At 38.3% G+C, this 63075-nt stretch overlaps 3 protein-coding genes and 1 long non-coding RNA gene across 12 annotated transcripts; 2 read left to right on the top strand and 2 right to left on the bottom strand.

The window, feature by feature from the left end:
• Positions 1-2504: 2504 nt before the first annotated feature.
• Positions 2505-12898, top strand: Pdk1 (Phosphoinositide-dependent kinase 1). The gene is made up of 11 exons (XM_086985893.1): positions 2505-2541; positions 2798-2971; positions 3281-3588; positions 4036-4162; positions 4453-4570; positions 4827-4944; positions 5243-5329; positions 6850-7011; positions 7437-7621; positions 7992-8127; positions 8261-12898. The coding sequence occupies exons 1-11, from the start codon at positions 2505-2507 to the stop codon at positions 8426-8428; spliced, it is 1620 nt and encodes a 539-aa protein (XP_086842019.1). The 3' UTR covers positions 8429-12898.
• A 1301-nt stretch (positions 12899-14199) lies between these two features.
• Positions 14200-24327, bottom strand: LOC111247991 (putative glutamate receptor). Of its 3 annotated transcripts, none has more exons than XM_086981861.1 (11): positions 24135-24327; positions 23354-23688; positions 23091-23181; positions 22385-22543; positions 21874-22000; positions 20714-20940; positions 18176-18268; positions 17379-17542; positions 16283-16342; positions 15243-15366; positions 14200-14622 (listed from the first exon to the last, which is right to left on the bottom strand). In XM_086981861.1, the coding sequence occupies exons 2-11, from the start codon at positions 23569-23571 to the stop codon at positions 14536-14538; spliced, it is 1350 nt and encodes a 449-aa protein (XP_086837987.1). In that variant the 5' UTR covers positions 23572-23688; positions 24135-24327; the 3' UTR covers positions 14200-14535. The 3 variants fall into 3 exon arrangements, with proteins under 3 accessions (XP_086837987.1, XP_022655389.1, XP_086837995.1); XM_022799654.2 differs by having other exon boundaries at positions 23354-23685; XM_086981869.1 differs by lacking the exon at positions 22385-22543 and having other exon boundaries at positions 24135-24322.
• Positions 24328-36337: 12010 nt separating this feature from the next.
• Positions 36338-53407, top strand: LOC111255511 (sodium-coupled monocarboxylate transporter 1-like). Of its 6 annotated transcripts, none has more exons than XM_022817552.2 (14): positions 36339-36659; positions 37064-37420; positions 39968-40169; positions 40345-40410; positions 42434-42553; positions 43406-43560; positions 46814-46977; positions 47210-47348; positions 47821-47993; positions 48361-48515; positions 50055-50197; positions 50721-50862; positions 52241-52342; positions 52462-53407. In XM_022817552.2, exons 2-14 carry the CDS (start codon positions 37188-37190, stop codon positions 52657-52659), a joined length of 1992 nt encoding a protein of 663 aa, XP_022673287.1. In that variant the 5' UTR covers positions 36339-36659; positions 37064-37187; the 3' UTR covers positions 52660-53407. The 6 variants fall into 6 exon arrangements, 5 of the variants coding, with proteins under 5 accessions (XP_022673287.1, XP_022673286.1, XP_086837962.1 ...); XM_022817551.2 differs by having other exon boundaries at positions 36890-37420; XM_086981836.1 differs by adding an exon at positions 38779-38941 and having other exon boundaries at positions 36339-37420.
• A 1388-nt stretch (positions 53408-54795) lies between these two features.
• LOC111255513 (uncharacterized) lies at positions 54796-56908 on the bottom strand. 2 transcript variants are annotated; one of them, XR_002675526.2, is made up of 4 exons: positions 56694-56908; positions 56224-56360; positions 55725-55790; positions 54796-55510 (listed from the first exon to the last, which is right to left on the bottom strand). It is a non-coding gene; the product is annotated as an uncharacterized LOC111255513 (long non-coding RNA). The 2 variants fall into 2 exon arrangements; XR_015316802.1 differs by having other exon boundaries at positions 56224-56908.
• Positions 56909-63075: the final 6167 nt, after the last annotated feature.

Raw genomic sequence — 63075 nt, 5'->3', positions numbered from 1 at the left:
ACGTGTCTGTGTATATATATGTGTACGTGTCTGTGTATATACATGTGTACGTGTCTGTGTATATACATGTGTACGTGTCTGTGTATATACATGTGTACGTGTCTGTGTATATACATGTGTACGTGTCTGTGTATATACATGTGTACGTGTCTGTGTATATACATGTGTACGTGTCTGTGTATATACATGTGTACGTGTCTGTGTATATATCTGTATGCTTGTCTGTATATCTATTATCTGCGTGCATGCCTGTGTATCTATTATCTGCGTGCATGCCTGTTTTTCTGTTATCTGTATGTGCGTGCATGTGCGTGCGTGTGTGTGTGTGCGTGCGTGTGTGTGTGTGTGCGTGTGTGTGTGCGGCGTGTATGTGTGCGTGCGTGGCACATATATATATATATATATATACACAGCACCCACACAGCACACCACACATGCGCGCGCACACATCCACAGATACACACATATACACAGATACACAAACACTCTCAGATACACACCCTGACACATACAACAGAGACACACCCACACTCACAGATGCTCACACCCTCATAGACACTCACAAACGCACACCCACAGACAACTAGACACAAACACCTACTCGAAGATAAGCACACTCATAAACTCAGTTAGGCACAAACGGAAACAGAAAAACTCAGGGACACATGCACTCAGGCACAAACTCGAATATATACATGCAGACTTGGGTACACACAGGGGCACACACTCGGACATATACACACACATTGGGGCACACATACACACTCACACCTAAAGAATCGGGCCCATACACACTCAGGCACACACACACACACACACATGTACATAAACAAACAGTTCTTTAAATTGATACACACCTGCTCACTTGGTAAAGGCTGTCCATCATACATCCATCAAACTGCCCCGCCTTCTCGGTTTCTTTCTTTCCTTTGTGGCTGACTGACAGCTATGCTCCGTTCCTACTGACGTCACCATCTCTCTGACGCGCATAAACGGATTCGACGTAGGTGATGGCAGCCACCGCAACGACGGGTTGGATGTCGTCGGGGTGACATCACCGTCACCATTATCACGAACCGTCGTGCGTTTGATTACGCCGCCTTTAGAGGTCTGTTCTTCTATACGGATGACAAACAGTAGACTTCCCGGCTGTATTTGGCAATTCTGTAGCGTCTCGCTGCTAACAAAATAAATTGATCAAAGAGCTATCTGAATGTACGTATGGCTTTCGCTATTGTTGGTAACGTATTTTGCTCATAGAAACGTACTCTATGCCAGTGCGATATAACTGCATTTGGCTGTTTGGCTTTTCATCGACGTGATGATAATCTGACGCGGTCGTCCACCGAGAAGTTCTGGAGCGTTTGTCGTCTCCGCCTCTTTCCTATCATGTTCTAGCGGTATTCCTTAGAACATCTATATCGTCTCTTAGGGACTCTAAGCATTATGTAGCACTATAGAGAGAGATCGAGTGTGAATCTTAAGAAGCATCATACTCTCGATTAATGTGCGACAAGTATTATGTTCTTCACTCATTGACTACGTCGACTTGCGCCGAATTGAACAGAGAAACTGGCCATTAGCATTTTATAATTGACTTAATCTCGGTTACGTACATTTTTCTTTGCTGTTGGCTTCCAGGGTTCATAGTTCGTGTATTGTCAATGTAACATCTGAATATATATATATATATATATATATATATATAATGTACATATCTATATATTTTACTTGAAAGTTAAGAGACCAGTTTCATGTTAAATTCCTAGAGAAAGAGCCCCCTTTGTTTCTATGTTATTGTGTATTTAAAAACGTTACGACGGTCCAAAGATTCTGCGGTTCACTTGTTTAATAGACGACCTATTTAATTTTCGGAGCACAGATCCCAGTGCGCGCACAGCAAATGTCGTGATTAAAAAAAATCAACACGGCACGACATGCAACAGAACGGATCGCCTTGCATAAAACTATATTTATTATTGGTAAAATATGGCCCAACACTCATTTTTTACAAGAATTGTTTCGCTCAGGTTCAGCTTGAAAATTTAACTTCACACTCAGTTGCAGGAGATTTAAACAGTCGTACAGGGTAGCCTATACTATCGTCATTTAAATGTCATTTAAATTGACAACAGTAAACTTATAATTAACAATAATAACAGCGTTAGTAACACTAACATTAAATCATCAGGCTCAATTAAAATCGCCTGTTCTGGCTTTCGAACATATGTCCTGAACAGTAGTCTGATTACTAAAATGAAAAACAGTTAAAAAAACTCAAATAAACGATATATTATACACTTAATGCTTATTATACATTTAAGATATACTATGTATGAGGCATCGTGGATCATATCTTACTTTTAACAACCATAGAAAAGCGTATTACCGTGAGCGTTCCAAGAGGAACAACAAAGGAGTTTATAGCCTATAAAATGTATTTCTATATTAGATTATATTAAGCGAAATGTATGTGCGTTATGTTTATAGGAGCTCATCTTGGAATGACTAACTTGCTAAAATCGGATGAACTCAAGCGGAGTTAGGTGCCAATTCTCCCCAATGAAACACTTTTTATAGCTCACGAACTCTGCCTATTTTGTCGCTTTTATTTGAACTTACGTAAGACACAGGATGGGAACATATATTTATATCAATAAAATATTGAATTTGTTGTATACAGCTATCTATTATATAAGCACGTGTACCTGACGAATTTTCTTTTTCTATTTTGTCGTATTTCCTCTGTTATATGCGCTACCTAATCACTATAAATATGTCAACGCTGCTTATGCAGTTAAGGTGTGCGACAAAGCGCATATACTCAAAGAGAAAAAGCAAAATGCAGCCCACCGGGAAAAACATATACTTTCAGAACTATGTCGCAGACCTCATCCGCTCGTCATCGGACTTCACTGCACTTTTCACGATGAAGCCCGGCTCTACTTCGTTGTTACATACGCCAAAAATGGTTCGTGCTATCCAGTGTGTTCATTCCATATCATGTGGCCACTCAACTGTTTTGATCGATCAAATGATAAAAATAATAGTAGTCAACCTGGGGCCTCTAACTTTAGCCAGGGAAGTGCAAATCATTATCACAGCCTTCATTTTCTCAAATCAGTTTCATAGAGTCTGAAGTAGTAGACTGTCGTGATAGATGTTTTTATCGTCAAGTATAGATTATCCACCCGCCGAAGTTATAAAGGTGTTTATGATAGATAGGTAGGGCTTCAACAGTCATTGTTAACGTGGAAAGAATGGATCCGCTAATTTTCAGGCGATTTGCTCAAACACATCCATAAGGTCGGTAACTTCAACGCTGAGTGCACTCGCTTCTACTCGGGTGAGCTCATGGCAGCTTTACGGTATTTGCACCGTGCTGGCGTAGTGCATCGCGACATAAAACCTGAAAATGTGCTTATGTCTGAACGAATGCACGTTCTGGTAGCAGATTTTGGCAGTGCACAGATCCTTCCATTGGACACCCCGGCCGAAAATGATCAACCTTCTCATGAAGGTTCGGTTCCCACTACAGATACGGATGCAGAAACATCAACAGCCGCAGCAAGTTCCCCAACGAAAAAGGTGAACAAAAAAATAGAAACAGGAATTGCTGCAATCAGGCGTTTTCTGTTATCTTTACCGAGTATCCTTATAAAACTGTCCCGGATGAAGAAAACTTTCAGATTAGACTGCCACAACCTAAAGCTTTAGAGGTAGACGGAACAATGGGAAACTTGCTGCCGAGTTTAAGAAGAGCTGTCTTATATTACCAATGTATCGACAACGAGTCTACTAGTTTCTCCGTGAAGAGCACGAATATTATAGCGCATGCCTCACTTTGTCAGCCTTTTTCAGCAGAGATAGTTTACTAAGCCGGATTATGTCCACATTGTTGATAGCTCTGAAGATCGATTTTAACAAAAGCAAAAAAAACTAGGTTTTTTGCACTATATAATATGAGACTTGAAGCGCAAATGGCCAAATATCCAGTAGCAAATACTCATAAAATATATTATCTTGCGCTTTCAGACGACCAGTGGTCCCGAGGCCGTTGGTGCGGATAAGGTTTCCAGATTCCGGGTGCGCCCACGACCAGAGGGACCAAATGGCGGTGAAACACCTCAACGAAGCTCTGTTCGAAGAACTTCATTTGTTGGTACGTCCGGAAAACTGATTGCTTTCTAAAAAACGTCCAATCAAAGTTTGCTACCAAGTTTCCGTCAAATATGACGAAGTGCAGTATGTTACGTCGGCTAGCAATAACAGAAAATCTACAACAGAAATGATGTTTATTGTGTACAGCTAGAAAGATTAGCTGCTCTATGCAAGAAGCTATTCAGTTACAGCGAAACAAGTCTTTGGCTCATATAATGTACGTAACTTAGGTAAACTTAAGTTGTTCGAAAATCTAATTTTGCTGTCTTTTCTTTAACGACGTTATCATAGGGACGGCGCAGTACATAAGCCCAGAAGTATTGGTGTCTGGACCCGTATCGCCAGCAATGGACATGTGGGCCCTTGGGTGTGTCATATATCAGATGGTGTCAGGCTTACCCCCTTTCAGGTAATTAGCAACATACTACCACCGAGCCTTAAGTATTTACAATGAAGCATAGTAAGTCTGTGCCGGCGACGTATAGACCTAGAGAAAAACAACGAAGTGCTTATAGTCATTTATGTCTTGGCCCAGCGTATTGTGCTGTGTGTACGTTGATCGTAACGTATATTTTATTCTAGTTTAGAACGATTTTTTGGTAGTTTGACCTATTCGTCATTAAACTACTATCTTTCATGATCGTTTGTCATGTGTGCGTTTGCAGAGGATTGGCTGCTTATCACATATTTCAACGCATTATCAACCTTGATTACAGTTATCCAGAGGACTTTGATGAAGATGCACGTAGGGTTGTCGAGTCCTTATTGAAAATTATCCCGAAGGTATGAAACGGGATCTGCCAGCGATGGCAGATTTGCTGGTGTAAAAAAAATATTAGCTCCCTTTTTATGCTGCAAAAATCAAAGTGTAAAAGATTAAAACACTCATTAATATATCCTGATAGCAATATTTCTAATTAGAAGATATGATTCAAGAATCCATACTGTGACCTACGATAAACAACAAAGACATAAAGTACTTTAAATCGGTGTAATGTGTAATTTATAGAAAATGAGACAAGATACGAATGTATCAGAAATACTTAACTAAGCAATCATCTTCCTTCTATCTGTTCCATAGGAACGTGCCACAATTAAGGACCTGGAACGTGATTCTTACTACGCGGGCATGGATATTGACAAGCTGCATTTACAGGCACCTCCAGAGGTATGGTTAGCTCTGTAAGCCACGGTAGTAGCTTATTTGCGTAATATGACATTTTTTCGTTGCAGTGAAGAGGGATATGAAACAGCTAGTCGATTTCAAAATTTTTCTTGTTTAAACTCATGTCCGTTTATATATAAAGCTTGCTACAGATTCTTTAACATTTTTTGGTAAATCGGTTTTACCTGTGCTTCTTGATCTCGACAAAGTGGAGAAAATCGAACTAAGATCACCTATCTATATCTTCATTTATTATATTTAAAAATTTTCTACCTTTTTTTACTTTGTAGACGCCAATTTTTCATATTAGGCGATAAATCTTGACGACCTGATTGAAAATGCAATAAATAACTAAAATAGATATTGCTGAAAGAAAATTGCGAAAACTCTGTTGGTTCGCCTATGCAACAATAAAATAGAAATACATTTTGAATGGTTTTTTAGTAAATCTCTAATAAATGTCAATTGAAAAGTTAAAGCAACTAGAGTTGATTTTCGTGAAAATATTTCCTTAAATCATGATTCATGATAAATTGAGAAAAATGCCAAAACGTCAAATGAATATTAGTAGTTTTTTTTTTTTTATTAACAAAAAATATGTGTGCATTGGCTGCGAACAGGGTGAATACATCAACCGAAACATAAGGTCATAATGAAACGTATATTGTATCTTCACTTAGTTTAACATGTGCAACTTTTTTATGTGAATAAGCAAGGTAAAAAACCTTCATGTTTCAAAAAGTTAAAAAATCAAGAAGAGACCAAACGAAACATCATTCGAATTAGAATATGTCCATATTATGTACTCATTTAGAAGGGAAAGATAGAAAATATGGAGCCTTGGTGATGTATGAGGAACATAGTTGATCTTAATTTGATGTAATGTGTAATTACTCCCCATAAACGAAAACTAAAAAAATTCATCAAGCCATGGTGACGTCCCAAGAACAGAATGACATCTACTGAAGTCGCCCAAAGGACTGAATTCGCTCTGAAGGACGTACATGAATAGTACGTCCTTCAGAGGTCAGCCGGCCTTATTCAAGTGCGTTTCGAAAATAAAGTTAACTACATAACAGACTTCGTAATCACACTGAATAAATGTATCAAAAGACAACATGTCACGGCAGAAACAAATTTGGCATTATAAGCTTATATTTGTTAGTTTATCTATATATATATGAACAAATTATAATTTATTATACTGGTTGTGTAGAACAATGTTTCTGCAGTCAGTATTGTAATATCTCTATTGTATTCGAAAGAATAACTTGTCTAAAAAAGAATATGAAGGCTCAACCAGCATAGACAAGTACCATCATGAGTGACAAAAACGTTACAAATTTTTGTCTGATTGTGAAAAGTACTTTTATTGAACGATGATAGGCCTGGAATTGCTGTAGATAAGTTCGAAAATAAAACTTGTATGTGATGCGTGGTAACAAATATTTTTAAAATATATCAATATGAACTAACCGTCGTTCTTGTGTTGGATTTTCTGCCTGGTTCGTTTGTCGTATTAGATTGTACCGTTCCTAGCAGGCACCTCAGAGGAAATAGATTGGGGTAAAGTAGATGCCCCAGGTCTCGATGAAAATCAAATGAGTCGTTTATGGGGATTGCACCTCGGGGATGGTGCGCACGAGACCGAGCAAAAAGATAACCCTTCCGCGTCTTCAGACCAGGTTAGCTGACATTTCAACATTAACATAACCATGCTGCCAAATTTCGTTGTGCGTAAGCCTAGTAAATTGCTGTTTAACGTCTCATACTGCCGTTAAACCTCGCCTCAGACATTCTTTTAACGGTACTTTACACTGGAATCTAAACCCTGGTTTATTCCGTATATGATTTATGCCGCGTAACGTTAAACTATAAGACGATGAATTATAGAACAATGTGCAAATTATTAGTTGGCAAACTTGCTGTCGCATTGTGGAAGGTCTGGATGTTTTTTTACGCGTTATGTAACTCGAGTGCTCAGTCCGGTTGTCGTGAAGACTGCGAGGCCGATTCGAATAACTGATCTTAGTTTCGGAAGTTTGTTTGAAGCTCAATTACTGTAATACTGTCGAAACGATAACCTCCTTTTCATTCTTTACAATTTCAGCCTTCAAAGCCGCCGGCAAATGTTATTCGGCCGGCTCCTAAAAGCATCATGGATTTCACACAAGAAGAACGCGAACAGCGTCTAGCGGATCAGCGATGTCGGAGCAAGTGGCATAAATTCGTTGAAGGAAATTTGATTCTCAAGGAGGGATTTGTGGATAAACGTAAAGGACTTTTTCCAAGAAGGTTCGTTAATTTCATTTGATTAGTGTGCCATATTACCCCACACATTTTTGTGGAGTCGTTTGCATCAGCTATGTTCTGCAGCTATCCATATGGGTAAAATGGATTATATACATTTTAATTTTTTCTTTAACAGCTAGTCAAAAATATTCTTCTCTCGGTGGCATCAAAAAACACACATTTTCGAATTGACCTTTCCTGTGTGTGGCTACTATTACTAAAGTCAGTTCTACCATGCAGTCGAATTTCGTCAAAAACAATAGAAAATTTCGAGGAATACCCAATGGCCATTTTGAGTTTTGTTCTGTTTGCTGTTATCAGAATGTGTCTGAACTAAACATCGTAAACGAATATACATTTTTGTTTTGCTTAGACGCATGCTACTTCTGACAACGGGCCCGCACCTCTACTATGTTGACCCTGAAAAGATGGTCCTTAAAGGCCAGATCCCGTGGTCTTCAACACTTACTCCAGAGCCGAAAAACTTCAAGACCTTTTTTGTCCACACTGTAAGTAGTTATTGAATAGCGATACATTATTATATGTTTTCAACTGCAACGTTTGGCTTTGTTTGATTGCATGGTATCTGTTACGTCTAATTTCAAGTACTAATTTCAACGTCCGAATCCTTTAATTACACAGCCAAATCGGACCTACAATCTAGAGGATCCTGAAGGGTATGCATTGCGTTGGTGCAAGGCGATCAATGAGGTGTATGAAGCTACCTATGGGCCACGTCCCGTGAATCACCAACAGCATCGAAATCCCACCCCAAACGTGACGGGAAACCGAGGACAGCGGTCGTTTTAACACGTCTAGTGAAAATTAGCAAGCTTGTACCCGGACATGTACCCGGAGATGCCTAAACTGTTTCGGAAAGGAGTACAACGCGTTTCACATTAGTCATCAACAAAGAGCTAGTTAAATTATGATGCTATGCTGAGACTGCCACTGAACTTCCAGTTAGTTTGGAATAGATATCCGGTCAACACATTAACTTGTGACTTAGGAAGTTATCCGTAATAATAATAAACACATTGAAGATATGCAAATTTGGCCTACCACAAAGTTTGCCAACTAAAGACTAGCGCTTAGAGATAAAAAAAAAAAAATAGCGACGTGAAGCATGTGATTAGGGGCAGATACTTGCGCTGATCACTCGAATAATAGCAATGGAAAAATACCTACATACTTCGAATGCCACTTCACAACTACCGGAACGTTAATAATTCCTCTACTACGAGCATATATGATTCATTCGTTGGGCTGGTTAAGTGCAAACTGGGGCAGGATTTACCGGATCGCACTCACGAGAAGCGTTACCCTAAATCTGGTAGATTAGATTCGATGGCAATAATTGGTTTGAGCATGGTGCTCTCTGACTCGGATGCTTTATGGGGAAAAAAAAGAAAAAGTGGCAATGCTCAGTGGGCTTTGTGGGTGGCAAACATAAAAAAATGGAGATCGCACTGCATCCTATCAAAGCTACCTATGCAAAAGTAGGCGCGCTTCGTACCGCATTAACGCGTCTGAAACCGCCTTTCTTGTGGCATGGATGCAGGTCCCCTGAATATATTTGCAGGCCGTTTCAAATTCTTGAGGTTTATTATCTACAGTCATATAGAGAGCTCGAAGCACCAACTAGCAGCATCACGATGCTTCCAGCATTGCATCCAACACAAGGTGTGCGTCATATTTGTTGGAACATTTGCAGACCATGCCATTAAATGACACGTCTCTACTTAGTTATCCTCTCAGTCCTAGAGTACGATGCAGCGGATAAAATTGGCGCGCACTTGTGCTTATGATAACTATTTGTTGATTGTACTTTTGTTTGCGAAATACTGATCTCTTTAGTACTATTTAGTTTACTTTTCAATTGTTTGAGTTCAGTGTATGAGAAAAATGACGGATATTTGGTACGCTGTTATTCTGCTGTAGCAGAAATTTTATACCCACAAAATACCGAATATAAACGTAGCCATATTGGAACAGTGTTTGGGCAACAATTAAAAAAAATTGAATATCAACTGGTAGACTACCAAATAGCAGAAATGAGCTATGTGAATCAGTAGCTTTGATTACTTGATATAGAGATTACAAAAAAAATCCATCGAATTAGGGAGGAGGATCCGCTCCATGGGAAAATTTCTTGGCACCTCTTAGCATTGTATCAGTGAGCGTTTCAGTGCAGCTTTGCTAGCAACTCCAGCAAAAAAAAGCATAATACTCAAAAATGCTACTCCAGGTCGAGGAAATGATTCTACAATTATCTGACGGCGAAAGTACATTCAATTGCCTCGTATCTAAGCCAGAAAGGGTTATAGATCAGTGGTAAAACAACTATTGACAGGATCTCATCATATGAGCTACCGTAAATCTATAGTCTGAAAAGCTAACGCTGTGCATGCAGTGTGCATAATGTGTATGCAATGCACACTGATTTGTCAGTAAAAACAGCAGTGACCTTAATCACAGCGACCAGCAGCGCAATAAGTAAATGTGTATGTTGACAAATGGATATTGCCCAAACGGCGGACCCAGCGGTCAGTGTCAGCACCAATGGTAAAGGCCAGACTACCTGCACTCATGCTATAATTGAAACCGATAAATGTGTGATAGATGAATATAGGGTTGCGATATGGAGTCGTAATGGTAGTAGTAGTAGTGGTAGTAGTAGTGGTAGCAATGAATTGAGCAAAATAGTTGCATGAAGCTGAAAATGGAGTGGGAAGCAAAAAGAAGTGCGGAAAGTTCAACATGCACATAGGGAGTCATCAAGCGCGAAATGTAAATAGAATGTACACATTGTAATGGAACCCAGAAAAAAAACCAAGTGAAAATACAATCAGAAACTGCCTTGAGACCCGCCGAAAAAAAAAACAGCCAGGTCCCGAGATAATTGACTCACTGTTGCTACTCAGAGTACAGCTTAGATATTGGATAAGCAGGCTTACATTAGCTAATAATAAGACTACTTAATTTTGCATACTGGGGAGGGTAAGACGTGGGAGCAGAAGTAAGCGAACTGAATAACCATAAACAAGAATTATCGAAACAGGAAAAAAAAAATGAAATTTTCGTTTTCATCAGACTTTTTTTTATCCACATACAATGGGCTCCACGCTACGATTTAGGAAGACATAAGCCTGCGCACATTTGAGCATGACTTCGATAGGCAAAGGCTAAGGTCCACGCATAAAGGCTGAAGTGAGCAGGACATTTGAATGACAGATTACACCGAACTACTGTCGGTTCCATGCTGATCAAGCATTCCCTATGCACTAAGGTTTCTTTTGCTGAACAGCTGGCGAGGATTTTTTCGCTTGAAGACCAAACATAAAAAAAATCACTAAAAATACGAACGCGCAGTGCGGGGTCTGATTCGTGTGTAACTCGTAATGGTGTAATTCTTCATTAATATTTCATAAAGCCACGATTGAACATCTTCTTCGAATCAGGGCATGGGCAATTGCTTTTGTAGCACAAAGAGCTCGATCGGAGTCGGCTAGAGAGTATCGATTTCAATAACCTATAAAAAGACTAAATAGCACAGTTCCTGCAAAATTAGTGAAAAATTAATAAATATTTGCGAAGGATACAGATGGATGAAACGAGTATAAAACCCATAGTAAGAAGCACGGTATGTGAAGTCATTGTGTGATTTTCAGTAAGGACAACTGAAGTATCGGAGTAAGACTAAAGAAAAGGATGGTAAGCTATAAATAACTAAATACATGACGATCATCGTGAACAATTGATTACGGCAAATGTTTGGCACATTTAGGTTGGTACCTACCCCAAAAAATGGCATGTGTGAAAGGGGAAGCGTGAGAGCGATGAGTGACTTAGGCATAAGCGGATAAAGTGTGCATGTTCTGAAATAGAGACATTTATAGTTTTGTGCTAGCTATCCGAACTCATTCGATGCGCACGCCTATGTCGACTTGATTGGATGGTATCCATGGAAGACAGTCACAAGAAGTAAGCAAAAGCTTGCATTTAATCATTAGTAGAAATGGATTCTTTCGGACCTATCGTCTAGTACGGGTGTTTTTTCGTTGATCGCTTCAGTCGTATCGTGTTCCAAGGCGCAAGCAAACATTTGCCCGTTACAACTTACCTCATACGGTTTGTGTTGCAGTGCTTCAGTAGTAGAACTCTCAAAATGAGGCTAATTATTAAAAGAGTGAGCTGGTTATGCGGAAAAATATTGATTTTTCTGCGTCGTATGCATACAGGGCCCCTGAACTACAACAGGTATTCACAAGGTAGAGTTACTGGAGGCAAATGCTCAAAAAACATTGAGATGAAACTAAAATTGACTATAATGAACGTTAAATAGCCTATAAAAAATAGAATAATAGAAGTTACATATAGAACATTTACGAAATAAATATTAAAAATGCAAACTTGCCCCGGATCGGTTTCGTGGAGCAAACTTCGACCTTCCGACAAAAGGATCGCGGAAAAGAATAATAATAGTAATCCGTAAAACGCTAACTGCGAATATTTCCAGCCTGATCCGAACAGGAGTTTTGTTAGAACGTATTTTAGAAACCAAGTATTATTGCCAACCGCAGTTTCATAACTCCATATTATTACCTATATTATAATGACTTAAGGTCTCGCAGGAGCGAGAGAGTGGAACACTAGTCAGGGTGACACTGATCACACTCAGCAGAAGTTCATGAGAAAGTAACTGCATTCGTTATCCGTATATCGCGGCTGCGTACGAACCATTTTCATGTCTAGTCATTGCACGAACAGGCCCTCGGTCCGTTTTCACTATGGTACTTCATTATCAATAGGTCATGGCATCGGTTGTGTCAGTATATTTACGAAGTCCGAAATTCATTCTCCTCCGTACATACAAGCCCATAATCAGTGGTTTCGAGTAGTGAACATTTTTATACCTTTTTCTTTTCCGTAAGAAAGGGAAGGATATTGCTAGCTCCGAATAGGGGTCTTGGGAAATCTTTTGGGTACGAAGGGTTCGAAACTGCGGACTACGTGTGTGAACAAACAGACCGCTTTCTAACATCGAGTAAACGCTAAATTTGCAAGTGGTTTAAACGGGACCTACAGATAGGCTACAATAAGGAGATTAATTATATTGAAAGTATGCAACACAATATCGTTTGCATCTTCCTGACCGATGTATAATGGTCTCATTGGATCAGGAGGTACAATAGACCATACAGAAGATATAATAGCATAGCAATGATACGTTGAATAAATCAAATCATTCAATGACGACATCGTACATTTACTGCAAAACATTTTTTTTTCTTTGTACGTAGGAGAGCACTGTTTCAATAACTGTTCCTGAACACCTCAAAGCATCTGTCTGTACGGCATTAGGCGAAATACATATAGCGAAATACATCATTTGATATACGACACACGTTATCTAATAGGAAAAATGCATTCCTATATGACTGTATCAAAAAGGTATCGACTATGGACCCATAGCTAAGTTTGTAGTACACGCTTACTTGTCTGTTTGCTATTCATGGACAAAATTTCAAAGCACTTAAATGTGAGCTTTGTCTGTTGCAAGCGCTTTAACATGAGCAACTTTAAGAAGCGATACAAAAGACATTTTTACTTACAAAGATACTTCTTTAAGTGTAAATTACGTCATTCGAAAAATTCGATCAGCGGTACAAATACTGCTGAAGGCTTTTCGGAGTTTAGTGTCTGAGCGGACCAACAAACGACAGAGCCTAAATACGACCTTGGTTCAGGGCGATCTGGCGCAGCGAACGAAAACCTAGGAAAAATAGTAGCTTGTATTCGAAGGTAGCTTCAAGGCAAAAGGAGCTCTCAACTGAGAATATGCCGACGAGGCCGAGTTTCAAGCAAGTACAATCTCGTTAATAATATTTTAGAAAAACTTTAACGCATTTAAAACGAAGCTGGACCTACAACACATCATTGCAGGTCACCAAACGTGAGTGTCTAGTAGAAAAGTAGCTGTGAGTTCTTCGCCACAATCACGCATCAGCTTACGGCGTTGCTTACGTTTTTTGCGCAAAACTCAAAACCGTGTATGTGTGTTTGTATTTAAGACAAGAAAAATGGTGGGATACACCCATGAAATCTGAGAGGGATTGCCTCAAGGTGCCAATAATCCTGACATGTGTTAAAAATTGGACATCGTACTGCTTCTTTAGTATAGGGGACAGAAAACATAGAATACTATAAAAAGTAGGTTTACTAATTCCTTTCACTTGCAAGCCCATTGTTTCCGAGTCTGCGTTTGACCTATTCCCTCACTTTTTTTTTTCTGAAAATGAAGCAAAATTTGTGTGGTCCATTGAAGATTTTCGCTCTACCCGTGCAGTGAGGCTACGATATCATCTACATGTTCAACGAGATTTAACAATAGAAATTTTTAAACACATTTCTCTTAATCTTGCAGTTTGGTGGTAGCCGGCCATTGTTCTAAAAAATAAATTTCTAAGTGGTCTTTCGCTTGTGCCTCCCTCTTGGCCTTCAGATTTGAAATATGATTTTCTAATATCAGGATTGTTTCATTTGAAATGCCCATTTTATTTTTCAAAACTCCAAATTCATCTATTTTAAAAATGATTTTATTTTTCCTTTTTTGGCTTTATTTAGCCAGGCGGATAAAGCGAGGGGAGAACTGTTGATTTGTATGTAACACTTAGACAAATGTCAGATAATCATCGAGTGGCTTTCACTGTTTGTTAATCCCATTATTTTAACAATTTTTCATTATGACGAGAACTGATATGAGGTAAAAGCGTCCTTTTAATTAACCAGTTCTATTAGTTGTAGGTGAATACAGTAGGTCCTATTCTGGCTCGAATTCTAAGGTAGGCACACGTGCTCTACTTGCCAGCATGATTTCATATGCACTTATTATACGCATATTGCGTCCACGTTTATCAATAGGTGTCGTGACGACCAGTTCCGTGATGCATAAAAGCCCGGAATTTTTTGTCCTGTTTCACCGTACGGTAGTATACAACGATCTGTAGAGAATAGCATAAAAGAATGAATAAATCACAAATCAGACTACATAGATATAATACTTTGATTTGTGTGCACTCCGAAGGATGATTTATATAGTATTGATTAGTAGAAGTTCTCAAAACCGTCGGAAGTTCAAGCCGTCAAAACATAGGCCTCATACCTGTGTGAATTTTAGTAATAACGCACGAACAGCAACATACGCCTTTCGACCTTGTTAACATGTAAATATGATCTATGAATGTACATATCTGTACTACAACGTATGATTGAAGAAGACTTATGTTTGCCTTAACATAGATGATATCCATCTGTATCTACAAATCTGAAGACACGTGACGCAACGAATTGCTTTCAATAAAAATGAATTCCGCCTTTATCTGCGTACTAAAAACCTTTCATCTTTGAGTTAATTTGCCTCTACAACAGGTGGTAGAGATATAAATTATCGACATTTAATAATTTATACATTTATCGATAATTTATCATTGTGTGTGTAACAGTACGGAGCTGAAAATAATTGACGTCAGGTTGCAGGAAACTGTGTCCTCCGGATAGGGGTCCGCTGATCGCGCATTGCGATACAGTTGTATCCTAAGCAAGGAGAACAAAAATTACAAACCTCTAAAATGATTGCGATCAACGAAGCAGATACACCTGCAGACATAATGTGCACTGCCCCTATCACCTGACTATAGGTCAAGGGATCTGGCGTTTGTACGGCTGCCCACTCATTATCACTAAACCTAAAAAGCAAAACATTATATACATCTTTATTGGCATATTATCTATTGCCTATGTACTACTTGAAACAAGCGACTTCCCAATAAGAATAGGTTTTTCATTAGACCAGCAAACGGCTGAACGAATTATTACGTAGGCATAGCTGGTTATGAACGCCGTTAACCATTTCAAATTTCTCTTCAGAGTCGTTTAAATCCGACAGATTTGTGTACTGATGTGCCGCCAAAATGGACCAAAAAACTGCAGGACAAAACCGCCTACTGGGAAAGACACCAACTTCGACTTCAATTAAAACTATTTATTAATTATTTGTTGATAGAAACAAATGAATAACAGTCATTTAGGTATGTTTTTAGGCAAAGGTCGACCAGTTGGCCGAAATTACAATATAATAGATCAATTTCGTTATGGAAATCATGACAAAAGGACTAATTTGTGTTCCCGTGAGTCATTCATGAGGGTATATTAAGATTAAGGAGATCTTTGAAGCCTGTCGATCATCGAAGATCAAACTAGGCCGTGTAACTCCAGCAAGAATCGATACCAGTTAAAATCATTACATGATATACATTGTGCACCAGCTCACTTGCGCCATATATCCGTAGTATTTAGAAGGTCTTACAATTGATAACGAGGACACTATAAATATTTTTAAAGGAACTTGTTGTATTTGATCTACAGACATTAGTCGCATTACAATTTTATATGGTTTTGTACGGCTTGGAAATATACATAGTAGTAGATTTTCACGCTACTACGTTTATTACGCGGATATTAAGTATTCACAAGTTAGCGGAGCGCTTTTTTTTTTCTCTTTTCTTTTTACCAATTCGTACACGCATGCCAATAGAGCTATCTATCAATAAGCAATTAGAATTACTGCAATCATATAGTAAATCGTCGTTGTTAGATTAATACCAGTTGGTTGAGTTTTTTAACCAAACTCCCACGAGTCCAGCCTCCCAAAGGTGCATTACTCTGAAATGCCAAATGATTTCGTTAGCCATGTAGGGAACGTCCCCATCTCAAATCTATTTGTAACGCCTGACACGGTTCTGGGTATGTTAAAAGTAATAGCATATGCATAACTTATTTCTACCTCCATTCGACTGTGCATATAAATTTTCAGTGTGTAAAAAATTCATTTACGCAAAAATTGCGAGGAAATTCGTTTGCCGCACGGCCAACTAAAAATACTTAAATATGAAAATGTACCGTCGAGATTTTTAACTTGCGCAATTTTTTGGATTTTTGAGATCGCCCGTAGACAAGGTTCGCTAGCTATTTTTCTTCTATAGAATTTCAGTGCCAAAGTATGGTATACAACGCATATATTTGAAAGCTTGAAAACCAAGTTGTCATCGGTCCCATATATTTGGTTTAATGCCTTGGGCTAGTAGCCTGAGGGCTGGCAATTTAGACACCATGTAATTTAATTAGAAATCCTTATCACGATCTAATGTTCTGTTTTTTTTTTAACTTTAACTGCAGACATAAACGGACTTTCTTTCACCTTTTGTATTTAAAAAAAAACAGTATAAGGCAATTATATGTAATATCAATAGTAATATATTTATCGGAAAGATTTGAGATTTATCGCTAAAAAAAAGAACGAAACGGTTTTTCGTTTAACGTACAATCCAGATATATTTTGTACTATCATAGTATGTATAACTGGCGTATCCGATAGTTAGTGAGTTTGATTCAAGTTTCAGGACCCATTGATTTTCGCAAATAAATTATGCCCGAAAAGACAAGAACGGTTCAGCAAAATGAAATGGGTTAAGATGGAAAACAAAAAACTTCGATAAAGAGGCACGCATATATAGGCTTTGTCAGACAGGTAAAATGAGAAAAGCCTTCGTGGATAAACTAGGGAAACCCTCCATTCATTTTCAACAGTATACGAAATAACTAATATATCTAAATAGAACTAAATATCTAAATTGTGTTTTACGCACGCTTCTCTTTACATTCTTTCCTCTTAAAAATACACAGGACAGATAATACTCACAGAAGGTTGACAGGCTTTGTGATTCCGAGACCTTTGCGCATGGCAATACCATATGCACCCATCTGGAAGGAGTCTGGCGCAAAATACACGGAATCGAATCTCGAAAGATCCGCGAGAACACCAATGTATTCACCAATATAGGCATACCTTTCACGTTGCACACGCTGTCAACGAGCCATATTAAAACACGTCACACTGTAGAAACTGCGTAAATCTTTATGGCAGATTATCACAATAATATCATTGTTCGGAATACAATAACATGGCGACAGGTGACTGGTAACATTGTTGCTTATCCGTTTGAAAATTTCAGTTCGAATACGTGGGTAGCTAAAAAAAAAATCATTGATACTAAACCACTCGTAATCGAGGTACTTAGGTTACTAGCCTAGATAATTAGCTGTTGATGGGCGTCAGAGAAATGATTGCTTGTACATATATATATATATATATATATATATATATATGGCGGCGTATCGTAAATTTAAACGGGTGGCTTCCGCGGTCATTCCAGGCCTTGGGAACTCTGTGTATAGTGGCCAAAAGTTAACTAAACTTTTTCCATTATTTCGATTGAATTGAAACGGTTTCATACATGCTCAAGCTGGCCTTTTGTATGTGATTAAAATGATGATTATTATTATCGTATACTGTGGTATGTTATACAGTTCAGGTTTTTTAACTCTTATGTCGGCAGTTGGGTATCTCCAGTGTATGGATCTGACCAACTTGTTTTTAGAAAAAAAAAAAACAGAACTTTATTACAGAACGTCAAGTCCTTATCAAGGTTTTAGCACCTGTAATCCTTCAGCATCATTACCCACGGCGTTATCATCCGATATAAGCGAATGTAAAATCAATTGATTCACAGGCGACAGCGGATGTTCTTGCTGAAATGAAAAACGATCCAAAATTAGCATAGCAAGTAGAATACTTAAAACTTCTGTTTTAGTTTCTCAATAAATAATGTAAGTTTTTTAAGGCTGCTAAAAAGGTACATGTGCATTGATGTAATAAAATGGCCTAGTTAAGGTACATCTATTACAAGATGTATCATCTCTCACTTTGCGTAGTGTTTCTTATAATCAATTTTTACGCTTAGATGGATCCATGGGCAACGGATGCTTTTTTTCATTAATCCATCACAGACCATGTGAGATTGTTGTAAGAACTATACCTGTACAAATCACCTGATAGCTAGGCACGTATACAATCGGTTAATAATCTGTCATTCTACATCATTCACCCATTTTATCTATTCGTCTTTCGAAATATACGTGCTCTCCATGATTATGCGCTAATACCGTCTCGCATACGTATTGATTTTACGCTTCCTATGGATTGTAACATCAGTTGCTGGTAAATTTTGGCCTGCTAGTGAGATTCATTTGCCTACAGTCGGTCCCGGACTATATCTTCATTACTATTACTTTATGGATGCATGAGGTCTAGAGTGTTGCAAATAATCATAACTCGTTAAGAGAACAATGGTTTCAAATAAATGTATACAGGGTTTCTTTGCGGTCCACATTCTTCAGTCAGTGTGAGACTAAAACTATTCGACCCGAGATAAATAACCCACCTATATATCCGTTAGATTTTCCACGTCATGAAACTGCGTTTTTCAAAGACAATAGTACCTAGTCAATACAGTCCTAGGAAGGCAAAAAGGGCGATCAGAAGTCAAACACATATTGGCCACAGCACAAATTTACCCGACAAATTTGTGTCTGACATTTCGGTATCCTAGACATGCGCCACCGTTTTTTTTTTCTCTAAAATATCTACTACTACTACTACTACTACTACTACTACTACTACTACTAGTACTACTACTACTACTACTACTAGTACTACTACTACTACTACTACTACTACTTACTACTACTACTACTACTACTACTACTACTACTACTACTACTACTTACTACTACTACTACTACTACTTACTACTACTACTACTACTTACTACTATTACTACTACTACTACTACTACTACTACTACTACTACTACTAGTCTTTATACCATGGTCACCCGCTCCCATTTTTCTATATCGCTTCCCGTTAGCCCTATACCGAAGTACAATATGTGCTCAATGAACAGCGCATACGTCTATTGACTGATTTCTTCACGTTAGAGAATTCGATGCTGGCATAACCCATATGTTTCGAGTTCTATGTCCGACGTCGTCGTCCGGAGTCGAACCTAGCCCACAACGCGTCGTTAAAATTAGAAGGCAAACACGTTACTCACTCAGTTTACCATAACCCATATCTATCTAACTGTAAATTGTCTTATAACATCTCTAGGTCTAATGCTAAGTTCGATAACCATAAAGCTGCCCTTTCTGGATGTGACTCTCGTTTTCGTTTGTTCTGTCATACTTTCATTTATTACAATTGTGTGCCATACTTTTGTATATTGCAAGGTAAACGCATTTCCTAATTAACTAGCATCCCACGTCAGCGTCGTCAGGAGGAGTGATTCGATGTTACGCCCCCAATTAGCATAGCCTGTTTTTGTTCAACGGGTTTTGCTGTTATATTTTCCAGAAACAAAAACACAGGCAGCAATACCCAAACATATATGGATATATGAATAGTGGTGTTATATATATATATATGTACATGTTAACAATTTTGCACTATCTGTTACATCATTGTTTCGTCCGTATCGGAAAGGGACTGGCACATCGATCTTCAGTGGAATACTACGATGTAGCATGGTATGAGTTGAAACATACAGCCATACAATTTACTCCTTCCTATTGCGCACAGTAAGCTACAGGACATTGACCCCTCGATACGGCACTGAGTGTGACGATGGTCCTGATCCTAATATCAGGTACAGAGTTTTCTCTGAAATCGAACGGACGTTTGAAGGAACAGATAGTAGTAATAAAACCGCACTTCGTCTGTGAACTACAGACGATGATTCACCGATGCTTTTTTGATCACTGAGATACTGTAGTTCTCATTTGCAAAACTTACCAGCACATGACAAAGGGCAACGTCAATCCTTTTTTTTTTGCTGTGAACATCACTTAAATCATGCATTGCCACGTGGCTGTAAGATCTTTTGAATGGCGCATCTAGCCAGTAAATAAATAAACTTATTCACAAAATCGTTTCACGTATTAAAGGAGCGCTGCCAGATGTGTATTTGCTATATATTATGGTAACTTGCAATTTACAATTGGCTTCACATTCTAAATAAGCTAACTTAAATAATAGCAGAATGGAGATTGGTGAAGAATATTTATTTGCTATTAAAGAATAAGTTCTAAAAAATTAGCTTGTAGCTAAAACCGAGTCATGGATGCTGGACAACAAACCTGAAGAGCTTTTTCGAAGTCAGTCCCACGTATCGTCCCACACACGATAGTTCCTTTCTTTAATGCATTTGCTAATTCGTCTATTGTGTCAATGATGTTTTCTAATCCTGGATGCGTCATTGAAGAGAATAGTTTACCCGAGTAGCTTGCCGACAGAACTAACGACAACATCAGCCACAGGCAAAAAAGAAGACGCTGCGAGACCAAACTTGGAACCCACCTACAACCTGTGAGAAGTAACAATGGATTACCGAACTCGTACTAAAGATAGAGACTGGTTCTGTCTATTCATAAAATTAATATCTAATGAGCGTTTTGATTATTTGGTAGGACTTTCCGAGAGATGCATGATGACTCGAGGCTATTTTGAGGTTGAAGGTTATGATAGTTAAGCGAATAGTATAAACTTGTAGTAATTCAAAGAGCTGTTCGGATACTGATGTAAACAATTCTAACATGAAAGATGGGCTTAAATCATACCGAAGAAACGATAAGTCTAAAACAAGAGAGTGATCAAGAAAGCGCTGCGCAATTTACCGAGACACTACTTCAGGTCACAATCTGAAGTGTAGTATCTCGGTATATATTGCAGTAGCATTCGTATCATAACCCGATCTTGATAACAAATGGACGATGAATGATCCAGCAATCTCCAAAAAAAGTAAGTAGCTCTAGAAAATATAGCAGACGTCTGTCTGTCAAGGAAGTGATAAATCTAAAATCGAAACGTGTGAACAATGAGTCCAACGTAACTACCTTAGAAGCGTCTAATTTTTTCTTTATTTTCAAAGCTCTAACTGCCCTGTTCTTTGACCCAGAAAAACGCTTCATAAGCGATGCCGTTTCGTGGCCGAATCCCATTGTCCAAGACCGTTTTCGTTCCGAAGCAGTAGGGGCAGCGAATGGCACTCACTCACTCACTCACACGATACGCACACGACCCATCATACACAACCGGCGGGAGTCGTCATACTCAGGTTAAAGGAATCAATTAGAATTAGAAAAGAGATAGAAACAGAAAAAAAAACAATTAGAAAGTAAAAACATAAATCACTATCGCATTATAGCGTTGTTTATAGTTATGATTCTGTATGAACTGTACCAGATTCCTGGACTCATTGACTTTCGCGATAAATGTGAAAGCGTTGATAGCTAGCTACCTTTACCAAGAAGGAGGCCGTGGATTTCCAGCAGTGAGACGAAGCCGTGGAACTTTTCAGGAAGACGTAACGATGCACAGCGGACTATAAGGGACACCCCGATTGTTGCCGCCAAATATAACCAAACCTGTAATAAGGTGAATGGCTGTAAACATTTAGGTAGCATGCGTGACTCTTATCAATTGATTATATTAAGCTCCACATTCAGGACTGAACAGGTAAACATCACGTTACTCAAACGATAAGGTTCGTGACGTTTCTTATCGCTATTGCGTGCAAGACATTTTCTTAACGTATGTTTGTGCTAGGTTCGGACTTGAAAACGATCCAGGAGACACGAGGGAACTCTGTCCTCCACTTTGGAGAATAACTTCCCTGGTGTCACGCCTGACTAGCGCTCTAATTGCAAGCTCAGAAACTTTACAAATAAGGAATCAGAAACTATTAGATCTCCAATGGTGCGCATCGAACAAGCGTGTTTAATGTGATTATAAGCGTTGACAAGCCTGACCTCAGGTGAAAATGGCCGTATGATGGCATCTGCAGGATCGAGAAGTTGCGGTGGTCGAACAGCAAATGTAATTCTGTCCACTAAGTACGGAAAGCTGAAATCTATAACCCGGTATCGCTCGTATGATAATGACATCCCTGATAAAGCGATATCGAATTCCTGATCATACCAATACCGTAGATCAGCATCATACGCACATAAAGGAATTATTAGTATTTTCCTAAAAGCGATTTCTCGAAAGAAAACTACCATGTTTATTTGGGTCTAAGTATACACTCGCACATGCTGCTACGCCTCTAGTAGCATCTATTAATTTTCTGTATTGAAAACATATTCGTATATGTTCTAGAGCTAACTAGAAGCTATCCGTTTCTGCAAAAATGTGTTTTTGGTAGCACCTTATGGTCTCGTTCAAAGCGTCACTATGAAAACCTTGTAGGGTTTCTCTTAGAGAATTACGAGGCCGGCAGGTCACCATCTGAACAGCTCTCGTAGCTAATGACCTATTTTTAATGTACTTTTACTTTTTCATAAGTCCGACGTAAAATAAAACCGCTCGCGCGTGATAGAAGCGCGTATGAGTCATCCTAGCCACGTTCTCTCACTGTGTACTGATTGTCGGTGACGATCAGCCATGACGCGCTTAGCGAACGAAACTGTCTGTTGTAGGTTTTTCAGATTCAACTTCGGAAAAGAAAGAACTTACGTTTCTTTGTAGCATACCGAGCATGCCTGAGCAGTTGCCGCGTGATCCACAAGAACCCCAGCTGCGCACTGGAGACATCGATATAGTAAAACTGAAGCGAAGAATCGAGCAGACCGCAGATATAATCCTTTAATGGAATTAATCACTACTTGACCGGACTATGCGAGGTGTGCATAAAGGATTTCCGTCACTAGCCGTTTCCAGTAATAAAAAAAGCAAATTGTTCATCGAGTAAGTAATACGTCAGTCGGCTTACAACTCACTTGGCTTGAAGGCTCTGGGACAGAGCCTGTACGAGCGCTGTGTCCACGCCGCCGTACGATTCTTTGGATGTACTTAGCGGGAAATAAAATGGATTGTTACGCGCCATCACTACCGAATACGATTGGTAGAAGGTTCTCATTTGCAGGCTTATGTCGTGACTGTGACGTTGATCAATCCATGCGACATTTACTGGAACTACTGTTATTTCAGAGCTCATTGTCGGCCGGTTCGATTGCCGAACAGCGACTGTTCAGTGATAATTTCTCATCAATCTTCATCTCGATGGAACTGTATATTAGTAAAGAGAAGAAATCGCTGAAGACTGTATAGTCTTCTTCAAAAATCGACAATTCGAAAAATCGTTTAGATACGATGAGAAAACAGTTAAACACGCAAATATTGATGATTATAGTTAACATCGTTCTTTGCGACGCCTATACATGTATGTAGTGCCTAACAGCTGAATATCTACTTGGTCTATTTAAAATTATATATATTATAATAATAATAATAATAATAAGAAAAATTAGTTTGGATATTACTGTTATGAGAATTCGCCGTATAACAACTAAGCAACTGTATTATTGAAAATAGCAATGTTATGCTCTGAATAAGTGTTATTTTTGAAATTTTTCCTGCACTATTCAGAGACTCTGTTCTGTTCCATAGTCTGAACAAGGATCTCACATGCCACTATACTGTTTAGTGATGCTTTTGCTGGTTCCTCCAAATATCCAAATTGCAGAAATGAAGTGTGAGCAAGTCTCTTTTTTTACACACCCTCTGAAGTCGAATAATCCGTAGTAACTTGAGCTCAATGATGTCGCAAACCAATTAGCTAATCACTGAGTACGGTGCTAAAGCCAGACTGAACTTTTGATCCGAGTATAGAACTGTTAGAGAAAATATGTCCGCGGCGGAAAACAGTTCAAAGCGCCACCTGTTTGCGCTCCAACGTTCGTACGCCTTGTGATTCACTCATTCTGATAAGGCTCGGGAATGGTACGACAAATTCAGCCGGTCCTTTCCTGCCGCTCAAATGCCCTTACGTGCTAATAAGAGTAACAGGGGAATTCTAGTTAAAATCATAGCCTGTGCTTAGGGCACAACGTGCATGCACGGACGCTTCGAGATGCATAAACGCTCGAGAGTGACCTACATATATAGACGATCTTTACTGACACATATTACGCACATATACGTTTTAGCTGAGTCGAACCAGAGTGAGTTCCCTGGACCTTAGGGTTTCGAGTTTTACGTCCCTTTTCACTGCCATTAAGGCTAACCCAAAGCACAGCACGAAACGCGTCTTCTTCCGTCTAACTTCGACCAGCTGGACTTTCTAGAATGAGTTCCGGGTAGTTTCCTTTTAAACCGGCCCAAGCTTCTGCGTAGCACGTAATTCTTTGTTGAAAAATAAGTGAGTCGCTTGTTCCAGATAGGTGACTATTTATTTATTCATCCCAATTCAACATGTCAACAGATCTTTCTTCAGCCCTCAGAATTTTTCTAATTAAAATTCATGATATGAATTCATGGCCGGGACCACTTTCCGCTGAGTCCACAATTATTTTTCCGTTTTTTTACCGAATCAAAACGCTTCGCCTTCTAATTTCTTTTTAGTTTTAGGAATAAAAAAAACGCGGCAGGCGCTGAATCCGGTAGAAACAAGGGCTGGGGCGCGAATTTCTTGCAGAACTGCTGTACAGGTAGTGAAATCTAAGCCGGTGCATTGAGTCGTGATGAAGAGCCTAGGAGTTGTTCGGCTATGATTTTAGTTTCTTGCGTCCCACACATGTTCTTAAAGCTTTTCGATTCTACTTCTTAATGACGGTGTGAAGAACATTATTATTTTGGTTCTGGTCCGCGAGGGTTATCACACACGTTCCAGAACGAAAACCGTAACACAAGACTTAATGCACGGTCGCTGCTTCATCTAAGACAAATTGTAGAACGCTCAATATATAGACTTATTTAATTTCATCGGAAAAGTCGAAATTTCGTTAGATTGTTATGAAATTATCACCGTGTGCAACAGAAGCCGTGCCCTTTTTTGAAACTCAAATGCGACCACAAGCGATTATTCATTTATTTTTGCAAAAGTCTTTATACATATACCTTTTCGGGGCTTTTGGTTTATTGTGAGCCCAAATTTTAATTCTGTTCGAATTTTTTTCAATGTGGCATATATAAGTTACATTTTAACGCGTTGACGCCTACCAATATTCATTGATGGACGGTTACTATTAGAAAGTGACCTCTAGATCGAAAGATGTATCTTTTGAAAATGGATAATTAGTGGCTTAGGTGCCGAATTGAAGGCACTTCTATTAGATGCAAACAATTTCCTTGAAATAGCTATGCCGTTTGGATACAGTCTTCGAAAAAGAGCTCTTAACCGTTCTGTATATACATGTGTATGTAAGCAGGGTGGCGTGCGTGGACGTTTCGCAAACTAACCAAAAAGAAAATGTGTGCAAGTTTAACACCGACTCATGCGTCAGATAGTAGTCCATACAACAAACGCTTAGTCGAGAACTAGGTGCACTCTGAGCATCGCAGCTAGATATCAATTGGTAGTTTAATAGTAACGATAATAATATGGGTGCGTAAAAAATTGACCACGGCCATTGGTTTTCCATCATCTTATAAGCACGACAGCGGGGCCAGCCCAATGAGTATCCTCCATATTAATATTCAAGTGACTTATCTATTCATTGATTTCACTGAGTTGGGTCGTAAGCTATTCCTAAACTGCGAGCCGTAATTGTGGTCCGCATACGTATTCACCATCATCTGGGCATCAGACCGTTCATTACGGATTGCCCATCGACTTACACCCCGCTACGCGCTACAGTCCTATGTTACAAACTTAAACTAAATGCACGTTTCGAGTTTGTTGTGTCACGATTTTTCCGAGTTGCGTGACTCGCGCCATTGAACTTGGCCATTCAGTTGATCGTAATCCGACTAGGTAGTGACGTCTCTTCATCTTGACGTCGAGTAGGAAACCAACATTAAACACGACGGCGGAGCAGTCGCATTGCATTTGTCTATTTGGCGTTACGATCAGATCAGTTTCTGAGCATAAGACAGGAGCAGACAGAGGCAAGTGGAAAAGCAACTTGTTTGAGATAAACTTAACTACCAGTTCTTGGTGCTATACCATTTCTGCAAGGCCTTCCAGAGCATATTGTGTGTATTCGCGATGCTTCACAAGAGAGCTAAATACCGCTTCTCGTATAGTCGAGACGTCCTGCTCCACTTTTGCATATGGTACTATAATATCTCAGCCGGCTATGCATAATAATATAGCTATTAGGTAAATTGAACACTTCGATATATTCATTAATTTTTTTTTACGATTGATGTTTCTAGTTTATCCGCGATCAGGAAAAATCACACATGGAATAGTAATACAGAAACAGCTGGCTATAAAAAAAGGAATAGAACGTCGTTAAACCCATCATCGTCCCGTCACGGAACACATTTAGAAATACGACATCTTTCACGAATACGTCACAGTCTTTGTTAGGGCGCAAATTTCCTTTTGAGCCACGTTGCACTAACAGGAAATTCGTTATTTATATTTGTATACGGTAGAAAGAATTACGGTTAGTTACGAGCGCTCTTAATCGCTTGGCAAAAAAACTCAAAGAAAATCTGTAATAGCTTTGGTGCTACCTAAGCTGAATGGCGCAGGAATTGAGAAAAAAAAAAAACGGATACGTGAAAATATGTATAACTATGGCGGGTGTTATACTCTCGTGACAGTCATAATTCCGTTCAGACATATAGTCTAATATTGATATATATGCGCACGGTTTTTCGTTGCATCGATTGATACAAATAGAGATGTAAGCGTAAGTGAAACTCGTGTCCTCGATCTGATCCCATAGAAACGAGCGCCACAAAGTAGATGTGGTTTTACTAGTTCCGCTCTATATTCATGGATCAAGTCGACGTATGAGCATATACGCGCTTGCACATATAGGCTGGACTTAGTCCACAAAAGCCATGTTCATTTTTCTGGAAAAGGCACCCTAAACAGCAACGATTGATGACCCATTACAAATCCGATAGTGAATTATGTAGTAACAACCAATTTTGTTATTGTCATCCGCGTTATCAATACTACTATGATTATCTTCAAAGTGCATTTGCGTAACCATATTTACATCCAGTCCGCTTCGTTGTTAGGCTGCGAACCGTTACCAAGTTATCACGGCGTACCGAAAACGTACGCAAAAACAGGGCTAACTTGAGCAAGACTAGCGATATGCATATTTGTAGTGACGCGGCAATATCAATGGCACAAAGACAATTCATCTTCGTGCCACGCTTGTTAAACAGATGCACAACATACAGCGCAAATTGGCCGTCACTTAGAAATCATACAAAGGTTTATCTAGTACAGAGGTTCGCGGACGGCACTCTCGGCTTACGGCTGATGGACCTAGGCGATGCAAATTACCAACAGAAATTATGACGATGAAGCTCTGTTGTTGTTCATATGTGTAACTTGTCTTGTTTCTAATAGCAGATGGTCTGGCCGGGACCTTCTGGTCGAAAGAGCATAGGAAGCTCCGTTAACGTTGATTCGGGTTTGAAACCCACAAAATGGCATCGTAACCATGTGCCATCATGACCCGTATCATATTTGAATTGATGAACGCTACAGTTACTTACATTCATTAGTTTAACTCCACTTAAACCACCCGTTCTGTCGTAGACCTAGCTTGAACTGCATATCTTGAAAAAACTGGAATTTCGTACGAACATGACAAAGGCGACAAAAAATTATCAGATAATAGAATTCCCGCCGAAGTTGTTGAATCTAGCGGTCGAGTATCGGCGACAGTGGCCGGATATTGCATTTCTAAAGCCTAGAAAATCACCCAGCCGCATTATGACTGCACCCTGTATTCAGACAGATACGCAAGCGAGATAATCAATATTGGAGGGAGCAGAAGAACACTACTGCCATAGAAAACGTTCTGCTTGAAGAGAAAGCATATAATTGATAATATTACCGAGCGTGTCATGTTTTTTAGTTGTTTAACAATACAAAGAAGTGTTCACAATATTTTTGTTTATGCTGAAAAAACAGTCGTCCATTAGTTTTATCACTTATTATATATCGGTAGATACCTCACGGCTTCCGAGCTGAATCTTATTTTAGCCAAGTTAAAATGTAGCTCGTCAGTATTATATGAGAGAAGATAGAAAGATATCCTAGCTTCGACATATGCAACAGCAATTGTAACAGTTGGGAAAAATTCAAGAATACGTTCTCCTCTATGTTTTGTCAATTTTTCTTTATGGTAGTTATCACACTCTGTGCTGTGGGTTAGTCTTACTTATACTGTTTATGCGGAACGTTACGCAATACCATAGAAGATTAACCAGAGTTTACAATCTAATTTGTTAATAATCTTTGTTGTGTTTATGCAATTGAGAAAAAAAGTAATAAAAAAAAAAAAAACAATCTAGAAAAATCTATTTCCCCATCGTCACGGTGAGGCTAAAAATGGCGCCGGCCATTCGAAGTGATTAAGAAGCTACCGTCAGGTTAATTCGCTAGACCTTTTTAGACAAATTGTGTCAACATGTATTGAATACATCGTTTAGTCGCTAGTCTGATTACGGTTTCGATATGTACGTCATTAGAAAAGACAGGCACTTCATCTTTATTTTGTCCTCACAGCAGAGAGTGTTAGAGTATACACCTAAAACATATTGACGAAGTCAGGTCAACAACATATGGTGTACGATACATTTCTGGGTTAACTGAGGAGCTAGCGAATCGGCGAGCAAAGGATAACATATTTCTGTGTTGCTATGGTAACGCTGTCAACCATGAATAAAGGCTAACAAAGTAGAATTGGTCAGAGCAGTGTTTAATTGAGAGTATAGACACAAGGCCACTAATGAGGTGATTGACGAACATACAATTTAACACACTTCTTGTTATTGTCGAGGTGTTGACGTTGTTTGCTCGCCTTTGCTTTTATCCGCTTGAACACAGAATATGCTTTTATGCAATAGTAAATTTAGTTGCAGCACGCATAAGGGCAATTTGCCCACATTGGGAGGAATAGTTAGCGACAGAAATTAGGGACAAACATAGGCTTTTGTAATTGTGTAATATGAAAACAGGCTAAACGTGTGTACGCTCAGGTCAACCCAACATAACAGAGATGTCACAACGAGTTATTTCTAGATTCAAGTATTACACATATGTTATTCAAATATGATATGTTGAGAGACTGATGCGTACCATAAAGTATGTTTTGCGTAAATCGCGTATTTGAATCTCGACAAGTTTGTATAATGGATTTTTATAAAAATATTTTTCAGGCAAGAAAATTTTTTTGCGCAAAGAGTGCATGGCGTGAAGTTGTAAGACACACTTGTAGGATGCACGGCTCTAAGGTTATACGTGCTTACACTTCAGGGCATCCGTAGAAATGCTTAAACTGAATCACAAAGCCAGATGTTATTAGAAACTTCGATTAACTGAGGAATTTCGAACTAGGGGCCGACCAAAAAAAATAAGGTGCTCTCTGTGTACCATGGTGCCATTGTCAACTATTAATAAAAAGCGGGTTAATTTGTAACGGTTATTGGATTGTTTAATAACTTTAAACCATTCCTTTCTTTTGATCGTTCCTTAGTAGCAAAAATACTTTAAAAATAAATACTTCACCAACCTGAATTAGAAAAAGACACATCTGGCTGTGTTAATGAATCTGCTAATTTCACCGATGTCAACTTACAGCATTGCTGAAGTATAGAAATCTATAAATATACGACGGGTGTTGAAGACTTCTCTTTTGATCGAATTTTCATCTTCAAGTTCAAATCTGAATAAGCCATTCATCGGCTTACTTGTTTTTGCCGCACCGGTCAACCACTGTACCTTTCCAGAACACTTTCACGAGTAGCCTTAAAGAAAGTGCAGCCATTTTAACTTTAATTTACTGTCCTCAGCCGGCACAGATCTAACGGCACGGACCACTTAGCCCCAGTACTATAAATATAAATTATTTGTAATAGCTTGGCCGTTATTTAAACTTTAATAATAATAATAATAATAATAATAAGAGAAATAGCTATAAGACATATTCAAATCCAGACACTTACTTTTTGTGGAAAATGGAATTTCATATAAATTGTCTTCGTATATTATACCTATATGTAGAGGTATAGTATACGAAGATACCTAACCAATAAAAATGTCTTTCATAGTTGTTTAAATGGTATATTAAATGTACTCAAACAAAATGTAAACCACTTACACTGCGTAAATTAATATAATTATTTAAATATATTACTTATTAGAATACGTACCTGTGAAGCATTGATCCTTGCATAGAGCAGATGGTTTTATAATATATATATATATATATATATAAATCCTTATATTATTATAATTAGAATTATATAGATTCACTGTTTATACTCACGTTTATATAAATTGAACTAAAATATATCTCATTAAATGATATAATTTTATAAAGTACCTTTTAGTAGTAATTTATCCATTTTATTTAAAAAAAACTATTCATTCAAGTAGTATAAGTCTTCAAAAAATCTGGTATTAAAATCATAATCAGTCAATAATATTGGCACATTTCCAGCTAAAATATGTCACAACATTAATAAAATCGTATTAATAAAAACTGACCAACCAAGTTTTGGAAAAAATTATTTTTACAGTATATGAACGTAGACTTTAAATAGTAATAATAAAATAAATAAGACTTATAATAGATTGAAGTCTAGCTTTAATTAGAAACTAACTATGATTATTTATATTAATAAATTCTATCGTATTTACGTAAAAGCTCACAAAGCTAACTATATCAATAAAATGCTGCTACTTCAAACCCTTATTTATATAATTTCTATATGTATCAAGTTACGTAACTTATCCCAAGTAAAACGTGAGCTATTATGGTACTGTCAACGAAAAACAGTCCCATACTCAATACTAAATCCTAACACCAATTCAGATTCTTTTTTATTTAAATCAAAAGAAGCTTGTTGCAATTTATTAAATCGTACTAGAAGGATTTGTTACATTAGAGATACTAGTATCTTATTCAAATTTGAAAATCAGTTCATATATATATATATATAAAAGAGAAAAGAGGGAGAGTGCTAAAGTATGATGTTTACGCAATGGCAGCTTTCGGCGTAGGAGTACCATCAAAGACCAATGCTTTGCGCTACTATTCAATGACCAACTGAATATAAATCAATCTTTGCCGGTCCCTATTACCGCCTTGGCACAGCGGAATGATTATAAAAGACTAATTATAAACTTATTGCACTTCGTACTTGTTCGGCCCGTTCGTCACTAACTTGCTTGCGTACGAGATAGCTTCGACTGATTTCTCTTTTATTTAATCAGGAACGCTTTTCGGTAATACGGAAAGTAAAAGCGGGCTTGGGTTATCACCTTGTTCCAGGCTGGCTGTCTGTGTGAAGAGCTGAAATTTGACTATTTTGTCGTCGATGGTTAGTCTCCTATAGGGTCGGAACAAGAAGATTGAGCACATTGACAAAGACGTCCACCTTGGCCATTTTAAGGGGTTGTCTACACGACAAAGCTTAGGGCTTGATAGGCCGCACAGGCGCAACTTGGACACCGAAATCTATCGACATCAGTATGTGGGCATGAATACATGCGCCTTTTAGCTGAGAATGATGTTTTCCTTGAAATTTTATCACTGATTATAGCTGTCGCAAATGTATTGATGACCGAATTTCTTCGGTATTGACGTGGGTTTGACGCGAGCATGTCTAGAAGGACCGTAGGGCGGTTATAGGGTCCGGCTGGTCAAGACTGGCGTTGAAATCGCCGGCGATGTCCAGCGAAGAAGCAGAATAAGAAAATAACGTTGCCAGACCAATGACGAGTTTTCTCACCAGTAGGTAAGCAGATTTTGAACTAGCCAGTCTAACATAGGCCGGCTACTGACCTTAGTCGCTGGCCATGCAAGGGAATGATGTTATTCTCCACTGTGCACGAAATGATGCCGCCTATCTTAGGATTATAAAAAAATAGAGATTGGTCCATTTGGGCGATCTGGCCCATTGCTCTTCATTAATAAATAATAACGCGGTGTATTAAAAGGGCTGGCTTCCTCGTTCTTCTTTAGCACTGACATGTGTATACTGTCCAGGGTTTCCGGGGAAATATACGTCACAATTGCAGTCCTTCACAGTCGCACTGGGTAATCCTCAGCGTCTCGTCAAGCTCCGGCCTTGCTGCAAGTTCCGTAATGGACCTCGCAAGCTGTCGCGGTGATTCACGGTGTCATCATATTCGGGAGACTCTCTAGTCGTCAGTACTGCCAGAGCCTGCTTAATGAAATTCTCGACCATTAAAACGGGTGGGTTCGCCAATTCGCCTTGGTACTGCTTATCCCAACGGTGGGTCTTCAACAGTAGCTTCGCTTAGCGGCGGCTTGTCCTCTCGAAGCGGCCCCAGCTGCAGGAGCGTACGGTTCTAAGGGTTGGCTGGATTTGCTGCTATCGACGGCCCTTAACTGAACATCGTCTGGGTCCTGCCTCTTTCGGTTGTCAGAATCTTCACGCTCAAAAAAGGCCCCATATTTCTGATAATTTAAACAACTATGAATTATTGTAAACCTTACAAATTTAGGTATAACATGTGTCCTAAGCAGTCTTAAGAGTAAAGCATACTCCAATGTACATACATACGTGAAAACCACTTCCTATATGAATCTACTAAAAATATATTTCTCTGTTTGAAAATTTGAAAAACTTTCAAAATACATTGAGTACGTCTTTGAATAGCTTAGGCACTTAAAAAATTGAAACGGACTTATGTAGCCATGCAGAAGGCTGGTTCTACTCTTTGCATACGTACTAGTTGTCTGACACATAGTTTTTCAAAGAAAGAAGCGTTGAACTTCGCGATTAGTTAGGGCCCGAACATATTATAGTAACTTACACAACCGTGATAAAGGTGCTTGCATATGAAGGCGCTTCTTATATTCTAGAGGCGATAGAAAGCATTCTGGGTTTATCAACCCCAAAAGCAAAACTCAATCCATCTATCAAAAGAAAAACATGTTCACATTTTGAATGCTTGTGTGGCATATAGGACCGAGCATTGTAATTTGAATTGACGTGTTCTTAGAGGGCGGTTTACCTTTAAAGAATAGCAGACGAGGCTTTGTTTACGTGTGGTCGTGACGATTAAATGTCAAATTTATCCTTCACGCTGAGGTTTCAAAAAACGAGTTGTCACATAAGAAAACTAGAGCTTAACAACGAAGAGTACTTTATATACGAAATATGCAATACGGATTCGAAACACCAGGGATGTTTACGTCAAAGCACTGGCGACGCGTCAACTCTTCCCTTAACTTATATGACCTTAACTTCACGTAGCGGCGGGAGTAAATAAGCATCATACCATTCGATGAATACGCTCGAGGAGAGAGTTGTTTTTGAAAATTTCGCACGCAGTTAAATAAAAAACTTAACAGATCCTATAAATTCTGAAGGTCATCGAGCAAGATTCTGCAAAATTGCTGAGCCTAAAGAAAGATTTCCGTAGTCTATAAATGGCCTAAAAGCATGTCCCACATCCAGTAAAATTCAATAAAACTGGCTAATTGTCAACTAAAAACATCTTTTTACAAAAAAAAAAGCTATTTAGGCTAAATTTCCGCATTTTCATTTTACAGATGCTGCACGAAACGCGCACTTAGCTTACTTAGATGCATAGCCAAAGTTACAATGGTAGCAGCAAAGCCTACTCGTGCGAACCCCAGTCTTCAAACGTATATGCTAACAAAGAAAAAATATATACATTTATAAAGTGATCTTTGAAGCCCTACACTTCCATCGTTCTTTGTATGGTAATAGGCAAAACGAAAAATAAAATGGTCTATTATATAGGTGATTATAATACTATATTAGCTTTAAGTACTGTAGTCTCAAATTCAGGATCGAACGGACTTTATAATTGCGTTCGAATAGCATTATGATGATTCATATACTGTATACTTTATAAACATATAATGGCCTCACGTAGCGTTTGTGGTCGAAGTTTTCGATGTCGTTGTTACGTCATGGCGACGACCAGCTATTGCGTAGAAAAACATTTAGCTAGTTGTTATGCAGCTTTGTGTTTGAAGTATATTTGCTCACTCAAGCTTACTCTGTCGTGTCAATAGGCATATCGAGACAAGCTTAGTGTGTTTGTTACTTCCTAGAAAGACAGTAAACGTTTCCATCAACTCGAGAACTGAGCTATGGAATTGTAAATAGTATGAATTTATATATTAACAAAGGCCCATACATTTAAATAAGAAGTTATAAGGTTTGCGCCACGCTGACATTGCAGTATCGAACTGGGCCAAAGATGGCTGCAAACGTCATCTTCTAGTTACTGACCGGCTTTGACTGTGACGGAAAAATACGTCGAATCCTTTGACGAATCAACGGCGCTGTTTACTGGACTGAACAACTGTTCAACCTGTAAACTTATTGAGAAATGGTTTCTTTGAAGAACTTAATTGTCAACTGTCTTGTAAATGTCCGTTTCTACTCGTTTCCCGTTGAACTTGTTTTCTAAACTAAATACCTTCACGTCTGCATAGGTCTGAAAATCAAGGTGGAAGATTTTTCCGAAGGATCACACGAGTCAAAATTGAAGAATGGAGATTTCATTACATAACGAGTTACTTATAAAAATTATAGGTTAAATAAATATGACGGATAACATGGTCCTGCAGAATGAGACAAGCCTTTCCTTTTCAAGGAAAGCAAGTGACCTGAAGGTTCCTACTGACCGCTTAATGGTAGCTAGTTGATCTTTCGTGCAGTGAAAATGATTCTAGCGTATATAGTAGAAATAATGTGATCATTCACAGATGTTGTGTGTAGCTATATGTAGTATTTCATATATCAGAAAGGCTAGTTAAATAGCAACATTGAAGACAAGCCAGAATAGGTTTTCGTGAATCCATAATCTACATAAAGCTGGAATTGTGAGATCAACCATTTATGAAAGCTAACTCACAAGTGTTACTGTATGTGAGGATTACTCTTACATACGTTTCTCTGTAACCTGTTGTCACTGCCTACAGGACGCCATCTACGCTCAGGCATTGTCCAAATCAAACGGACTCACATGCTTCATTATTAATTTTACCACATGCAATCACTTTGCAAGCTTCTTCATTTTGTCAAAGTAAGAGTTCTGCCTATAATTCGCGTTCAGCCGGTCAGATGATAGCATTTCAACGTTTTACTAAATCTGAATAACAATACATGGGACTTTGAATGTACAGATTTTTTTTTAATATTTTTACCAGTTACGCATTCTTGCCACAGGACATATATACTTCTGCTTTGTAGAATATGGTGTATATTGCTGTGTCATACTGGATTCTATTGAATTTACAGTCATTTACCCTCAATAACGGTCGTTCCTTCATCTCAACTGCCTACATCCCTGTGGCCCTGTTGTAGGCGTAAGAGTACACGTACGTCCGCAAGCACCAGGATGCGTACACACACAGGTAGTTTACCCGATTTTCATATAGCGACAGTTTTTAACGCTGTCACCCATCCACTCGTTATTGTCCTGATTCATATTTTTAGCTGCTATGCAAGTTGTCACTTTTCGGAGACTAACAAAGGAGCTCAATAGGACGGACGATATCCCCGTGATAGCTTAGATGATAACGTATTTGCCTGCTAATAGTAGGGTTTGATGGGATGTCTAATGGCGATGCCGGACGTAAAACTCGAGAGATAGGAAGGATGGACAGAGAGATTTTTAGAGAAAGAGAAAGAGAGAAGGAGAGGGTGTGTATGTGTGTGTGTGTGTGTGTGTGTGTGAGAGAGAGAGAGAGAGAGAGAGAGGAGACTTTAGTCTAAGCCCTCTGGATTGCTTCGAAAAATTTCTACTAGCGACAATATTTCTGTATCATTACATCAGCTGTGTGTCTCGTGTTGATTCAATATCGCCTGCGTTCGTCGCTCAGGCAAGAATGAGACCGTACAACACCCTCTCGCAAAAGAGAGATATAATTGCTATGCGTGCCAGTTCAGGCGAAAGGCCTATCCTTCTACTTTACTACCCAGTTTACCGGTACTAGACTATCTAGTTACAAGAGACCACGACGGGAAAAGGATCAATGGTCGCTTTATTTTTACTCAGTTCGTATGCGTCCTTCACGGTATTGCCATGGTGTCCGATAGGCTCGTAGCTTTGCCCTAGGATACCAGATGAGAACTACATCAGCCTAAGTGAGTCTACAGTTAAAAGCTTCGCGATGCTGTTAATCGCCTAGAGCAGGGCGTATCTGCTAAACTACGTACCAAACCCAAAGCAGTGTAAAACTTGTCAGAAGATTTTACTCTCCCATTCCCCCTCCATTTCTTTCCTCCTATGTCTGCCCTTAATAAGGATTTTTCTAACACTAAACCGTACAAACTGTCTTGAATGCCTTTCATCCGCAACCAATGTTGTTGCTAAGTCGCCTGTGTCTTCAGTTGCGAGAACTTCTTGTAATGCGATTGCTGAGAGAAGAACCTGACGTATAGAGACAGCCTCTTAGCTATCAGATGACCGAAAAGGCAAAGCTGAGGTGAGCGGAATCGGTCACAAGTGCTGAGTCCGATCTCATTTGACGTGCTATGATCTTATGTAGACGCACTATCTACATCAATGGTTGGTGCAGCCTGTTGAAGTAATTTCCGCAAACGGAGCGACCGACGAAGTGGACGAAATTAGCAGATCATCAATTCGCGTTGGTGGTTCTTCTTCTTCTAATCATGCAGTACAAGATGGGTATTCCGGGTCCTCTAGAAGGCTCGACAGCATCTTCTCTAATCAGTTCAACTGAGGCCAATGATATCGCATCTGCAGACAGCTTGGTGTCTCGCTTCGGACCGTGGGACTATGTCGTTTTCGTAGGGGCGCTCTTGGTGTCCGCCTTAATCGGCTTGTACTACGCTTGCTCAGGGGGCAAACAAAGAACTACCTCAGAGATGCTTCTCGGAAACCGGTACGATATTGTTTATGATTCAGTATTTGAATTCTGTAATTCGGCTACTATCACTATTTGAATTAGTGCATTGAAAGAACTGCTAGGACTATTCGGTATCTCTGGTGGAACTCGTGGATATATATCCAGGAGATACTGTAAGTACACATTATACTGAGATATGCGGTCAAAACAAGAAAAGTTAATGTTCCATATTTTTTAAACATTTCCCCTGAAAATCTAAAATTATAGGGAAAAAAAATGTGTGAGATACCTCCGTGGAAGGTTAATCTTATTATCACTATTATCCTTATCTTATTATTATGTACTACTTCTAATCATAATTAGAGGTAGGTGTTCAGCGAGTCTGCTGGCGTATTAGATCAGTCCATAGCAGTCAAGAAAAATTGTTTGTTATTTCTTCCGTGTGTTTTGTGTTACGTCAACTCTGACAGCCAACCAGCAGCAGCAGAACAACACAGCTGCCAGCTTCTGTCTCACTAACGTGCGCATCATTAATTGTACTGTTTTTTTTTTTTTTTTTTTACTGTATTGTGGTATTTTCCTTCCTCAGAACGTTCTAAGTTCCAATGTGAGAAATGATGATGACACATCATAAGGGCTGCGTCTACAATTGGGACCAATTTTTTTTAACTTTCAAGAATATAAAATACTCGAATATATATATATATATACGATTAATTTTTAATTATTTTACTTCCAGCTAACGTACGCTACAATACATAATACAATACAACAAAGATAAAAAAAATATATTAATCTGAAGTACTACGACAATTTATAGGATTCTGTTACTTTGGTGATTACCTATTCATTTGGGTTTAGATTTGAACGATTGTCAAGACTTCAAATTAATAATAAAAGATAACAAAAATCTCTTGCGGCTGCAAATGTCTAGCGAATACGATGGAATTGTATTTTTGCCAACATTATGTGAAGTCGTAATCTGCCGTGCAACTGAAGTGGTGTAACTCGTATCTTCAATTTTGAATGTTCTTATAATAGTAATATGATTACATTAGAGCTTAAGTAAGAGCTTAAGGCTTATATTGACCAGTGGCATCCACTCTCCGATTTAACCATAAACGATTATTGTAGAGGATCCGTTACAATTGAAGGCAAGCCAAAGTCATTTTTGCTTTTATTTTTACTAAATTTTTTAGTTAATTTGATTGAAGCGAACAAGCATTATGGTTGCATCTAACCGCCAACAGCTGCTTACTTTTAAATTAATCGACTTTTATTAAACTCGTTTTTATTTACCTTCGCAACAAGTTTTCCAATAGAATTGACATCTTAATTATCTGATTTTCGGAGTTTCATGATGAAGCGAGTCATCTCTACTGCTGTCGTTTCAGGATTGAACTTACATTCGTAAGCTACCTGAATTTTCGAGTCTTTCATGGTTCACTGCACCTTGCTCGTTAAAAGCCCGACCGACAGAGCGCGATCCGAAAGCATCTGTGGGATTGAAATTTCCCTAATTTCGTCTCGTGGTGCAAATCTTATCATAGTCTTTAGGTAAATGCGGCTGAAATCTGTATGTAAGGGTCTGTAAAAAGCCGAATGAATTGTAACCAAAACTGCTTTATCGCCGGTCCCTTCACCCAGCCCGTTTTACCTTCATCCCGGACAAATGTGGGCTTCTAAACCGATTGGGGATACTGTATGTCTTCGTTTTTCTCAAAGAGGCGTAGAACAAGCGTACGAGTTGCAATTTCACCAAGAATTGAATTGCTTTAGCTAACTTTCAAGCGCTCGCCCGGTTCTCCCATGACTACCAGAGCTCAGAAAATTGAACAGAAATAGACTCAAATTTTTCAGTGGTAGCGGACGTGACATGATGAAAATCTCTGATAAACGTCCAGCAACCGGCTGCAGATGCAACTGTGGGTGGTCAGGATTATTTGAAATAGCCTTGCCAGAAGCATCGCCTCCGTTGGAACGCAGGTTGTATGATCAGGACTGATTCATCAGATATTGTAACTTGTGCAATATTATTGAACGATTGCACTTGGGGCTTGTTTATATTTACAGGCAAAATCTTTTTTTTTTGGGATAGTAACTTAGACCGCGATTGAAGTAATGCTGGTAAGATGGTGCGATGGTAAGATTAGAATTATCTAAATATTGACTGCTACTTTTTGGGTGATATCTCATGATAACAAATGTCGTGCTGATCCACTACGAGTATAGGCATCAGCTTGCGTCCGTATATTTTCGACGAAGACATTTTTTCTACCTTTCGATGGTATTTTCTCGCCTAATCCAGTAGGTGGCACAGATTTACTTATGCCCTATTTGCTACTGGTGATGGTTAAAATTAGAATAAGCGCCGAAACGGGGTTACCTAAGTGACAGGGAAATCACACAAGTATTCTAGGTAATCTGACGAAAAACTATGCTTAATTTGAAACTTCTATAGGTTGCTTTGTTTTCTAACAATTTTACAGAAGCCCTATAAACAAACGCATTATTTTACAATGTGAATCTTATTAGTAAAATGAATAATAATAACTAGTATAATTTACTAATTAATATAATTAGATCGCTGCCGGTGTTTCCTGTTTCACTTTCGATCCTGGCCTCGTTCTTGTCTGCTATTACAATTCTCGGAACAGCTACGGAAATGTATCGCTTCGGAACTCAGTATATGCTCATTATATTAAGCTATTTCATCGTTATTCCGTCAGCTGCTTATCTGTATATGCCCGTCTTCTACCGTTTGGAGCTGACCAGCGCACACGAAGTAAGCATTACTGCTTGATCGCTGATTGATGACTATGATCGAAAATGTAGATTAAATCTAATAGTTATTAAACCTTCTCACGATTTCCACTTGCTCGTCAAGCAGTAGATATTAAAAACCAAAATCTTATAAAAACTTGTTCGTTCTAATTCGTATATCTTATATTTCGTTTCAGTACCTGGAACGTCGGTTTAGCAAAACCTGTCGAATGCTAGCGACGTTGATCTTTTCAATTCAAATGGTACGTCTAATTTTCTTCCATAATAATAATAATAATAATAATAATAATAATAATAATAATAATGATCCTTATTAAATTAAGATAATATCTATTTAACAGAAGATGTGCGTATATATATATATATATCCTCCATCCTCCAATGTAACAGCAGAGACGAACTGCACCATTTGTGTGTCCGTCAAGTAAACTTCGAAAATTAATTGACAACAAAAAAAATCATTGGCACACGTCGTCGTATAAAAAAAAACGAAGCATTTAAACATAGACATGACTCAATAATTGTCGTTTAGTTAGGATAATCACTTAGTTAATTGTATAGAAGCAATGCCCTAGGATAAAAACGTAATATGGTATTTATTGTAACACGGCAAAGTAATAATTTAGGCATATATACAGCGCATCGCCTAAAAAAATTTTAGAAAGCCAACAATGTTTACCAACAACATGTTACAGAGAAGATTTGGTTAATATATATATATATATGTATATAAAATCTTATAGCAAGTCTCAGAGCTACTGCTTTTTTTAAAAATTTTTTTAAATCATCGGATACTACGTGGACTATACGATGTTGTTATAAAGACCTACAGGACAACACTGGATAAACGCAATAAATTAAATTTTTACACCTGTTCAAGTATACGAGTAAACAAAACAAACTAGCATATACAAAACTGTCGCGTTATTCGTCACAACGATATACACACAAACGAGATTGGGTCAAACAAATTGGGATGGGAATTCGTCTCGTGAAATTAAGGTATGAATAGGGTTGCCTAGATACAGGTATAATATAGAGTTATTTTAAATAGCCTTTGCTAACTATACATTTCATATTAGATTAGTTCTTTCAATGACAGGTGATCAGTCGCAGTGCAAGGAAAAGCCAAGAAGCGCTTAAAGCCGTTCCATATATTAGGGGGCGACTTAGTTAGAATTTCGAAACTTGGAATAATTTAGAAATCGCCTGACCTATGGGTAGACATTACAAACATCCTCCAATGTAACAGCAGAGACGAACTGCACCACTTGTGTGTCCATCAAGTAAACCTCGAAAATTAATTGACAACAAAAAAAATCATTGGCACACGTCGTCGTATAAAAAAAAACGAAGCATTTAAACATAGACATGACTCAATAATTGTCGTTTAGTAACGATAATCACTTAGTTAATTGTATAGAAGCAATGCCCTAGGATAAAAACGTAATATGGTATTTATTGTAATACGGCAAAGTAATAATTTAGGCATATATACAGCGCATCGCCTAAAAAAATTTTAGAAAGCCAACAATGTTTACCAACAACATGTTACAGAGAAGATTTGGGTTAATCATCCATCACTACCTAAGATAAGCGCTGTTTCCGCAAAAGCATACACCTTTGGATACATACAAGCGTCTCTGACGCGTTAAGCCTGCGTTGTTTGTTTGTCGTGTTGAAAATCTCATATTTTCATTGTGGGTACCGGCTGGTCAATACTTACAAAATATCATTTGGAGCAATACGCTGTCGCTGAAGATTCTTTTGCGTTATATCGCAATGACGGTTACTTTTTTTGATTCGCTTCCTGTACATAAATTACTTTATAGTTTCTGTGGCCTTTATACTATAAAGACACTATACAGCTAAATATCGACAAACAATATTGATTTGTTTCCTACATAGGCGTATACATTTCCTTTACCAGATACCATCAAAACACAACCATTGTTTCGGGCAACCTAGTATAAGCCGGGCACACGACGATACGGAGAGCTAGCTTAGATTAAAGATCGGCCACATGTTGCAATAACGTAAATCGTCCTACACTCCTTCCTGCTGGTAGAACGTAGGTGATTGACCACGTTACCTCACTGCGTTGTTAGACAAATCAAATGCAGCCGTTACTAAGCAGTTTTGTCTCAGGCAACGATAAACAGATGATCGTTAGTCGTTAAATGGTCAAGCACATTTGTACAGTAGGTGCTCTATTGAAAATGATGCTGTCTTAATGATAGTTGACCCCGATCGCTTTGTTTTCAGATTGTATATATGGCCATCGTCCTGTACGCCCCGTCTTTAGCGTTATCCCAGGTGACAGGTATCAGCGTCTGGACCTCGGTGTTGTCGATAGGCACCGTTTGCACCTTTTACACATCTATTGTAAGCTGTATTTTGCATGATGTCTATGTAACTTCACCGCGTACAACGTTCAGGTTGTGGTAAAAATGATGAATGCTTTTTATTAAATATATATTATTAAATTTATAATTATAAGAATACACCGGTATCAATTAAGGCTCGAGCCTAAATCACTCGAACGAGTAGCCATATATCCCACATTTTGTTTAATCCCGTATTCTAACCTAAAATAAATAAAACGCAACGATCCACCTTAGCTCCACATAAAAAATATTAGAGATAAGTGGTAAACTTTACGCGTTTCTGCTATTAGCTGTTGATGCGTTAGTAAACTGTACTCAATCGACTGTTATTGGGTACTGCGCTTCCTGCAGCAGAATCTTTTGTCCGATTGACGTCAATGCTTTGTATATTCATCCGAGCCCTAGTAAAGGAGCACTCTACTTCTAGCATCATTCCAGCTTGTTCGTTCGAGCGTTTTTCCACCACTTCAAATGAGTCGTCATATACGATTACAACGATAGACAATTCGTATTCTGAATTCTTCAGCTTCACACTGTTGAAGTCTTTGTTTTGTTTGAAGATTGTTTGTACAGCTGTAAAATATCATCGCGTTAATCAATTAGCCTGTTAGCGTTCCCACTCGTATGGGCGTTGTACTGTAAATATAGCTATATCTTTTGTTTTGGACAATTTTTATTCAAGATAAGAGCAGAAACTGAGATTTCGCTGCCCAAAATGCACAACGGTTTATGTTAGCTATGATAAGGAGTAAAGCCATTCCTTGAGGTGTTCTGATAATCTATATATATATATACTAGTACGTGAAATCTATAACTCAGCGGAACATCTTCTTCGTGCAATATATTTCAGGGAGGAATTAAAGCTGTAATTTGGACAGACGCATTTCAGATCGGAATAATGTACGCTTCCATTATGGCTGTAGTGATCAAGGGCTCCACGGACCTAGGAGGAATGGATAACGTCATCAAAACGGCCGCCATCCATGATCGGATCACATTTTTCAAGTGAGGAACACGGAAATCAATAGGCTCGTACGAAGAATCCTAGAAGAGCATTGAACCCTCCTTCAAATTGCGACTCAGATGAGTCATTAATGCCTCCTAAATGGCGTCTGTAGTTGAAAAGGCCACATAGAATGGGCGCACAGATTGGAACCACTGTGCTTCACGTATTTGGCGAGGATAACCAGTAAATAATGCTTCCGTCTGGTATCGGAATATTACCTTAACCTGACTGCATACTGGGTGGTTCGGTATTGAACATGAATTTCATATTTCAAGATGGCGCTATCTTATGACGACGACCCTGCGGCGTTTCGCGGAACCTTTTTTACATTCGAGATGTATTTCGACTCTTTGAATTCTGAACGTTGTTCACTCGAACACCGTCACCCGTGTTTTTAGCGCGTCGGTTCCAGTGAATTATGGAAATCTAACTGGCTGATTAATTCTGTCTGAGAACTGTAGCAGCGAAGGTAGCTTGTTGTATAAACCTGTGAAGAAACCTGTGTCTACTGCTAGAAGCGCCGTGAAGGACTGGTTCAAAAAATGGCAGGAAGTTACTTTTGAAATAAAAAATCCTTATTGTGGAAGATTCTCTGCGAAGATGAATAGCGAACAGTTCATATCTGTAGTAAAACTTGTGACGAAAACCGATTCATTTCAGAGTGCATGAGTATTAGCACTTAGGTCTGGTGTATGTAAAAGCTCACGCCGCATGATTTAAGCGAGAAGAAAAGCAGGAACGTGATGACGCTTCTTTATCGTCACCCTTACGTGACAATAGTGGCGCACTCCTGCATCGAATTTCGACGTATGATGAAAAATTAACCCTCTACGATAATCACAGACGGTTATATTGGTGGTGGGTGGATTCAACCGATCCTAAAGGAGATCACCTAAAGGAGGCAAATGTATAGCAATAACACCTTATAATGTCCGATCGGTGGCGGCTTATCGGCCAAATTACTAAATAGTAATTAGTTATTCTTGTTGGTCAACAGCGCTCGACCTCACTATGTAAGAATCACCGTGACGAGAATGCAGACTGTCCGTCATCAGATATCATTTTCACAAAGCACAAAATCTCAACAACGTTTTCATGGGAAAATTGTTCGTTAAAAATTAAGGTCAAGTTGTCTCTTAAGGCTTCGTAAGGTGCCGCAAACTTCCCTATAAATAGGTTACCATCGAAGTAACAATAATAATGCTACATGATACGATTGAAAATGAAAGAACTAAGCTTAGAGTTCTCAATGCTACAATTGATACTAAATTACCGGAAACATGGGTACAAAGTAATTATCATAGTGCATTACGAGAAACTAGAATTCAAATGCTATCTTTGACGTGGTTTTTCTGTTTAGTTCTTTTTCTAGTGTTCTACTCATCTAACGATGACCACTTACCTCATAGGCTAAAAGCGTTATAGGTTTTAGCTCCTAAACGTGAATTTTTTTTTAAGTTTGTATCCTAAACGTGAAGAATCTTCCTTTCGACCTGATGTTGCGCCAGGCATCCACTGTTAATTTTAGGTATGTTTCTACTCGGCGGTATCGAAGACCTTGACAAAACACATCAATTCCACTGAATCCACTGCTGATTTTCCACGTTTGATTGTCAGGCCCATTAATATGTTACTCTTCGACTTCGCTGTAGCAGTTGGGGCAACACGGCACATGCAGCGTCAAAGGGGCACGTGAACGTCATGACGTCGCCAACTTCTATTTTACCGATCGAACTCCTGTACGATAGAACCAATGATTGGCAGAGCGATACAGAACGCGAACAGTTTCGATCGCCCGGATTTGCAGTATTTTCAATTGATGTTTGGAAAAATTCGGCTGCATATCTCTTGTTAGAATCGCTACCATCAAACAACAGCCTCTATAAATCGGCTACATAATGCGAACACTAGCGACAAACGACAATAGCGACTGTAGCGGCGGTAACAGTTGCAATTTACATAGGCGTTATTTACTCCTTAATAACAGCCCATCTATAAACAACCCTGCTACGTTCTCAACTTGTTCCAAAAAGCCCGCCAGGCTGGTACACAAGATGGCCCTGTGTACCTGTACTCAGGTATTGACCATATCAATGACAACAACAACAGCAGCGTCGACTTGAATGAGAAGGCTTCTTCAAGGGTTCTCTCCCCTGCATCGCCTGGATGTGGTTACCAAAAGAACCTTGTTTATGAGGGTGCTCTGTTGCCCTCTGTTACTACCTTAAGCCTGGGATGTTCGGCCTTTTTTTTTTGACAAAATTGTAGCCAATACGCGCGTACACAGCAATTTGCCTTGCTATTGCCATCTGATTCGAATCTGCAGAACCTCAGACCCGTCGAGCGAAAGCAACACTTGGTTCGATATCCTATCATTTCACATAAAATGGGAATGATGGCCAATACAGTTGAGTTTTGGATTGAGAACATCACGGAGTTTCAGACTAGCCTCAAAGGCAAAAATAAAGGCCACGCGTAGCTATCAATACTACGGAGATACAGATATTCGCTTTTGGCGAGCGTATTCAACTTCACGTCGTAGGCTTTAAATTACCTAACGTGACAATCGCATGATCTCGATAGGTGACTTTAATTTCGACTGAGCACTGTCGGAATACCCAGCTACCTTATTACCTATACTGCTGTATTCGGTAAAAAAAATGTTTAAAGATGTACACACTCATGGATGCAAGGTACAACTCTGAAACCTTCTGCCTAGCTCTAATCATTTAGCCAAATATAATATAGTCTTAACAAACGCCGTACGTGCCGAAGATCTCTTCTATGATTCACCAATAATCCGCCTTGCAGATTCAAATAATCGTTGATACAAGTTATTTAGTTTCCAGCTGCCTTACTGAGATGTCTAATGGTGTCTTGACGCGGATGCCTCCGTAAGCTCACTGACTGATTCAGAAGATGACATCGTATTTGTTATTTTAGCCTAACTTAGCTCTACCTTTATGGTCGCATTTGAATATCTTAACGTAGATATTACCCCCCAATCGACAACGTATGATAGATTAATATGAAAAATACTGCTCTAGAAATGATGAATGAGTTTAACAACATTACGATGTAAATACTTTCTTTGGAAAATTTTGAATCAATCCCGAAGCAAGTTTTCCAAGGATTGAAACCGGCAATGAACTTATTTTTCTACACCTAGAAGGCTGCAATCACGGTCATATGTACAACAACGATAAATTTCATGGGTAACCTGTCTAAATACATTTTCTCGCCGTTCTTCAGCTTCAACCCGGATCCTACCGACAGGCACACGGTTTGGGGCCTGATCATCGGCTGTAACTTTACCTGGCTTTCAATTTACGGTACTTCTCAAGCAATGGTGCAGCGTTATTTAACTTTATCGTCTGAGGAAAAAGCTCGACGGGCCATATGGCTTAATTTACCCGGTAATAGTTATTCTCATAATACATAGTGTTGCAACAGGTTGATTATAGACAGCCCAAATTATTCTACAGCAGATAATTAGCTTGTGCAATGAAACCCTGTATCGCCGTCTAAGCGATTCGTTAATATATTCTTTTCTAACTCAACGTAAAGTTAAATCACAGAAATTGTTCTCATCGCTTTATATCAGTTAGACAATATGATTTAGAAATAAATATGGTTTAATTTTACTAGGTTTGGTGTTCCTGCTGTTCGTTTGCTCCCTAGCGGGGCTGGTGATGTTCGCCAAGTATCACAGCTGCGACCCCCTTCAGGCAAAACGCATTGTAGCTACCGATCAGCTTTTGCCACTTTTCGTTATGGACACGTTAGGGTTAGTATCTTGCGACAAACGGTTGAACGATATATCAAGCGCTTTCTTCGATTGTGTGCTATAGCCGCCATAGGGCCCTGTCTGCCTGATTTACGAGTGCTCTTCTCAAGGTCGAAATGATCTGTTTCGATATGATAGCAATCTACAGCTTTAATCCTTTATCCTTTCATCCTCATCTTTGATCGAGTAAAAAAAACCAAGGGGGGTTAGTTAGTTCGGTCCAGTAGACGTTTAATCCTTCGATTACCACGAAGATGTTTATCAGCACGATCAGATACATATTAAACATAGCCGCTTTTGGTACTTAGGACTATTGGGATACCCCGCTACCTCATTACATATACTGTTCCTTTCGGTAAAATGTGCAGAACGAAGACAGCTGAAACCCAGCTATAGCTATGATTCTTTGCAGATAAAATATTTGTCACAGGCATACGGACTAGTGGAATCATAACCTACCTTTTCCATGCAGCTTCTTTCCAGGGTTGCCTGGATTTTTTGTTTCAGGGATTTTCAGTGGGGCTTTGTCGACAGTCAGCTCAAGCGTCAACTCTTTAGCAACTGTTGCTCTAGAAGATGTCGTCAAAGGCTATTTAGAACGAGAACTGTCTGACCAGATGGCGACATGGGTGACCAAAGCATTCGGTATATTTTGCTATCTATGCACCTTTTTCGTTTTGCGTGCAGCAATATTGATGCTGTTCAATTACTATTCAGTTTTTTGTAGCAGTATTTTTAGATAGGCGCTAAATTTTATAACTAGAATGGATGACTGTTTTTCTTATGCGATAAAGATTTTTGAAGATACCCGTTTTGTCCTCTACAGGCGAATATGTGAATTATCACTTCGAATTAGAATCACTGGCTGTTTCACAAAAAAGTTTTTGCTGATTTTAATAGTCTTTACCTATGCCTGTCCCATGCTCAATTACATACCCTATGTTCACTATGTCGAATCTGATAATCTTAATGTACTACCGTTTCATCTGAATTTGCTGTTGCAACATCTCAGCGATTTTCTTCGGAGTTTTGGCCATTGCTTTGGTTTACGTCGCCCAGCAGCTTGGAAATGTTCTGCAAGCAGCTCTGGCCACCTTCGGTATCCTTGGTGGGCCCATACTTGGCGTCTTCACATTAGGAATATTTATACCTCAAGCTAATAAGCACGTAAGCTTTTGAGAAGTGTGGCGTTTACTGCAGGAGACAAACGCAGATAGCCTTGATTAGCTACGTGTCAATTATTCATAACTGACAACTGCAAATATATTAGTCATTTAAATTGAAATGAATGAATTTAAGACGGACTTTCTCTGGGTCTGTAGGCTAGGTCATAAGAAACTGCTGTAATGCTTATTATAAACAACTTCGCAGAAATGTACCTCATATGGCATATGTAGAGTTTTCTTGTGACTAGACGTATACCTGCGGTGTGTATTTTGAAGTTATATATACATATATTTTATAAAAAATTCGAATAATCTGAGACTGCATCTGTTTTTATAAATTGTGCTCAGATTTAATATCGTAGAGGAAAGGTTGTCTGCATTCAGTAGTGACAAATGTGTCGCCTGTTGACTCCGCTGCAGTTTTGCCCGCAATATTCAAATTAGGGTGTTCAATGGCTAAATTCGAATGTCGTTCGATAAGGGCTATTATTCTTTTTCCTTTAGTTTACTTAAACAAGTCAATATTTGCGCATCAAAACCATAATCTCAAATAATTTTTCGAATCTATTGGACCAGTAACCACTACTAACCCCCGACAATTAGGCTTTACTTATAGTTCATGGAATATATTCCAACCCGTGCACTCTTCAGATCGCAGACATTAAACTTAGCTTACCGTCCCGTCGAACATCCGGAACATACAGCAGAGAAAACAGTAGTAGACCGAATTAAAAAAAAAATAGGCGCGGTAGGTCGATTCAGCACTTAAAGCTGCAATCAAAACAACTAAGTGACTTGTAGATCTTACTGTTAAACAGGTCCTTATAGAACTGCAAATATTCAATTGAAAACGATATTTTCTTAAGCATCTACCCCGTACAGAGCACAGTATGTGATCTAGCGCGATAGAATCGACCATTCGGGATATGCAATTCTTTAAGAGGGCAACACATAACTTCTAACTGCTAATATGTGCGATATTTGAGCGTAGGTATTTTTCCGTTTAGAAAGAGACATTTGACAATTTAAGAGAAAACGTTTTTTTTTTTTCACAAAGTTTGTTGCTTTGGCGGAGATACTTATTAACGATATGTTCTCGCTCAAGTATAGCTTTTTTAAAAGTGATCAGAGCCCGTACAGGGAGAGCGCATGTTTTGGCTTCTAGGATAGGTTCCCCTGAAGTCTTCAGGACACACATTATGTTCAACCTGGAACTAAAATCACATATAAACATCGCATAATGTATTCGTACAAGATAACGTCTACGTTGAACGTACATAGATGGTCAAACATCAGTGGTCAAAGCTTAATTAAATAAATGTGCCGTACACGCTCACAGCTCAAAATGAATTCGTTGTGTCTGAAAACGAAATAAGAATAAAAAACACTGATCTGGGGCTTTTTTTGCCCGCAAACGCATCCTCTCACGTTTATTTGCGAATAATTTGGTATTCCCTTGGCTGAGCTGGCGATGAATTGTATTAAAATCAGTTCTTACCGTATCCTTGTAACATGTAACTTTTTCGGCTATGGTTTATAGGGCGCCGTAGTAGGTCTTTTGATATCACTGGCTCTCACTTTCTGGATTGGCATTGGAAACTTCATCTATAAGCCGCCCGTGTCGCCCGCTCCTATTTCGGTTGCTGGCTGTCCTACCTGGATCAACGCTACCTTACCTACACAGTTCGTATAGATCTATTATTTCGTATTAGTTTTTGATGAAAAAATAAATAGTTACCTTATTTGGCTTCATTGGGAAGCTTAACTGCGTAATGCTTCTAATAGCATTCATTGAAGATGTACCCGAATGTTCCAGTATTAGTATGGCTTCCTACAAGTTTGTAAGATACGTTCAGTTTCCACATTGCATAATTTTTTCCAAACCTATTCTCCTTCCAAGTGCATTAAATCGTATGGTAAACATAATTGTAATTTGTTATTTTGATCATTTTGACTGCCGGTAAAATAACAACGACAGAACGCTGCGCCGTTGAATGTTTCACAGTTGTTAAGCCTTACCTTTTTTGTTATGGGAACTGCGAGGTTTGGCAGTACTCAGATTTGAGTGTATATTTACGATAATATTTCTTCTTAGTAGCTTTAATTAATAATGTCACTGGCATGGTCATCTTCTAGCCTCCAACGCAATAGATAAGGCATAGTTAGGTTAGCAGGTATATTTAATTGTAACTATTGTTCTTATAAGGTTATCGTCATCCGCGACTGCAAAGGAGATCGTCTGGTTCTACCGAATCTCTTACGTATGGTACTCGATGATAGCGACACTGTTGGTCATTGTCGTTGGGTTACCGGTCTCTGTTTGCACTGGATGCACCATCCCAAAACAGGTCCATTTATATGAAATTCGTAGCTGACATTATCAACTATTATATATTTCGTTAGACAATGTTCTTCTTCGTTAGACATGCCGTATATGACAATTTTTAAGCAAAATTGACATTTGCCTTAAAGCCAATCAATACAATATGAGTCTCCCTTTTGCAGAAAGATTTAGGAATAGTATAAGAAAGTTGAGACCAATTTTAAGGTAACGGCAATATTAGTAATGTCGTTGTGCTTTTTTTCTGAGGGCTGTACACAATTCGCACTCCAGAAATCACAAGATCTCATTACAAAATGATCCGTAATATTTCTATGACGAGTCTGTTTTTCTCGGTTGTAAATTCAGCTCTTTCTTTTGTAATTTCCTCATATTGAGCAATACGATACTATATGCTAGTCCTTTGACAGCCAGAGAAAGACGAGGTCTCGTGGCTGGAAGGAGCTCAAATGTACTATGAACACTGAAGCACTTCAGGGCTTCGTACGCCTAAGGGGCATGCTTACAATATCGCTTTAGTCAACGATCCTTAAAATCAGACTGCAGGTGTGAGATGTCGCTTTAGCTGCAGGCAACCTGCGCCCGGAAATTCACCGAGCGGTCGAATCCGACACCCGTACCCATTATGTTTCGGAAAATTATTTAGAAACTGAATCATTGTATGCGCTTTTATGTCTAATGAAACACATTTAGAGAAAGGTATATTCGACCACTCATTCGTGATGCTATTGACCTTTCACAATGCCAGTTCGTCACTTTCTTTGTGTAGGATTTCAGATCGTCGATACGCATTTTGCCAAATTATATTACGGATAGGCCAAAATTTTATGCAAATATTGCATACTATGATATGAACGCGGCAAAACGCTTCAAGCGGAAAGCATTTTCAATTTCGACGACAATTGTTATGACGGTCAACTAGGCATTGCTACACCGATTGAAAATTTTATAACTAGCCTCAATGCACCTATGTCCTGACGTTGAATAGAATTGTATAGCGCGCGCGGGTGATCGGAAGCGCGCCGGCAGTAGGAATAGACGACATTCAGAGACACTTCTTTTTGTCCAACTTCAGGTAGGTGCGTTAAAACAGATCTCAGTGTGGCAACTACGACGAATGAATGAATGATTGAGTTCCAATCGACTGTTTGGAATCCGTAAAAATAAGTAGCACATCTGTGCATATCAGTAATGACAAGCCTTTGTAAGCTGAGATGCTTGTCGCCTATATAAAATTTTTCGCTTTTTCCAGTCGTTTTTTTAATGTCTGAAGTTATTAAATTCACATTAATAGTATCGAAAAAAATTGCATACTGCCTTTATCAATGATCTATTACAGTCTTATATATACTGCACAAAGACTGTTCTGTGTTCTTTGGATCTAGGTCGATGATCGGCTGATAAGTCCGCTATACAACCAGTTCATCAAAACGTTTGTACCGTTCGAACGATATAAGGAGAAGCTTCTGACCTCGCAGGGAAAAGAGGTAAAAAATGTAGAAATGTTCGATTTCTTCTTATTCGTAAGTTGGCTTCGTACCAGATTACAGAAACAACTTATTACTTTCTAGTTACAAGATGTATTTGTCTATATTTGGTTGTTTAGGGCGGTGATGATATGAAAATGGTGCCAGTAAACAAATCCCTAAATGTTTCGATGAGCGGAACATTGAATGCTGTTTTTGATCACCGACTTGAAAATATGGACTTTACTCTGAGACGGAACAACAGCGAAAGCAGTCGTCTTAAATATGCAAACACGAACAATTATGCCGACTGCGGCCATATATCTTCGCATATGTAGTTAAAAAGTTCAACTTTCTCTGACGTTCTGCGTCAGTTCTCTATGGTCAAGTGACTTCAGTGCACGTCGAAGAACTAACCTTCCTGGCGTGATCAAAACATCTAGTCTAAACGCATAATCAAGACAGAGACAGGCTCTGGCTGAACAAACGATTGCCACCGAACATTTCTAATAAGATGAAAAAAGAATTTCCTATAGATATCATGGTCGTTTTAGTACATTACATTCAAAAAAAATCTGCTTTCTAAGTATATTTGTGCTTATATATATATATAATTTAGTATTAGTTTGCAAAATGTACGGTAATGCAATAGACTTTAGATCTGATACACAATCAGAAAGTAATGTGAGTTCTCTTTTTAAAAATCTGTTTCGATCTTGTCCATTGGAGAAGCTATTCTCGTTTATTTTAACCGCTTTGTTCACTGAAGTTATGCTACTGTAGTCGGCGTCGCTATCTCTAGGTGAGTTGAGCATACGTGGTACAGCTCAAAAGCTGGTAGAATTTGCTACATGAAGATAGGAAAACATCAAATCTACATATATATATATATATATATATATATATATATACTTGCGAATTACACCATTATCGCAGGATTACACTCTTATTGTGTGTTATAAAAAAAATAAAGTGTTTTTACATTAAATCAAATGTTCGTACAGATTAATTGTAACAGATAACTGTATTCATAGATGCAACATATCGTAATTGACTTCGATCTATTGTTTAAAAATAAAATTCTATCCGTTAAGAACTCCGAGTCATTGTTACAGTTAAAACAAATAATTATATACAAAATAATATAAGATTTTTTAAATAGAAATTGAATAGAAAATTTGTTAGTGCAAAACGGCATTATGCATATTTTCAATAATAGGAAAAAACAGTTGAATTCTATCAGATGATATTAAAAGGCTTGATATTTTTAATAAAGGAATCAGCAAAAATATATGTAGCTGCAGCAATAATATGTTTGGAAACAATAAAAGTGTTCTATTGCTTAGGCCAACAATCCATGAGAATTGATCATTAGCGGCGCACAAGTTTTTGAAACGCCCGCCAAAAATGTCATAACAGTCGCGTTAGTGGACCGCTTGAAAAATTGTAAACTACTTCGAGACCAGCAATGAAATATATACGACCATACAATAATATGCATTGATACCCAAAGCGCACATATGCAATTCAGTCAAATAGTAAGGTTATTTTAGCGACCATCGTGTGATAGCGAGTAAATTATAGCTGCAAGACGCTAGTTTAAGTAGTCAGTGCTATCGTCTGAGTAATAGGACATTAATTTATTTTATAATAATAATAATAATAATAATACATTTTATTGGTTGCATTCATGTCGATAACGGTAATGCTATCGTCAATATTCAAGAAGCAACCGAATTGATCGTTTGCCGTTATTACGTCAGATAGCAATACAGGTGTAGACTTCGCGCGGTATAACTTCCTGAAGATATGTTTATTTGCTTTGTAAAATAGTCGCTCACTCATATATCTGGCAGATAGTAGTGCTTATATTTTTATAAGTTTTTCATAGTAGGTATCCCAAGGATGGTTCTTTGCTATAAAATTTTTTTCTTTGCAAAAGACAAGTACATCACCAAAGTGAACGTTTTCATAACGGATCTACAACATAGTCGGTATATCTAGTTAAGTAGGATTAATATGTGTCAAATAAGTTACGACATTGTGCGCATAGATTTTTAACGTTCATTATCATAAAAGGTTTCAATCACTCCAGACCCAGACGCGGCAATTGCTTCTTAACGATAAATATACTTGACAATTGAGCACTTTTATTTGCCCCTGTATTACTGCTTATAGCATCAATTGATAGCTTATTCAAGGTCCAGCGAATACGACGAAACCACGTGTTCGATTTACTATATTCACACGTGGGCATTTTCCTTAACAACAGAATTTAATTTTTTTTTACTGAGTTTATATTCACCTATGACTACTAGAATCACGGAAATGTTCTGGTGCGTGCGGCACAGAATTCTAAAAAAATGCCCTTCTGTCCAATGGCCATAGCTGGTAGATGGCTTATGACCTATTTATGCACTGCACTACGGAACCACCTCATAATGTGGATTCACAAATATTCGGCCTTAGTAAACTAATTAATTGTAACAACCACTTCAGTAGATAATATCTGTAACTTCAAATCATTTCCGGATTTAATTGGTGGGTGCTTAGCAGCACTGCTGTATAAAAAAAAACAAGACATGACACCTGAAACTGAAAGTCATTATTAAGCTAAAACCTTGTTCCTTAGCTTTTGGTATAATCTTCAGATATATAATTTCAGAAAATAAAACGTCAGAAAGGAATACGGAAAGCAAGTTACTGAGGTTGCAGATATCTTCTGAAACAACCTTAGAACAATCTAGCACATCTACAGCGTATCAGCGACATCCAGGTGTGTCACAATATTGCAAAGAGAACACATAAACAGTTCGTATTTTCGCAAGACAGTAACGCAAAAGTATCCCTAGACTACTAGACTCGGAGTTTATATTAATTCTGTCGATAATTATAGTCGACTGACTTGAATATTACTATCAAGTGAATAATTCTTATAGCTAATTATTAGCATAGGGAAGTCAGCATATGTATTTGATATCGTTTAGTAGACGTTTGAATGAGCATTGGATTAATGGTGATATAGGCTGCGGCCTAGGACCAATGGGAATACATTAGGACATATGTTAATCTGAGTTGGTCGTGTGAGCTTTCGTGCGTTGGCCAATCTGCCCACAATACGATCGGTTAAATATTCAAGTAGTGAAACTTTTCTGCAAGTACCGTTGTCGAAAAGGAGGCACAGAAGTTCTGAAAAGATCGAACGCATAACTGCGATAAGACTGACCTAATTCTAACTAAATATAGATAAAATTGCTATTTTAGAGGTATTGTTATAAGAATAGAAGAAGTACTATTAATTTCTAAATGATTTTTCTGAAATACTGTGCATACGATTCTAATACACTTTTGCACACATGAAGCGTCTAATGGATAAATCGTTAAGTTTCGAAAATACACGAACCGATCTAATCATGCGGATGAATGGAGTTCCATAAAAGGCAGCCCATATTATCAGGTCAAGAGAAGCCTGAAATTATACCCAACAATAGATCTCTAATGGAAAATAATCCCGCAAATGTAGAGTAATGATGTGAATGCAGCATGAAATAAAAGAAAAATTCGTCATCATTATTATCTATATGAGACTATTAGGCGAGTATTATCGCTAGAGCTTTGGTTGTAAGTGCCAGTTTAGCTAAACGATACGATCTCCTGCTTGACAGGGAAGTTTATTGAGGAAACACTGTAATCGATAAGGACTACATTTTGTACGTGTCACGTGTGCTGCTAGTGTAACGTAACTGGCAGCAGACTTGTCACTTACGTGTAACACTTATTGAGCGCTACCACTGTTGATAGCATTTCTATCTACTAGAAGTTTTTTATCACTGTTATCATTGGAAGTTATGGAGAAGTTAGGAAATAAATTTTTCCTATTTATATCTATTGACTTGGGTTACCTGAGATACGTAATTAGCTCGATTCAGGACAACGGAACGTGACATGACGAGCTATCGATTGATTGCCATGTGAGCTTCCGTAGGGCCATGTATATCTGTCCGACTATGTGCCACGAATAGCACGAATGTTCACGGAACTATATGCAATGATGAATATAATACGCAAATATGTTTAGGTCGTGCAATAGAGTATGGCTAGCGAATAGGAGAATGATGTTGACGTTATACGCTAAAAAAAAAGGGTTCTGTAAAAGAATCTTTGCAACTTCCATTCAGGTATCTAGGTTGGCCCATTTAGCCTTGATTCTAGATTAGAACCGTATTCATCTAATGTATAGCACAGATCAATCTATATTATTGACTTGAGCTATTAGCCATTACAAGTCAAATAAGAAATAAATCTATTTAACTAGTATAAAAAAAACATTGATCAACGCAACATATAGTTAAAAGCTGTTATGCCTGGTTACCGTGATCCAACTGTATGAGATTTTACTCGACTCTCTGCTACGCGAGCCGCTGCCAGGATGTTGTTCCTCTTGACAAATTCGTTAACGAAAAAAAATAACTAACGACTGGTACAATTGAACGCGCGGCTGACAAATGAAGCACGCACTATTAGATACTAGTAAAACAAGTCAGGCTTCGTTGCTTATTCGAAGAAATTAAATTCGTAATCCTTTCAACTCATGAATGGCGATTGATGAAAATTCGCGATGTCCTTATATTCAAAACAATCCTGTTTGATTTAAGGTAGTTTGCAACTGTTACGTGTATTTCTTTTAGTGAATTTATTATAGAATAGTGAAAAGTATTGCCGTACGAATAGCTTATCGAGAAGTCTCTAAGTCATCGATGAAATAAAGGAATGCACGTCGTATTAAAGAGGAACCTTAGGGAGTCCAGTTTATACTCAGAGTGCTTCGGAACGCTTATTCTGAAAATTTTTTTTTGGAAGGTGTTGAAACAAGTTTTCCAACACCTAAGCACCTTGCTTCCTTTGAAAACTGATCTTCTCTAATACTGGACATCGTTTAGCTCAATAGTGCAGCATTGGCGGACCGCTGGTTAGTCGGCAGGATTCTTCGTCGGGTCTGACTATTTTATCGAAATATCGTCCGCTTGAAACACAACGGTACCTGTCTTCATTTATGGTTGTATTGATTTTACTAGCAAATAGCTTCACTAGGAGATATTTTACAGAATGTGTGCAGGCAAGGTATCATTGGAGGTTTCCGGGAAAGGTATTAATAGCTTCGAAAGATAAAGAGCCAGGAGACAGGATTCTGTAAGGGACCCCGATAAATCAATTAAACGTTTTTCCCACTAATCCAGCGTCGGGCTCTTGTGGAAATGTTAGTTTTAGAACTCGCGGTACCTTATCGCTCTTTCGATCTTTTAGAGACAAGTGTTGTCAGTTCAATTCAGCTCTTTGTAATTTTAGCTTTCTCGTAAAACGTTTTCAGATTTGGTAATGTTCTTTTCTCAGGAGTTCTATTGTGCCTGCTGGAACTCCGTGCGTTCTCGATCTTCGACAGTTTCAATGGTAATACCGTCACGCCTTGGTGTGGGTGTTAAGAAGTGTCGTTTGCAGAATGATTATAAGTTGATTCATAAGATATAGGCATAGTCTTCTTTGTCGGGCTTTATTTCGGGTCAACCCAGGTTAACGCCACATATTAGGCCGCTAGATGATCATCCACACTGACACTAACAGTGCTCGGTTAATCACACCCACGGTTGTGGTAATATTTTTGAGCGGTCGCCTGACTTCCGTCGGAACTTTAATTGGAACAATTTAAGACTGCGACAAATGTAGATCATCTATTGTTCTGACTTGCGAGAGCCCTGTGCAAGCTGGCCATAAACGACGATATGGCGGGATTCGAACCTCAGTAAACACCGTCTTACTCTCATCCTTGCTAATCTTCAGATGTAAACATTCCTCTCTTGTCGCAATAGAAGCATCGTTTACTCTGCCGCCGCCGCCGCCGCCGCTGGCGCACAAGATGACAGCAATGGCTTTGAAGAAGTAGAAGCTTTCGAGATTCTAATGTACATCTTTTTGTAAATCGCACCTAATTCCATTCTTCCATATTGAGACTGAAATGATTACTGAGTATTTTCGAGGAGAATATGTAATCAAGTGTACTAGCACTCAGTGTCGTCTATTATTTGAATAAATATTTGACTGACACAAACAAAGAAAATCAGTCACCGACAAAGTCTATGGTAATATTTCGATAATACATTGGCCGTCTCTCGTCGGAGATGTTGTAGCCTGTCACAATACCTTTAAGACTGAAATTTTGTCGAGGTCGACTGCGATAGACTTGTTCGAAAAGCTCTAGGTTTCTTCACTGAATTCAGTTCTCCTAAAAAAATGTTTGAAACGTGTTGCTGTAAGAGACTAAATGTGCGGATTTATCGCCTTCTATTTTCATTGGAGCATCAAGCTAGATAGAGATACGGCTTATGATAAAAGTATGAAGCGCAAAGAAAACTTCAAATGTGTACAAATTATCTTTAGACCACTACTATTTTTCTAAAACGAATGACTTTCAATATGATCTATTAGTATTTCATTAAAATTTCGAAAGGCCCAAAGCAATCATATCTATATACACATATATATTTCTGAATAAAACTAGTAATTCCACGAAACAGAAACACCAGTTATAAAGTGTATAGTCTATTCAATGTGCAATTCTACGATTGAATGAACATTTGCTAGCTTTTGTAGGTTGGTAGAAAGAATCGTCAATAAACATTATTCATGAGTCATTTTTTCCAAGTCCAGTTTTATAGTACAGGATAATACTACGTTGATTTATACTGATAAATGCTACAGACCTGTTGTAATATACCAAAATGTAATTGTTTACTTGAACTATATAATCTATATTTGTTTGAGGGCACGATAGAACACGACATCACCTTCATTGCTGCAGTTACCGATGATTAGTAGGACACGAAAGATTATCTTATCGTTATATCACAGTCATTTCATATCTTTGCGACCACGAGATTAAATAACAAAAAAAAAAAACAGAAGTGCTTTTATTGTTTTTGTGATAGACGCTTATTGGTGCATATTTAAATGCACTAACCAAACACTAAATAAATAACCGACGCTCTTCTTAAAAACAGATCTTTACATAAATAGAAAATATATCAGTCTTACTCTAAGAAACACATTGCCGTATATCGGGGGCCTATAAATTTTGAGATGCGAATGCCGCTGCTGTTGTCCCAGATGATTCGATGTTGAAATTTGAGGTAAATGAGTAAGTTCATCTGTTCCAGAACAATTCAACGTAATTTAGTCAAGCTCCGTGGAGAATTGCCGAGTATTCATTTTCTCCATTGAAATAATAACGAATCATTTAGTTGATTATTAAACTTGGCAGAAAGGGAAATGTCATCATTGCGGTCTCCATAATATCAGCATAAGCTCTTTTTACTCACAACAGGACTAAATCCACCTCTGAAGTGTGCATTTAGATCATGCTTTTGTGAACCTAGTAATATTAAACTTCTCATGCCCCTTGCGTGTACCTAAAAGTACCAAACTATTGTTACAACTTTACACTTATTTCACGGGATTCAAATAGCGCTTACGGTCGGATAATGAGATTCAGTGTAAAATGTTTGGGTTCTCTGAATTATCTCGATGCTATCGCTAAAGAAAGCTGCCTCGTCTCGAAGTTTAAAACGTAATCATTTCTAAAACGAAAAAAAAAAATTCATGAAGAAGAGGTCTAGCTCCACATTAAAAGTAGTCTTGTGGACACATTCCTTCACTTGGTCTTGCACTTGGGTTATTTCGTATAGTAACATTTCAGATATAAATGCTGGGCTTTTTTTTTAGTATACTCTGGCAATTTTGAGCAGCCCAACCCTCTGATCCGCGCGACTGTCATTTCTCGTTTTGGCAATAACACTTCCGTATGGAAATTGTCGCATGGAAAAAATCCTGCCAGAGACACCACATACGCTGTCAAATATTAACTGCTCATTTATACGTGTTTTTACTATAACCATCGTTAGAATTAATAATCACGAAGTATCACTTAAATCTTTGAGGCTGTATCTAAAAGCACCGCAGTCCCACATAAACAAACATCTCATTTTCTATACATTTTCACCTCCACACATTTGCAGCAGATGTCTTAGAATAATCAATGTTATCCAATTGGTAAACAAGTATATCATGTGCCTTTTATAGGTGTTCATGTTAAAAACGTAATTAGTGACAAAGTGATTGTTGCGGATAAACACTCTTTGGACAGGCGCACCTTGTTACTCAGATTGATCTCAAATTTCGCGCCTTTTTTTAAATGTTTGTTGCTTTCAACGTATTGCACAAATTCACCTTTATTTAAAGTCAATCATATTAAAATGAAAGTTCTCATGAGTAACCACTGATATTGTTACTATCTGTACACAATAAGCCGATCTCAGCGAAGAAGCAATTTCCACAAAACAAATTGTTGATTTGTTCAGTTTTTAACTTGGTCGTAATGTTTTCTCACCATCCAAATTATTATCGAGAATGATATTAGCGTAAGAAAATAATCTAAATCTTCTGTATTAGGGAATATGTTGCGCGCAAAATGCGTGCTCATACATTTGTTCGTATGAACTATTTTACAATAAGACGTATAGACACCTCTCAGTCTGTTTTTACGTGCGCACACGCACGCAAGGTTTTAAAGTTTCAAGGGATGTTAAGGTATTTCCAATTATCCTGTTCAATGCACCTAACATTATCATTTCAAAAGATAAAGAACGTTGTTATTCAATTCATTAAGATACATCAATGTAGGAGAACCTGATGCCTACTCTAAGGTATAGCAGCAGTAGGTCGAGATAAGGTGCGATGAGATGGAGAATCTATTCAGCAGTGTTAACTCCCATTGAAGTCACTCGCTTTGAATCCCATCGAAAATATTTAATGTAGCGTTGAACCCATCTACAATCATAAAGATAACATGGGTTTCCTACCTCAGTAAGTAGGGGCAAATGACTGACATACGCATACCCAATCATTTGACCTCTCCCTAGCTCTCATTGCACTATTTCTATGTAGTTTTGTATCTTTCTAGTTTAAACGAGGCTTTCGCGTATGAGCTTCTTTTAAGTCCGCAACGAAGTGATATAAAATTAAAAAAACTGTTAGTGCTCGAAAGAGCGGATGCTCAGCTGTAAAACTGAAAATTGCTGATTCGTTGGTTTATCCTGGGTAATGTCGAGGTCTCAGCTGATAACACCAGAAAATATCCTTACAAGAATCCCAATAGCCCAAGTCTTCACTAAATAAGGTCGTTTCACGTATCTCATCGCTAAAGTTTCATCCATATGTGCTCATATTTTCTGCCCCTTTTGGCTTATCAAGGTCAACAAATCCGAATAGACCTAATCAATGATCCACATTACGAGCAATACAACCACCAAACGCTACTAACTGTGCACCACAAAATCACATTCGTGTCCGTCGCCAGCTGTGTGCCCTTACCCACTTATGCTTTCAACAAACAAAATTCATCCTTTTTTTTTCTCGTAGCATAGTTATATGTAAATACCAGTAACCTAGCGCTTGGTTAACTTTGAAGTTAGACTGATGCAAAGTAATTTTTACTAGTAAAACCACACAAAGCCTCTTATACGCGAGTAGTTACTTTGGTTCAAAGAAATCTATTCTTGGGACAGCTAATGTAATAATATGAAAGGCTTCAACCTAACTCCGTATATAATAAGCATGGCTAATCTTCGGTGCAGACTGTTCACTCCAGAGATTTAAATGTAAGCAATCTTCACTAAACGCGATATTCCCAAATCTATCAAATAAACCTAAAGGCTGGATGCATTCTGGCTGGACACGACATAATTACACTTTGTGTCAAAATGTCTTTCCATTATAAGTAAGTCTATTCTAAGTAGGCAATGTGAAACACTGGAGCTTTTGAGAGTTAAAAAAAAACAAGCCTTTATAACAGCATGCTTTACATGTCGATATCTTAACCGTTATCAGGATAACTATTTGGAAAAGTTATCTTCCATCGGTTTAGTCGAAATACACTATGGGAAAGGCTTTTCTGTCTATCCCGTTATACTGGGTTCCCGTCAAAGCAAGCTTACCCATAAAAATGGTTAGGACCTTTTTGCTTATTCAGTAATGATTTTAATCTAGTATCTTTTTGTCCGCTTATCAGTCATTGGACAATTGCTTATATACGATAAATCAATAGAAACAGATCTAGTTAAAACGATCGTATGAATTATGCCATATGCACATTTCGAGGCGAAGTATTTAGGGGTAAAGTCATGCAAATCCGCTATATCCATTATCACAATAAACAGCATTTCAACCTAGTATCTTATTGTGAAAATAAATAAATAGAAAAATCATCAAGCTGTTTTTTTTTTGTTTCGTGCAGGCAGAAAAGTAATAAGCAAAGTTAGAAAGAAGGAAATTATCTTACCGCAGATGGGATCATCTTTAGTGAATTGTTCGGTGAATGTCTGACGGTGCAAATTCAAAAACTGAGTCCTCTATGCACAGTCTCAACGAAAAACAAGCCTCTATATGAACTTTGTACTAGGTAGAAACATCTGCCACACAGCACAAAGCAGTATCAACCTTCTTTATTGACATGGATACTTTTCGCAACGACTTCACCTACAAAACATTGTTTCCGGATGAAGCCAGTTACAATAGTTATGATTCTAATCTTAGTTTCTAGTAGAATTTAATGTTTAATCAAGAATTCGAAGCAATTTTCTAAATTTCTATCGTAATGACAAAATATGAACAAGATCATGAATGGCATCATGTTGCTTGTAACAAAA

This window comes from Varroa destructor, unplaced genomic scaffold (assembly GCF_002443255.2).
Source record: "Varroa destructor unplaced genomic scaffold, Vdes_3.0 BEIS01000001.1, whole genome shotgun sequence".
Lineage (NCBI taxonomy): Eukaryota > Metazoa > Arthropoda > Arachnida > Mesostigmata > Varroidae > Varroa > Varroa destructor.
This window is presented reverse-complemented; position numbering and strand designations above follow the sequence as displayed.

Excerpts from the sequence above, each read along its gene's own strand:
- LOC111247991 (XM_086981861.1), bottom strand. The coding sequence starts at position 23,571 with ATGAGCTCTGAAATAACAGTAGTTCCAGTAAATGTCGCATGGATTGAT. Across the intron at positions 22,544-23,090 it reads TCGGTATGCTACAAAGAAAC|GAATTCGATATCGCTTTATC; the intron begins GTAAGTTCTTTC and ends TGGTATGATCAG. Across the intron at positions 18,269-20,713 it reads ACTTCGAAAAAGCTCTTCAG|CAAGAACATCCGCTGTCGCC; the intron begins GTTTGTTGTCCA and ends TTTTCATTTCAG.
- LOC111255511 (XM_022817552.2), top strand. The coding sequence starts at position 37,188 with ATGCAGTACAAGATGGGTATTCCGGGTCCTCTAGAAGGCTCGACAGCA. Across the intron at positions 40,170-40,344 it reads AGCTGACCAGCGCACACGAA|TACCTGGAACGTCGGTTTAG; the intron begins GTAAGCATTACT and ends ATTTCGTTTCAG. Across the intron at positions 48,516-50,054 it reads TACCTCAAGCTAATAAGCAC|GGCGCCGTAGTAGGTCTTTT; the intron begins GTAAGCTTTTGA and ends TATGGTTTATAG.
- Pdk1 (XM_086985893.1), top strand. The coding sequence starts at position 2,505 with ATGACTAACTTGCTAAAATCGGATGAACTCAAGCGGA. Across the intron at positions 7,622-7,991 it reads AAAGGACTTTTTCCAAGAAG|ACGCATGCTACTTCTGACAA; the intron begins GTTCGTTAATTT and ends TGTTTTGCTTAG. Across the intron at positions 8,128-8,260 it reads AGACCTTTTTTGTCCACACT|CCAAATCGGACCTACAATCT; the intron begins GTAAGTAGTTAT and ends TTAATTACACAG.